Source organism: Lygodium microphyllum, chromosome 24, assembly GCF_053477565.2.
Source record: "Lygodium microphyllum isolate KBCC chromosome 24, Lygodium_microphyllum_v1.1.10, whole genome shotgun sequence".
Classification (NCBI taxonomy): Eukaryota; Viridiplantae; Streptophyta; class Polypodiopsida; order Schizaeales; family Lygodiaceae; genus Lygodium; species Lygodium microphyllum.
In genome coordinates, this window is record NC_141158.1 from 32,513,063 (window position 1) to 32,585,151 (window position 72,089).

A 72,089-nucleotide genomic window follows, 5' to 3' on the forward strand; every position below is an offset into this window, starting at 1 on the left:
TCCAGACCCAGCACGGCTAGGCTAGGTAGAGCACTACTCACAAAGTAGGAAAACCTTTCAATAGCCTTCCAGACCGTCAAATGGCTCATTGAGTCTCCTGACTACAAGAAGTGCAATTTGACGACCTAAAAGTGATAGCTAGTGAACTTTTTAGCTATCTGCCCATTTAGAGCCCCAAATTGACCCGCAGACCTTGATACACCCTGACCAAATTAAGAGACGCAGTAGAGGCCCTAGTGAACCCATAAGAACGGCCAACAATTGCACTTAGAACAATATTTGGCCAAAAACGAGATGAGGGGAGAGTGAGAACTGCATTCATTATCATGCATTCGCACCCCACATTGTTTGTCACTTGAAGAAGTGCACTTGAAAGCTGAAAGCCTTATTTCACACCATGCACAAAAAGATCACCACACACACGTTGAGTGGACATAAGTTGAGGGCTGTTTGTAATAAGAAGAAATGCACTCGTGCATAACAAGTGGAACAAACCCACGAATAGGAGACAGCCCTTAGACTTAGATGGATGATCGAGAACCCTGGCTACTAGGACCAAGAGAGATCCAACACAGAATGCTAGAGGCATCGAAGGACTGAAACCATTGGAGGCGCAACACTGCCTGACCTAATCAGTCTCATCGACAACTTAGCAGAGCAAGAAGCCACAGACATGTCTACATCTAGCTCCAACATGAGAATGACGAGCTTGGGAGATTTCCTTGTCGACATCCATTGAAGAAATATGACTTACAAACCAAGATTGACCACCATGGTAGGCCATCTGAAGACATCATAGCAGATCTCGAGGAGGAGAGGAGATTAGCACGTTAAGCATTACAGAAGATAGCAGGTTACAACCACAAGCACAGCAAACTAGGAAGTTGCAGCAAGACATTGAGATGTGGGAAGTCCAGTGCATTTTAGCTCTAGTCAATAGGAATTGTAAAGGACCCAATGCGAAAAGAGAGAGAGTGTTAGAGGTGGACTTGACATGGAGCAAGCTTCTCACGAAGCAGCTCACAAACAATACATCTATGGAGCAAAGTGCAGCAACCCTAGCAACCTCATTGCTCGCAGGGTTAAGAGTCACCTAGAGCTCCAAGAGCCAATCGCAAATCCCACAATCATGAAGCAGCTAGGCAAATACCAACCGAGAAATGACCCATATAGTTTTGTAAATCACTTTGAGCAAGTCTGTGAGGCTAATGGGCCAATGCTTGCAAGCCTTTGGCCTTTGCCTAGGTGACAAGGGTAGGACATGGTACACTAGCTTAGATGCGGCAGAGCACAACAACTTCAACAACCTCAAGAATCTCTTCATCAAGAGGTTCTCTGAGGCTAGGTATTCCAACAATCTCATCATTAGGTTGATGAACGTCAAGCAGAAGGATAAGGAGGACATCATGGATTATGTTACCCACATGTAGAGTCTCTTTAAGAGAATCCCGACCAACAAACAACCCACTGAGAGAGCAATCTCCAAGGTCATTGCAATGGAAATCGCCTTTCAGTGCAGAGTGGTAGGACCCTAGGTCTCGATCTTGTGCCAATTGCAATAGGTTCAGCCATGACACCATGCATTACAAGCTACCAACGAGGCTTCTATACTCACAATCGTACAACCATCCATACCTAGGGAATAGGCTACCAAACTTCTTTGGAAGAGAAGCCCCTTTGGCTCTTACAACACCTAATGACATGAAACCGGTCATCCTTAGAATGGAGATTAATCCCCTTAGCATCCCTAGGCCGCCTAGACCTTTTGTAACCTACCTGCCGAGCAATGCACTAGTCCATTACATGGAGGAACCAAATGATGGGAAGGCATACGTAAAGACCTTACATCTCATACGATGAAGAGGGAAACCCCATCCTCATGGACTATCGACTAATGCTGGTGATGGCATTAGGCAAAGATAGAGGTAGGCACCTCGGAGGGTAGAACCAAGAGCCAAATGTTAGACTTGCGGTCACCTGAGGCACATTTCTTCATGCTGCCCTGAGAAGGAGCAAGCCAATAGAGAGAAGGCTAACCTTAGATGCCTGCAGTGTGGAATCATCCATATGTTTGCTAATTGCCCTAGAAGGAAACCATCCTCTAGTTTAGCAATCATGCCATCAATTCCATTAGGGTTGTTCAGAGTTAAAATACTCGATGGAGAGGCCACTCCCATTCTATTGCATGTTATGACCCGAAAGCAAGCCAGCATATCACTACTAGGGCCTAGTAACCTAGATGTAGCCTCAATAGGAAAAAAGAGCCGTAGGTGAAGAAAGAGGAGAACTAAGGCAAAGGTCGCACTTAAGATGGAGAGTGCAACGACACTACCCATAGGAAAAAGAGTCACAGATGCAAAGGCAAAAACATTTGCTCTGAAGATTGTAGAGAAAGGAAGTGCTAAGGTCGGGGAGTACCCTAACCCAAAGTTCCGGCTTGAAGCCATAGACAAGGTCAAGGAGTGGGTGAGAGAAGCCCAAGAGCACTTAAAGGATGCAGAGCCCATCTTAAAAGATGAAATCAATGATCTCTCTAGTGTGAGCACACCAACCAACCATAGTGGCCTTAGCTCAAAGAGAATAAAAGCTTAGAGGAAATGAAATAGAGAGCTGATGAATGGGTGATGAAGAGTGAAAGACCAAGCGAGCCACCTAGCCCTTGCACAAGGGAATAGAGTGTTAGCAAAAAGCAAGGCAGAGGCTGCATAGACAAGAGTAGAAGCCCAACAATGTGCCTTCCTCAGCACTATCTTGGATGTCACACAATCAGAAGAGGAGGAGGCCGTTGAGACACTAAAGAAAAAGCTTGAGATCGCTTGCAGGGCCATAAGGCATGAGCTCTATGCTCAACCACAAGGAGAATTTGCTAAGGGCAAGACTAACGGTCCAAGATGTGGACCTACTAGGCTTCAAGGAAGGAGAACCACAAGAGGCTAGTATAGAAGATGAAATGCAGAGGCCACTTCCAGAAGTAGGGCTAGAATTTGAAATGAGGCAACCGAACGAGGAGCTAGTCTTGCAACCTCCCTTTCCACAAACAAAAACATAGCAAGAGGTGGATACCACCGCCAAGTGGAAAGAAAAAATCAAGAGGAAGAGAATGAGGATGTTGGAGCAAGCAAGGAGAATATTAAAATCCCAACCCATTGTAGCCTCAAGTGCACCCATTCCAACACGAGAAGATTGTTTCCTAGTGAATTGGAATGCGAAGCTCATAGTGTGGGAGCAAAAAGAGAACGGCCGCCAACCCTTCGACTTCACCTGCGAATTCCCCTCTACACTATTCAAAGTGCTATCAACCAAAGTGGTGGAGGAGGTGATAAGCATGGGAGGAAGGCTCGGTGAGAGGTGGAACCAAGAGAGGGAGAAGAATCCAATGTAGTGGGGAATGGAAGTACTTGATTTGGGAGAACAAAGTCATGGAGGTGCCCAGGACAGCAAAAGGGACTGAGTCCCAATAGAAGTGGAGGAGGAGAATCTAGAATGACAACATGGATGCCTAGATGTCAATTTGCAACACACTACCCTTCGAGATAAATAACCCTACATACATGCCATATCTAAGAAGGGTAGGTGTGGACTTCAACCTTGACATCCACGGCAGATACGATTTCCCAAAAATATACAATGTAAATGCCAACAAGCTAGAGGCTGACCTTCTCTGAGAACGACTTAGGGGACTTGATTGCCCATTTTCTTAATGAGTTCGCTTATTGCCCAGATTCTGCCTTTATCACTACTTGTAACTATCTTATATTACTTAGGGTACTACTTAAACAAGATCTTATACCACAAGAATACCACCTCCCGCCCGTATTTTTTTATCTTAATGCTAGCATAAATAACTATGACATGGCTAGGTTGATGATGCAAGCTACCCTCTTACCATTCTTTCCAAATGATATATGCAAGGAAAAGTGTTCCTTAGCAAGTCCCTTAAGCCCCCAACTTCTTCTCATAACCATAATGATGAAGATAAGTTCTTCGTTACTTTAAAAAAAAAAGAGTAAGAAAATAGAGAAAAAAATCACAAGAGAAAGCAATAAACTCACTAATGTTAACCCTAGTGCAAGACAAGAAAAACAAAAACAAAAATAGATCCAAGAAAATTTCGAAATGCAGACCCAATGAAGTCAACAAGAATGAGAAAAGGCAAAAGGCGCAAAGGCAACCTCAAAAAAATGCAAAAGACGAAAGGTGTATTTTTAAATGAAAGACGCCCCTAAAATTTTGTAAAAGAGAACCAAGCTTTCTCCTATGCAAATTATAAAATCTAGACTAGCATAGGTGAAGGGATAAGGTAAATAGAAGGGAATAGGAAAAGAGGACCTTGGCAAGATGCCCGGTCATGTATAAAAGGGTATAGGTGTCCAAGGGATTTAGGGCTTATATATAAACTCATATTGTGTTGCTATAATATGAAATGGTGAATAACGACAAATATCAATATTCTTAATCATCACATGTCAGAAAGATTAAGAAAATCAAAAATATGCATAGAATAAATCATGAAAAATCAAGAAAAGTGGGTTTTATATGGAAAAAAATAGAATTTATGCACGAAAAATTTACAAAAATTTATGAACATGTCGATGAATGTATGGTGGGGCTAGGCCATGAGGCTTCTATCTCTATTTTTATGTTAAAGTGTGTATTTATTTTTTAATATACGAAAAATACATTAAAAATACTCTTGACATCTACCAACGAATGCAAAACCATAAACAGTAGGGGGAAGAATTGTGGGGAGTTAAGATCCATTGAAATTTGATTTTATGCATATCTTGAAATATAGGATTCATTCATTTTAAGTCTTTAAAGAAGGGCAATAGTACGAATTACTTCGGTGCTGCATTAGCAACGCATTGTGTTAGGTTGAAATCATTAAAAATTTTGTTTGTGCACATCCACACTATTTGATCTATAAGTTCACCTATTTGTGCACTCTATGGCATTCACTTTGCATCTGCATTTTATACGTGGTATCAAGAGAATGATCTCTTGGATGCATAGCGCTTGTTTTCGAGTGAATATTCAACACACGTTGAGTGTGAGGTTTTTCAAGCCCTCAGGTAAGTTACTCATGAATATGTGTGTGCATCACGTGGGTTCAAAATAATGTATTTTTAAAATATCATTTTTTACATACAGAAGGGTGTAATATAAAGGCATTATTTACAGATTAAATAGAAAAGGATTATGTTTTATTCAAAAAAAGTTCACATATAAGGATATTTATAAATAGGCCTTGAACGCACGTGATGTAGAGGATATACATATAGTAACTTCCTTGAGCCCAAGCCATAGGTTTAGATTATCACTTTCTTTAGGGGTTTGATATGGTAAGGATTGAATTATCTCCTAAAACATTTCACTAAAGGAAAGTACTATGTTGTGTATGTGTTTATGTTGAAATGATGTATCGTGGGGCTAATCCTTGGGGTGTAGAAGAGCTGCAGTAGGGCCACAGCAATCAATTGGGGTGGGGGGGAGGTTGTTCCATGTGTATGTGATACAAGGTGCTATCACCTATCTATTTGGGAACTCCAATTGCTTGGAGTTGGGACTATGAAGAGTACAAATGTGTGTCTAAGTTAGACACACATTTGTTTACTCGCGTGCCAAAGAGAAGAGAATCATCACTAACATTCTTCATGAACGAAGACAATGAATGTGACAAAACATGAATTGCAAAGACACCGAAAATTCCGCTTCTTCATCAATCCAAAACAAGGCTACATCATCATGAAGGAAAAACAAAACAGAAACTGAAACTTCATCTACTACAAACTGTCAAAACACATGACAAAATACTGCATCTTGCGCTTCCTACAGAACACGCTGCATGATAACTAATCCGCCAAATACATAGATCGCCAAAAGGCTAAAAGGCCACAACTCTTCGGATCTCAATCCGGCTTTCACACTTGTCGTCCATTGTGCCTTCCAAAATGCCTTCACACTTGTCGTCCATTGTGCCTTCCAAAATGCCTTCTTTGCCTTGCCCCTAACACCTGGCACTGTCCGATGGAGCGCTAGGCGGACTCGTTACCCGCAGTCCCTTGATCCGCATCCGCATCTAGTGCCTTCTCCGAAATCTTCACTGCCTCCTTGTTTGTCTTCTCCTCTGTCTTCTCGTCTTTATCCAGCTCCCCTGTGCCTTTATCAGCATCATCCAAACTTTTCTGCTCCTCCTCCTGGAAATCCTTCTGCAGACTTGTAGCCATACTGTGCAGAATAGATGAAATCTTTTAATGTCCACTTGGCTTGACATCTGCTCTGCCTTCAATGAATGACACTGCTGGACCTCGACTATGATCCGCCTCCAAGACTCTCCGCAGTTCTTCCACTTCACGGCGCAACTCAGCATTTTCCTTTCTTATTGCAGTGGCCCCCGCCGCTTCAAACCATGCCTTAAATTTTTGCGTTGGCTTAGACAAATGATCCTGCAAAGCGTTGGTCGCTTGCTTCCAGATTTCTGCAATGAATGCCTGCAATTCTGCCTTCTGAAAATTCAAATTCTGCATTCTGCCATGACTCTGAAATTTGTCATCAACGCAGAATTTTGTCAGCTGCTTCTCCTTCTCAGGTGCCTTCTTGTCAGGCAAAATTTCATGACTACCTGACACACCCCTGTGCTCCATCTCAACATTCACACACTTAACTCCCACATCACTTGCTTTATTTAACATCCATCTCGGGATCTCAGGCACTTTGCCATAAAAGTTCTTCAACCTGAATCCATTTACAGGCTTCTGCACCATTGTTCCAAAAACATCCTGTAATCGGAATGTTCCTTGACCCATCTCTTCGACAATCTGATACGGCCCGAAATACCGCAGCTTCAGCTTACCAGGATGCTGGCCCAATTTCGAATTGTACATCATCACCCAATCTCCTTTCTGAAAAATCTTGAATTTAATCTGCCTGCCAATCCAGGCCTGCCTCCTGTTCTGCATTACTTGATTCATGTAAGCACTCACCAATCTGTCTTCTTCCAGCTTCAGCAACTGCCTCTGTCTATGAAGTACTGATTCCTCTGGACTGAGTCGATGCTTAACCGCAATCCGCAAACTAGGAATAATATATTCCATTGGGACAACTGCCTCCAAACCATACACAAGCTGAAAAGGAGTCAATCCTGTTGCCACTTTATAAGCTGTACGGAATGACCACAATGCGGAATCCAACTTGTCATCCCAATCTGACCTATTTTCTGACACAATTTTCTTCAGAATTCTGACAAGAACTTTATTTGTGCTTTCCGCCTGCCCATTCGCCTGTGGATGATATGGTGTAGACTTCTTATGCATAATCATATGCTTGGAAGTCAACTCTTCAATAACTGAATTCAGGAAATGCACTCCCTGGTCAGACACCAATTCAATAGGGCATCCAAACCTAGTCATGATGTGCTTGTACAAAAATCTAGCCACACTTGCAGCTTTATTATCCCTCAGCGGAATTGCTTCTGCCCATTTTGTCACATAATCTGTCGCCACCAATATGTATCTGGCTCCTGTCCTTCTTCCTTTAGGCTTAATTGGACCAACAAAATCTAGTCCCCATTTCTGAAAAGGCTCCAAAGGCAAAACTGGATGATCTTGCATTCTATCTGACTGTGTAGGTTGACCCATTCTCTGACATTGAATGCATGATTGTGCATACTTATATGCATCCCTGAGCAAAAATGGCCACCATAATCCTGCTTGCATGACCTTTCTGCCTGTAATTTCACCTGAGAAATGACCTCCTGCTGCACCCAAATGTGCTTCTTGTAAGACTAACTGTTGCTCCTCATCTGGAACACACCGCCTTATAATCTGATCTGCTCCTCTTCTATACAGTGATCCAGCAATAATTAAGAATGGTCTGCTTCTCAAAGCAAACTTTTTCTTCTGGTCTGTTGACATCACTGATGGCAAAATTCCATCTGTCAAAAATTGCACCATTTGGTCATACCAGTTGTCATAAACTTCTCCAACAACCTGAAATAACTCTGCATCTGGCAAATCATCTGACACTCCTGGTGATTCCTCCCAGTGTTCTAACCGACTCAAATAATCCGCTACTGCATGCTGATTTCCTGGAGTATGAATTATAATGTAGTCAAACTCCTGAAGCAACAACATCCATCTGGCCAATCTGCCTTCCAGCTTTGGCTTCTTCTCCAAAAAGACTAAGGCTTGGTGATCCACATGAAAAATCACTTTATTGCCCAGCAAATAATGCCTTAGCTTATCCAAAGCAAATATCATTCCCAATGCCTCTCGCTCTGTCACTGTGTAGTTCTTTTCTGCTGGCTTCAACATCCGACTTGCATAGTACACTGGTCGGTACCATCCCTTAACTTTTTCCTGCATTAAAACAGCTCCTACTGCACTATCAGAAGCATCCACAAAAACATGGAATGACAATTCCCAATCCGGCGGTTGCAATATTGGTGCTACCACCAGCATTTTCTTCAGCAACTGAAATGACTTCTGCTGTGCTGCTCCCCACGTGAATTCCACATCCTTTTTTGTCAAATGTGTCAAAGGCGCTGTCACATCCGCCAAATATCTCAAGTATCGGCTGTGCCATTTAACCTGGCCAACAACTCTCAAGACTCCTTTCACGTCAGTCGGAGCTGCAGCCTTCTGAATGGCACTGACTTTATCCCTGTCAATCAACATGCCTTCCTTTGAAATAATATGTCCCAATAGTTTGCCTCTTTGAACTGCAATTGCACATTTGTATGGATTAAGTGCCATCCTGAACATTCTGCATCTCTCTAAACATTTCCTCAAATATTCCAGGTGCTTATCCTTCTGACCAAACACCGAGAAGTCATCCATGAAAATCCGCATGAATGTCGTCAAATGAGGCTCAAAAGTTTTGTTTGCTGCTTTGGAAAATGATGGTGGACCATTTCTTAGTCCAAAGCTCATCACTGTGTAAGCATAAGCTCCCCATTCTGTAATGAATGCTGTCTTCATTATGTCCTTCTGTGCGACACTTATCTGATTATAGCTGGAAAAACCATCCAAGAAACTGTACATCTCATGCCCAGCTACATCATCCAATACTGAATCCATGAAAGGTAATGGAAAAGGATCTGCAATTGTCGCTGCATTCAGCTTCCTGTAGTCGACACATACCCAGATCTTACCTGACTTCTTAGGTACGACTACTATTGGTGACAACCATTCTGCCTGATCAACTGGTATAATGAATCCTAGTGCCAACAATTTATCCAATTCAGCCTTGACTCGCTGTGCATAATTTGGATTCATTCTGTATCTCTGCTGAATTACTGGTTTTGCATCTTCTTTCAAATTGATCTGATGTTTGTACACATTTGGATCCATTCCCTTCAAATCTGAATAGTCCCATGCAAAACAATCTATGAATTCAATGAGTAATGCCTTCAGTTCCTCCTTGAACTTGTCATCTAAATTGACACTCACTCTGACCATCCTAGGCCGCTCCTTTGTGCCTAGATTCAATTCTTGCAGGTCATCCTCCTGGACCCTTGATATGCTGCTTTCTAACTTATCATACAAAGATTCAGCTCTATCTATTGCCTCTTGTGGTGTCAAATCTTCTTCTTGAACATCCTCCTCTGATTTTTTAAACACTTCTGAACTTTGCTGTCCAGTATCCAAATGAGCCTTCTGCTTTGCATTCCGATCAACATATCTGCTGACAATATCTACCACATCAACCTCAAAAATTGGAATGACTGTTGGATTGGCATTAAAGAATTCAGTCTCCTCTTCATCTTCCACCTCTGATGCCAAATTGAGAGTCTGAACCAACATTGGTCTTATGGAGTTTGGAACTGTCACTTTAGAAATCATTGGCACTTTTGCCACTTTTCCTCCCTTCTTGATCACAATCTCATTCTTCTCCCAATCTTGTTTCAGCCTAGCTGTCTTGAACCAAGGTCTGCCTAATAGCATGACATAAGAACTGTCTTCTTCCTTCATTCTGATGACAACAAAATTTACTTGAAAACTCAAGTCTTGCACTCTAATTACTTGCTTCCTCAACATTCCGATTGGCTGCACACGTCTCTGATCTGCCATCCTAACCTGAAACGGTACTGGTTCCAACTTAACATGTTTCATTTTGAGGAATTCTGACTCTGCCAATATATTGACTCCTGAACCGCCATCAAGCAGTACATCCTGATATACCTGTTCATTCCAATGAACTTTGACAGTCGGAATTGTGAAGTCAACATCTTCCGGATCCACTTGATATGCATCCACACTATCCTCCAATGTCTTTATGCCTGGCTTGCTTGACAAACCCTTTGTTGCTGAGTAAAATTTGTCTCTGAAAATCGGAACCAAAGAAAGTAGCTGATCCAGTGTGAAATGCATTGGTGTCATCATAAGACGCTCAAACAAATCCTCTGACTTGCCATTCTCAAGAACTTTATCAGAGTCTTCCTCTTCTGCTTCCTTATGGGTAAGCTTCTTCTGCTCTTTCAAAACTGCTTTGCTTACTTCATTCCGCACATCCTTCTGCTCTTCCCAATCTATGGGAGCTTTCAATCGTGCTTTTGATCTGGTGACAGCCATTGCATCTACCTTTAATTTGTTGCAATCCGAACAATCGCATTCCGGCATGCATTCCAGTACTTCCACTCCTTTTAATGTTTCTTCAGCCATCACAATGTTCACTACATTTGTTGTTGGCACATTCTCAGTGCTTGGCTGAGTTGTCACTGGTGCTGTCAACTGAGGTAACTGTTGTGCTGCATTTTGCTGCATCCACGGTGGTGAATTCCAACTCTGCTGATTCCAGCTTTGTGTAGGTTGCTGCCAATTCGGCTGTTGTTGCTGCCATCCCTGTTGATTATTTTGCCAACCTTGTTGCCAATTTGGTTGTGACTGTGTCTGCTGCCAATTTGGTCCCCAAGGTGGTCTACCACCCTGCCATCGAGGACGAAAATTTGGATTAAACCGAGGACGAAACCAGCTTCCCTGAAGTCGCCAATTATTCATGGGATTTGACCAACCTACATTTTGCTGAGGACTTTGCTGCTCAGGAACAACTCCACTAGCTTCTGCCATGACTTGTTGGACTCTTGGTGGAACCGGTCCCCTGTAATTCGGGTTATACCAGCAATCCTTTGTCTTGTGGAATTTCTCACAAATTTCACACTGATCTTTCTTCTTGTTGACTTCCTTTGTGACTCCTAATTCCTTCAATTTCTTAGCCAACAACTTCTCCATTTTGGTTTCGGCCTCCTTTTCATCCGATTTGGATTTCTTTTCTTCCTCCTTCCGCTTCTTCTTGCGGTACTTTTTCTTTGACTCACTGTCTGATTCTTGATCACTGTCATTTTCAGAGTTTTCCTCATCCTCAGATTCATCTGTTTCTGACTCCTCTGAATCATCACCAGAGTCATCATCACTGTCATCACTTTTTGACCTCTTGCTTCTCCTAGACTTCTTCTTTGTATCTCTCCTAGAAGACTTTCTCAAAGAAGCCACTCCAAACCTTTTCTCAGCCCTTGTAGCTGTTTGAATTAAGTCATCCATTCCTCCTGCAATATCTACTCCTGCAACTGCATGCCGCAATTCTTTCCTCAATCCATTCATGAAATATCCAGCCAGCATTTCATCTGTCGGTCTTTCTTGAGTAGTTAACCGATTCAGATACCTGTTGAATTTTTGGGCATAATCCTCGACAAACATCTTCTTTTGCTGAATTTCTTTCAGCTTTGTGAGTACCTCAAAAGGAGTCTTCTCCTTCCGGAATCTATTTAGAAATGCCACTTTCAATGCATTGTAGTCAGCAAAATGTGCTGCTCCATAATTATTCAACCACTGCATAGCCTTGCCTTCCAAGGTGGCTTCAAATTGCATTCTCTTGGTCTGGGCATCGTACACTCCGTCAAATTGACTGGCCTGCCATTTCCTCTCAAATTGAGCTATATGGCAATCAGGGTCTTCTTTAGACTTTCCTGAAAAGGTCTTGAATCTGACTCGGAGGTCTTGCCTTGCCTGAGCTGCCACCATTCTCGGAGATGCTGGACTTGCTGGTGTTGAAACTGAAGATGACGAATTTGATGACACTTGTGGTGTCACCGAAGATGGTGTTGAGAATGCCAATGGAATGCGCACCCGCAACTGTCTTGGTGCTCCTAAAGGATCAAATTGCAGTCTTCTTCTTGACCGCAAAGCTCCATGGATAAATGCTCCTCCAATAAACTGCCTAATTCGACGATCTTCTCCGTCTGAACCATCATATTCTTCCACATCTTCCAAGTCTTCTACATATGCATTCTGGTCTGCCCCTTCTGTGTCATCACTTGCTGCACCTTGAGCCCAAACATTCCAATATTCCTCTCCATATCTTGATGAATTTGACCTCAAATTGTAAATGCGAGTGGGTTGCTGTGACCTCTCCAGGTCTGACTATCTGATTTCACGCTGAATTCTGTTGGAGATACGAAACGTCACCCATGCACAGAAGATGATGAATTCGACCATGGTATCACACCACTATCACCGTGATCGCCAGTGTTTACTCGCGTGCCAAAGAGAAGAGAATCATCACTAACATTCTTCATGAACGAAGACAATGAATGTGACAAAACATGAATTGCAAAGACACCGAAAATTCCGCTTCTTCATCAATCCAAAACAAGGCTACATCATCATGAAGGAAAAACAAAACAGAAACTGAAACTTCATCTACTACAAACTGTCAAAACACATGACAAAATACTGCATCTTGCGCTTCCTACAGAACACGCTGCATGATAACTAATCCGCCAAATACATAGATCGCCAAAAGGCTAAAAGGCCACAACTCTTCGGATCTCAATCCGGCTTTCACACTTGTCGTCCATGGTGCCTTCCAAAATGCCTTCACACTTGTCGTCCATTGTGCCTTCCAAAATGCCTTCTTTGCCTTGCCCCTAACAACATTTGTTGGACTATGAAGAGTACAAATGTATGTCTAAGTTAGATTAATGTGTGTGTAGCCTCCAGATGCTCCTAGCCGCGAGGCCATGAGGTGTTTTGATCGAGCATAGAGACCCCAACTAGAGCCTTAGAGCCAATGCTAGGCCCATTTTTTGGTCTCAACTGTTGTTTATAATAAGATTTCTATGGAGATCCTAGGATATAGGATAGATAAAGACTCCACTCATATCACAAAAAATAATAATATAGATATTTTTCAAAATACTACAATCTTATCAAATTATTGCTAAGCCAAAAGAGCGAGTTCTAATCTTTGAAGATCTAGAGGAAGTACTAAGAGTGTTATGTATGGCTATGGGGACACCTATATGACTTACATATTTCATACAATATTCTGGTTGTTGCATGGGACGATGACCAAGATATGCATGTCTAGTGGCTTGAAGTGACATGCATAGCAAACAAGATTATTGGTGGTGATAATCAAAAACTTCTTATATTCCTAGCAACATTGAAAGAATAAGCAACCTTGTGGTATGGGAACCTTTTGGCTGCCACAAGGGTGACTTATATAGTGTTAAGAGAGGCGTTCTTAACTAAGTTCTAGTGGCAAGGATTTCAAGACCATTGAGGTTTAGATTTTGATTATCTTTCACAAAACCTAAGAGAAATTGTGGAACATTACACTAAAAAAGTGGAGATACTAATTAGGAAAATGGGACATAATGCCCCCCTCTGAGGATATGCAAAAGTGAAAATTTATAGAGAGATTCCAAGAAACTGTTAGGGAACATGTGAGTCTTAAGCAATCAATTAATTTGGCAAATGCAATGGCAAAAGCACGATGGTATATGGAAGTGCAATTAGGATATCAAGTATGTCCTCATTGTTGTGATAGCTAATATGCCATATATAGGAGCTCTAGTAGCTCCCCAAGTTGTGGGTATGACAACTACTAGTGTGGCACCACCATCAATGCCATAGTTAGGGTTAAACTTGCATCTAGTATCCCCCGATATATCCACTACCATCAACAATCCCTACATCTATAAGAGGGAGTCTAGATGAGATTAAAGTGGTTGAACTTGATAGCCAAATCTTCGGTAGATATGAAGAAAGAGATTCTAGCTAAGGTAAACCCCAATACGAAGGTGGTTTATAATGTTAGCCAACCTATCAGTGCAATGGGGCCAAACCTAGTATTTGGTCAAAGAAATCCCACCCCACCAAGGTCTAACACCTAGTGTGGGAAATGCCATAATTTTGATCATTTAGTAACAAAATCCCACACCAAGTAGGGTGGTATTTGAACAACCAAGGAATTTGTTTTGCACATATTGCTTAAGAAATAATCATGTGGAGGATCAGTGTTGGATTTGCTTCACCTATGATAGCAAGCAGCCTAGATGCAAATAAATTATAATTACATGGACAATCAAAACATGAGTTACATGATAGGATCCCCTATTAGGCCATTTATGCTAAGAGGTATGCTCACTTAGGGTACACCTCCAATGCTAAGGAGTCAAGGATAGGGAGGATATTCTGAAAATGAAAGGAGGGCCTTACTATATAAAAACCCTAATCCCAAAAGGAATAATAACACAGGAACAAGTGTAGTGTGCTAGAGATGTGAACAAGACATCTAGCTAGGTTTTGCCCAAATGAGCAAAAGAGAAAGGATTATGTTCCTTCGTGTACCAAATGTGGTCATGAAGGCCATTATGAGAAAGGTTGTTTAGATATCCACACAAAGCTAAGACAAGGGTAAAGGCATTACTAATTCACCATCAAACTTAGTAGAAATCGTAGAGGACAATAAGTCCAACCAAGAAAAAAACAAGTCACTTTTAACTTGGCTGTGATGATTGGGACTTCAAAGTAGGAGATCATGACATTGAGAAAGAAGTGAGGACTTACCACCTAACTCAAAAGGTCAACCTACTTTGCCAATCCCTTTCAATTCTTTGAAATTTAAAGGAGTGGTTCCATTTCCTCAAATATTGAGGGTATTAAAAGGAGTTATCAATAATGATAAGGATAGAGGGAAATCTTTTAATATATGGGATGAATTGGCAAATTTACAATTGTTTATTAATTTGAGAAAGTCACTAGAAATCACCCCTACTTGTAGAAGAGAGTTGTATCGTACGCTAGTGCAACATAGGTCTAAAAGAAATATAGTTGCAATTGTCTTACCAAGTAGAAAAGTGGATACAAACAAGGGTGTTTGATTTGTAAGGATTTATCATTTATTCTTGGATTATCAAGGAGCTCTAATTGTGGACATGCAAATGATGGAACATATGATATTTGGGGTTCAATTGGATGGTAGAGAAGCAATGAATCTATTGATGGAAGAAACATTACTTAAACTTGGATTGGGCGATAAAAATGAGATAACAAGTATTGTTTTATGTTTAGGTGATTAACAAAAAGTGACACCTTTAGGTCTCTTACATCAAATCTCCATTGTGATCATGGGTTTAGACTTTAATATTAACTTTTTAGTAGTGTGACCTATTCAAGGATCTACTTCATACCAAATTCTCTTAGGCAAACCTTGGTTGTTGTAGTCTTGATGTGGCAAAAGCTAGCACAAAGGAATTACAATGATAGGAACCGAACATGATAGGGTGCAATTGAGGGTTGTGGTAAATAAGTTATTGTGTAAACCTATGGAAGAGAGTATGGATATTAATTGATCCGACATGCTTGGGATAGAGGATGAATGTAATGAGAGCTGAAAGACTAAATAAAACTATGCTTGGTTATATTGTGATTTGCATTTTCAAGACTCGTTAGATGGGAATAAGACAATAGTCAATATGGTGCATCAATAGAATGTTACAAATCCTTAGGAAGGGGGGAATATTATGTATGTAATTCTTCATAAGATGAGAGTGATAGTGATATAGTGAACTGGTTGACTACATTCGATAGTGGCTTGTCCAATTTATTAGCCACTTCCTTGGAAGAGAAAAATGTTGAAGATGAATGGAATATTACTAGTTTAAACACTAAAGTCTTAGTGAGGGATTCTATTGGGTTATTTGCTAGTGGGATACAAGAGAAATATCATTTAGAGGATTTATTTTATGAGTTTAACTCTTAAGAATTACACGAGAAGAAGAATCCATGGATAAACTAGAGGAGAATGGACAATGATAAATTTATCTTGATTTTGGAAGTTAATGAAATGGTAATGGAGGGTCCCCTTACCATATCTAGTTCTTCGAAAATGGGTGAGATTCCCTTTGGGTTTGATCAATTACCTTGTTCTATTTAGAAATTTTGCTTCCATTATTACAGAGAGAGAGAGAGAGAGAGAGAGAGAGAGAGAGAGAGAGAGAGAGAGAGAGAGAGAGAATGCAAGAATCCCATGGTAACAGGGGTTGTAGATCTTCTTAATTTCTATCTTGTAAAGAAGATAATGATGATTCTCCAAATAGAGAGGTTGTCTCATGTTATGTTACAATGTGATCAATTGGGAAGAGAAATGGGGAGATGAGCTTAGTTATAGCAATGAAGCAATGGGGATGCTTGGAGGTAATGTGTCTTATTCACTAGATACAATGGAGGATGCAATCTTATGTAGCAAAGTTAAGCCAGTAGATAACACTGATCTCATTTAACCACTACTGAATAAAATCACTCAACTTCGATATGCAAATAAACTCAGATCTTTGCTAAGAAAGTATTACAAGAAAGTAAAATATAGAACAAGTACAATTTCAATTGTTGGAACAACTAGCTATTAGGGGATGAAACAACTAGTACTTTACATCAAGTTTGACAACTATCAACTGTTCATCTTTAAGAAGAGAGGAAGGAAAACTTATAGCTCCTACCTGTAAGGGGCAAGAGGCCACAAATGCCTCTTGGCTCTATTGTCAAATGTGCTAGATAAATCAACCCAAAGGGAGAGTGTCTATGAGATCTAGAATGGAAAATTTATTCCCATGATTTAGTAATGAGCATGCCAAGGGAAAGGTTTTACCACATCCCACCAAGAAAATAATGGATTTTATAGTTTACAGTGCTGGAGTGGAACCACAGCTCTTATGGCATGAGCCAGTGGCTCCAACAAATTTCATAGAGCTTAAGCAAGCTATTAGGTTGCCATATACAAGGGGAGACTAATGAAAAACTTTATTTGTTAATACTCAAGCTGAAGCGTAAGAGATGGAAGTGCACTTCTCACTATTAGCAATGCCTTGAGGGTCTAACCAGATTTTGCATCCTTATATTACCAAGACCTACATGACTGTAGCAAGAATAAGAATAAATATAAGTCACATTTTTTGAAGGACTCACTGGCACAAATGGTAGTGCAATATATGTTAGATCATTATATGGTTGAGATTACAGAGCTTCCTCCACTAGAAGGGTGTTCCAGATAATTAATTGTATATAAAACATCATGTCAGTCTTTATTCAAGATCAACCTTTTGACGTTAATGATGGACAACCTATAGGTTTGGGCAATCGGCTATGTCATGTGCCCATGATAAAGTATATTGATGTACAAGTTATTAAACCTAATAGGGTTTAGATATCTTATCTACGTAATTTAGAAACTAAGACAGCACATTTTGAAGTGGCACCTAATAAGTTTTTATTATTAGCTAGTAAATTACAAGGCTTTGCTTTGGAGAAATTATAGAATGCCCTTGGGAAATATTCTCATGTGATTTTGTGGAGCTATGTCGATTTGAAAGGTATGAAACCTAAACTGTGTCACCATCACATTGGGATTGAACTTGGTATCAGACCTATACGCCAGTGCCAACATTGCACAAATCCAAATTATTAGGAAAAGGTGCATACTGAAATTACTAAACTATTACATATGGGATTTATATGTCCAGTTACATGCAGTGAATGAGTTTCACCTATAGTTATTGTCGCTAAGAAGAATTCCAATTGAATTTGCATGTGTGGACTATTTCTCATTGAATAAGCATACTTGCAAAGGTCATTTTCCTTAGTCTTTCTCAAATTAGCTATTAGATCAAGTGGTAGGACATCAATTATATTCTTTTATGGACGAATTTAGTGGCTATAATCAAATCCTAATTAATCTAGAAGATCAGCCCAAAATCGCTTTCACTATAGAAGGGGGGGACCTTTACCTACAAGGTAATGCCATTTGGTTTATATAATGCACTAACTACTTTTCAAAGAGTGATGATGGCAATATTTGAAGATTTTATGATTAAATGGATGTAAGTCTTCTTAGATGACCTCTATGTGCATGGCGATGATGATAATATGGCCGATCATTTAGAAGAGATGTTCCAATGTTGTGAGAGTACAAGAGTTTCATAAATCCTGAGAAATGTGTATTTGGAGTACACAATGCTATACAATTGGGAGACATAGTTTCTTGTGATGGCGTTGCAATGGATATGGCAAAAGCTCTAAAAATTATTGATCTACCTCCACTCTATACTTTGAATCAATTATGAGGTTCCTTGGTCATCTAAATTTTTATCAATGATTTATTGAGTCATTCTGAGTAGTAACTTTATCCTTAATAGCCCTACTTAAAAAAACCAAGCTTATGATTAGGACTCCATATGCCAAACTCGATTTGAAAAATTAAAAGCTCAATTTGTTGAAGGTCTAATCTTGGTCTCACCTGATTGGACTAAAGAGTTCCATATCCAAGCTAATGCTTTTGTGGATACGATGGGAGTTGTCCTATGCTAGGCAAATCATAAAAGTATCGATCATCTAATTTATTATGCTAGTCAGAATCTAAGTTATGCGGAGAGAAATAAGAGGGCTTATCAATGGTGTTTGTCATCACCAGGTTTTGGCATTATTTATTAGGTAACAAGTTTATATTCTACATGGATCATGAAGCACTGAAGTATTTGCTAAATAAACTTGAACTCAATGGCTGAGTTACAAGATGAATGTTACTCTTTCATGAATTTGACTTTGAAGTAATTACTTGTGTAGGAAGATCACATGTTCTTGTGGACCATATGCTCAATTATGTACTAATGATAAACAGAAGGATGTAGATGATGAATCGCTCAATGCTCAATTGTTTGAAATTTCTACCACAATGCATTAGTATGCTGATATTGCTACTTTTCTTAATACTACTAAAGATACCAACTATAAAAAATAAGCATGAATGCCATTTCACTCTTATCAATATTGGCTTTTATATTTTTTATCTGATCACTCACTTTATGTGAGAAAGGGAGATGCAAATTTGGTCATCATAGTCATCTATGTGGATAACTTGATTATTACAAGCAACAGTGACAATGGGATTGCTGAAGTTAATGACCTTTTGAAGAAAAAGTTTGAGATGAAGGATTTGGGTGAGCTGAGATACTTTCTTGGTATTGAGGTGATCAGATGTGATGATTGTGTATGGCTATCCCAAAGGCAATATGGCTTGGATATATTATCCAAGTATGCTATGACAGTGTGTAAGCCTCTTTTAGTACCATTGGAGCAAAATGTGAAGTTGAGTGCTAACGTTGGGGATGAGATGGAATACCCTACTATGTTCAGGAGGATAGTAGGGAGTCTGATTTACATGACTATCACAAGGCTAGACTAGAGCTATATTGTTGGCCTTATCAATCAGTTTATGTAGATGCCTAGAAAGCCTCATTTGGATACAGTAAGATGCATATTGAGGTATGTGAAGTTCACTTTACATTATAGAATTTTTTGTGAGGCAAGGATGTACAGGTGTTTGGATACATGGATGCAAATTGGGTTGGTAGCATGTCAGACAGAAGATCTACTAGTCGATTCATATTTTCCCTTAGTAGTATAGCAATTACATGGAGCAACAAAAAAAGCAACCTACAATTACTTAATCAAGTACAGAGGCTAATTATAGAGGTGTTGATATGGGAACATGTGAGGTGGTATGGTTGCAAAAGTTATTGAGTGATTTGGATATGCAGGGAGATGGTCCAGTTGTCATTCATTGTGACAATATGAGGAGCATATAGCTAGCTAGGAGCCCAGTGTTCCATGCTAGGACAAAACACATTGAGGTGCACTACCACTTTGTGAGAGAGAAGGTACTTGTAGGAGAGATTGACTTGGCATATGTTAGCACACATGATCAAATAGCTGACATTTTCATAAAAGCATTGGGTGTAGAGAAGCTTCGAAAGTTTCGAAGCTTACTTGGAGTTGCAGAGATACAATTGAGCTTAAGGGGGAGTATTGAGATGGCAAGCTCAACACATGTGGACATTGATGATGGACCACCTAGCTAGATGGGTCTGCATGTCTACACTTAGCACGTCAGTGGTCATTATGATCCTCACATGGCCACTTACTTATCACTAATTATATTTAGTTTGTTACACCTACCTACAATTGGCATAGATATAGTGCCAATCAATTAGTATAGTCAATTATGCATTGTTTGACTTAGTAGGCCACTTTTCTTTATGTTGTATCTTATCTATACTTTGTGTGTGTGGGAGATTCAGACTGTTGGAAGACTCAAAGATCTCATCAAATGCCTCGCCTTGGCAGAAAATGAACAAATCATGGGACTAGCAAAGGTAGAAGCAGTAGAGGTAGGTCTTGAGGTCCAACATCATGCCGAGAGTGAAGATACCATGGAAGGCTATAGAGGAAGCTAGAACTTACAAGATGAGCCATGAGATACGGCCTTCATGAAAGAGTACTAAAAGAGAGTACCAGCCTAAGCACAAAGCAACAATGACAATACCTGAGGTAGGTTGGGACTCTTGACAAAGGAGCTAGAGGAGTTGGGGTTTAGAAAGCCAGAACAACCATCTCAACCACCTACTGCATCTCCAATGAAACCACCAAGAGAAGAAGGGCCTGACTTCAAACAAGGCCAAGAACAACTACAAGTGCTAAGCCTAGCATAGTAGATGCAAGCACAGATGGAAGAGTAGGGTGAGGAAGTCACCCTTGAGAGAGTTGTGGAAAGAAAACACAGGTAGAGAGAGTAAGTAGAGATGGCACAAAGGAGACTCTAAGAAAGGCTGCAGAAAGTTCCTAAGGTCCAAGTCCCACAAAGAGAGGAATGCACCCTGTAAACTAGGCCCAAAAATTGGCTGTTTGGGAGCAATAATGGGAAAATCAAAGCCGATCCTTCAAGTTCTCTTTCCACTGTCCTCGTTCTTCTTTAGACAGAGTTCTATCTCTAAGGGTAGTGGAGCATGTGATCAGGCTCGCAAAATGGCTAGGGAATAGGTGGACAAAGAAAAGAAGAAGACGCCCCACAAAGGTGGCAAAGAGAGCCCACATATTATTGGCAAGACAAGGTTTGGGAGATTCTGAAGACCGTCAGTGGATACAAAGCCCAACCACAATGGTGGCGATGTGTCTCTGGGACACCAACCCTGATGCTTGGATAGCCTTCTATGGCACCATACAAGATGAGTGCAACAACCCTACCTACATGTCATATCCGCAAAGAATAGAGGTAGATTACAATCCAAAAATGCATAGCGGGTATGAATTTCTAAGGATCTACAATGTGAATGTAGAAAGTCCAGAGGAGTGCCTGAGCGGAACATCCACCCATCCATCACACACTTCCTTGACCAGTTCCTCATCCTGCCCCAACACCACCTTTATTACCACATGTACTTATCTTAGGGTACTCAAGATTTTCCCCAAACAAAATCCCACGATAGAAGAGTAACTGTGCAATGGCCCGTCTAATGATGAGGGCCAAGCTCCTACCTTCTTTTTTGCATGGCCATCTTGGAAGACATGAATGATAGTCACTTCACCAAGTGTAGGCACCCCTTTCCTATCAATGAAACCTCTAAATATACATGTTAATATAAAAGGCTACTTGCAAAGTAGATCCTTCCTTACCAAGTTCTTTAGACCCCCTCATAACGTATCCCCTATAGAGCATAGGGATGATGTCTAGCATACTTTCTCACCTTGTATTAAGTGTTTAAAAAACCCCCAAAAAAAGAAAAATAAAAAAGAGAAAACAAAGAAAAGACCCACACAAAGCAAAAGGAAAGGAACAACGAGCTTTCCCATGTAATATTAGAGTGCCACAAACACTACGCCTAGGGGTTCTCAAGTTAGATATGTTCGATGGCCACGGTTGGCCAACTCTGTGCATAACCCCCTAGCCTTTCCTATCCCCCCACTTCACACGTAGGGCACATCAAGGGTAGGACACACCTAAGGAGTTTTATAGGCGCCATGCCTAAAGTATGCGCCCATCAAAATATAAGCGATAAATCGAATACTCGCTATCCTTCAATGCTTTCCTCCGCCACTGCTGCTATCTCTATACATCAACTGAAGCATTCACAATCGCTAGTAAAATAATACAATTAAACCGACAAAAGTGAATATGTAGCAGTCTTCAGCTACATAAATAAATCAACTGGTTAGAAATCAATCCTAACCTTAATTTATTACGAGTGCACACTCTAAACTCATAAACGTTTATTAATTTAATATGCATTTTGCGGAATCACCCGCTATGGAATCACCCATGTACATACTAAATTAATGAAACGCCCGAAAACGATAGGCGTCCCCATCAACTTCTCGCACAAAGAATCCACTTTGTGTATGAGCCCCGGTCAACAAAGTTTACGGAATCCACCGTGAGATATGCCTCCTGGCATCACTTTGTAACCATGAAACTAGGCATTTTATTAAACTCGTAGAGTTAGTTTCAAAATTGGATCAAGTGCTAAAGCAAATGGTTTAGTCAAACATCCAAACCAAGTAAGCTATGGAGCAGATGGACCACTCTACAAGGATTCATTGGAGAAGTTTGCCTCTTCCACTAAATAATCTTTGGATAAACTTAGAGCTCAAATTTCTATGATTGTGGCAGCACAAATGACAAATAAAGAAAGTAGAGACAAATAGTCATTTCAACCCTTGAATAATAATCCTTAGTAACTTATGAGATTGGGGAGGCTTCTTTTAGGACTGATGAGTCAATTTTGAGCATTCATGCATTCAACCCTCCTCTAAGAGCTAGAAGCCAACCACTTATTCCTCCAGGTAGGTTCTAAACCAATTATCATAGGTGTGCCCTCTTATCTTTCAACCCCCATTGGTAGCTATATAAACACGCAACCCTAAGCATCAAATGGGCAACAAGGATTTGTAGAGATGGAGCTCTCTGATAAAATTTTGCTGAAAAATTTAGTGGTCAATCATCACCACCAGTTGATTTGGAGAAGTGGACCTCAAAGTTAGAGTTTTACTTTGATGTTTTCCCTAGATCTGATGACCAAAAGATTCATTTGCTACACTGCAACTACTAAGCATCCAAAGCTATATGGCTTACTCATCTAGTGAAAGATTTTGGCATTCTAAGAAAGATATCCATTTCTCATTGTGATAGTTAAAGTGCTATCTAGTTCTAAATCCTATCTTTCATGCCAAAAAAAAAAGAAGATTGAGGTGAAGTATCACTTCATGAGGGAGGTACTTAAGGACAAGCACATTGAGCTTGTTAAGATTCATATGGATAATGACCTTGCATATTTTTTTTATAAAGAGTTTGTCTTTTGAGTGCTCTATACACTGCAGAGTGTTGATGGGCATTGGATAATACCTTTTGTTGATATTTTATCATAAAGGCACATTGTCCTTTCAGTGGGATGTTGTTGGAGTAAAAGCGAATGGCCAAAGGTTGGGTAACCAACCCTTATACTAGTACACACTATATAATCATATATAAGTGAAGATAACAAAGAATAAAGGCAACTTAATACCATTTAAAAAGCTTTTTATGTGCTTCCTCTCTCTCTCTTTGACCCTCTTGCTCTCTCACATCCATTGATTCCATACCCCACCATTGCTTTCTCTTAATAGGTTGCCATACCCTTTCACCTTCGCACTCTCCTCTATACTCTCTCTCCACTTGTTCTAGCCTATCACATCTCTCTCCACACACACACACACACACACACACACACTCTCTCTCTCTCTCTCTCTCTCTCTCTCTCTCTCTCTCTCTCTCTCTCTCTCTCTCTCTCTCTCTCTCTCTCTCTCTCTCTCTCTCTCTCTCTCTCTCTCTCTCTCTCTCTCTCTCTCTCTCTCTCTCTCTCTCTCTCAACCCTCCATTATAGGTGCATCAAACTACCTTAAATCACACAAGGAAGTAAAAGAAAAAGAAAAAGATTGTAGGGTTTGAGCGCTTACCTTGATGCTTGATGGCACCAAAATAAACAAAGAAAAGAAACTCTCGATTATATGTAGTTTTTACTAGTCTCGAAATATCATTGGTATCTATGTCAAAAATTAAGATATAGCAAAAAATATAATTTTGATTAAAACTCTACAATTATATTTTAATTTTAATTTTAAATGTTTTAACAGTTATAGGTAGTTTTTACCTTTATAGGAATATTATTGGTATCTATGTCAAAATTAAAATATAATTATAGAGTTTAAATCAAAATCAACCATTATTTACCATTTATTTCAATAAAAAATAAAACTTATATATACTTATGTTAGATAGGTATTATTTATTTGCTACCTTTAGATTTTATCTTAGCATTGTTGTGAAGTAGATCCATTAGATATTCTTTACCTCGTGTTATTTATGACCTTACACCTTCCCAAACTACTGAGTTGGTCTCCCATTGAAATCCTTTGTACTAGATGATCTCATTGTGCTAGATGGTTTCTCTATTCTAACTCTAGTTTAGGACATGATTGCCAATGACCGTCAATTTTACACTATTCAAGTCAATAAGAAAAGAGACATTATGGATGTTAAAGAACATGCTTTAGTGTGGTTCCATATTGAAAGGACAAACTAAAGTCCATGAAAAGCATCCCACCTCATTGATAAATCCATTAACTTGAAACCCTTCAAGTGAACTCCACTTATCACATTAATTCTAGATGATCCCCCATTACTTGAGGATTGCACAAAAATCAAATTTGTTACATCAATGTCCTATCATTGAGCTTATAGTGTACAACAATAAAGGTTTTTACACTTCACATATATGTGAAATGAAGGGGCAAATTGTATGCATGGTCAGTATCAAAATCATATAAATTGATATATTCATGCTTAATGACTCATCAATGGTTTACAAAATCACTAAAAGACTTATTTGACATGTAATCTCCATGTTAGGTAAGCCAACCTATATACATGGGCTAGTACACCATTAATAAAATTATCATATATAGAGGACTTTACAACCATTTGTGACTTCCACAATTCTTATAAACCCTTTATTGTGCATCACTAGCTGGGTCAAGCACATTATCATTGAGTTCTTCACTCGAAGCCATAGCTCTCTACATTTTCTACATATTGAAGTGTTGTTAATAAAATTTTGCATGTAAGTTATTTTCCACAATAGAATGTTGATTGTCTTAAAAGCCTCAAACATAGAGATCAATATTTAGACAAAAGAACAAATCAAGCTCTAATTTCTTTTTTATATCCCCAACCTCATTGCAGATGCTTTATATAATACCTCCATTGATAGGAAAAGTATTTTCTTTTTGTAATCCATGCCATTTTTGGCGTATTGGGATGTCACCTAAGATCCCCAAGTAGGGCACCATCTAGAAGATGGCAATGTCATCAAGCCATGCTGCAAGCTCGGAGGATTTGATCCATGGATCAAGAGAAATGTACACACCCGCATCAACCGTGGCTTCATGTTTTGGCACTTCTCGAGGTAGTTGGAACTTTGATATCTATTTTGATATATATGCTTCCTTGACATTATGTGGATGTATAAAATATTTTTATATGTGTGCACATATAATTTTTTTTGGAGAGAGTGTGTGCATGTGTGTATTGGTCGTAGAATGGGTTCTCTCTTCCACTTCTCTTATAGAAATTGGCAAGTCATCAATCATCATGTTGATTAGGGGCTTCCTCAAGTCTATAGAAGAATATCTCTTCAACATACTTTACTAAGGGTATGGTGACCCAGGGAACATATTGATCATTCATTTGGCTTGTTACATTAAGCATGCTAAGCCTTCATTTTTGTGGCCAAAGGGAGCAAGGTGGAGTTATGAGTTTTCTAATGGAGTTGTAATGACATGATGTTGTATGAATCACATTATCATGCCTAGTAAATATAAGTATTATGGATATTGGATGAGAATCATGCATGTAGTGAAATGTTGGAAGCTCAATCTTAGTCTTTTTCTCACGTCTCTCTTTTAATACAAAAATAGACTAAAAAGAAAGAAGAGCATGACATCAATAGGGTACAATCTCTCCCCACACATGGAGAGGGTTGTCCTCAATGCATGTGTTTAATTAAATTAAGAAAGTTTGTGCCCAAAATGACCCTTTATAGATAATAAGCAAGCTTTTCTAATTATGCTTATTAATCAAAGTAAGGTTTAAAACCTTCATTTATTAAATAGCTAATTAAATTTCAAGGCTAAACACCATCAATTATGAAATATAATTGTCTATTTCTAGGTGCCTTATAAAAATCGACAATTGATGATGTCATAAAAATGGACTCCTCATCATGTCTCCAATATAAATAATCATGACAGTGCTTGAAAATATAAATAGATAACATGTAATCAAAGATAGGGTAAATGCTCAACCTAGCACCCTTAACATATCCTTCCCCAATCTATGCACATCAACAAGTTTAAGAACAAATAAACTTAGTGCAAGAATCAATAAAACTAAATCATTTTCGTCAGCACTAAAGTATCAACTAATGACAATGGTCAATCACAAAATAAATAGTCAAGCAATGCTCCAAGGGTACTTAACTATGAAAAAGAGTGTTTTAAAAAAACTCTTAAAATATGTAAATGCCAATATTGGCTTATCCTCATATTACGAAATACTTACATGAATGTATACAAGCAAGTGTCACAACTCAAAAAGGATAGATACTATATCAACTTTTTATCAGGGGGAGAACCATCTAAGGCCATTAGCCCCTTGAGAATGTGCCTTAATGCATAAAGGAGAAGCATTTAAGGTCATCATTTCTCTAGCAATGAAAACAAGTGCCTCCTAGCAATAGTATGCTCACTTGGCTAGCTAGATTTATGGAAGCTCAATCATGTGCATGGTCAACATGATACCAATGCTTAAGGGTATGGCCCACCTTGGCTGTCATGTCACTTTTGTATAACGTAGTAATGATGAGATATGCTCATACCTCATCAAACTCATTTCCTATTGCATATTTTCTACTATAAGATACTATCTTTTTTGGACCTAGAATATCTTCGTAAGGTATGAATACCCTATGCATACCTTGGACAACCTCATGCAAATGTTTTTTGTGCATTTGACTTATAGTAAAGTTTATATGGTCTTGTAAGTGATAGGGATTGGAAATTTTCTAGCTTCTAGAAACACATCATTGTCAAAGGTATGCTATGTTAATACCTTATTATAATAAGCGACACTCAACATAAGTATGGTGAGACCACCCTCAATCATGTGCATAGTCAATATGATACTAACACACTTTTGTGTAACCTAATAGTGATGTGATGAGGTATACTCACACCTCATCAAACTCATTTTTTATTGCATGTGTTCTATATGAGGTACTATCATTTTTAGACCTAGAATATATTCATAAGGTATAAATAATTTAAGCATACCTTGAACAACTTGGTTTTTGGGACTATAATCTCCTTCTGGGGAGGTGAATTGTTTGGTATCTACATATACAAGTCATTCCATCAAATCAACACCTCATGCAAATGCTTATTGTACATTTGATTTATAGTCAAATTTATATGGTTTTGCATGTGATAAGGATTGTAAATTTTCTAGCTCCTAGAAGCACATCATTATTAAATGTATACTATGTTGATACCTTATTAGAATAAGATTTATAAGGTCTACCTACATTTTCACGACTACTTAAATCAAGAAAAAAATCTAGTTCTAAAAGAAGCCTAAATGATTGAAAGCAACTCTTAAAAATCATACTTCACATGCAATCTTTGACTATTCCCTCCCCTTAGCACTTATAAGAAAATTATGCACAAAATACTCTAATGCTTTCATCACCAACAACAGGATGGCTCTAAAGCTCTTAATAATCATTTCAAAAAGATATTATTTTCTAATGAGTAGACAATTCTCTTATGCACACATGATGTTCCTTTTCCACAAGGAAAAACATACAAGCATAGTCCATCTTTTATGCACACATGCTATTGCTAGCAAACAACCTTAGTATACCAATATTATTAGTTTGCTCCTAAGAGAGTATGTATACCCATCTTTGAAGGCGAGGAACTTTTCAATGGGAAAAGTTGTCCGTATTTGAGTCTATTAAAACTCAACAATAAAAGATGCAATATTAAACTTTCTAGCCTAATTTAGGGTAGTATTAGAGTCATCGTTAGAAGAACTTAGTGCCACAAAAGTTTCTTTTTTTAAGGTCTAAAAAAGGCATTAAATTTTTAATCCTTCTCCACTTTAGCCCAACAAGAATGCTTGAAATTGCGTATGTGCATTATTATGCATTTTCACAAAGATAGAAAAAACCCTAGTGTTATTCATGCTATCACGAATCACATGGTGGGGAGACTACCAAAATGTTTTCTTAGTGGTTTTTCTTTCTTCTTTCTCACTACAACATAAAGGAAAGCGGGTTATTAAGTCAAACAATGCATAATTAACTATACTCATCAGTGACTACTATAACTATGCTAGGTGTAGGTACTAAATATAATAAAAGTGATGAGCCAATGGCCATGTGAGAATCATAATGATCACTAGCATGCAAAATTTAGACGTGTGGAACCATCTAACTAAGTAGTCCATCATCAATGTTGGCACGTAATAAGCTTGCTATCTCAATACTCGCTCTTGAACTCAATTGCCGCTTTGCAACTCCAGGTAAGCTTCAAAATCTTTGCAGCTTCTCTATATCCAATGACTTCATGAAAATGTCAACTACTTGATCCTATGTGGTGCTAACATATACCAAGTCGATCTCACTTACAAGTACATTCTCTTTCACAAAATGGTAATGCATTTTAATGTCCTAGCATGGAACACAAGGTTCCTTGCCAATTGTATGCTGGCCATGTTGTCACAATGAATACCTATACATCTAAATTTATGTGACCAATAACTTTTATAGCCATACCACGTGCCATGTTGCTAAAGTAGCACCTCTATACTAAACCTCTCTACTCGATAAAGTAAATATAGATTATTGGATACTCCAAGTAATTGTTGCACTACCACATGAAAACATAAATCCACTAGTAGACCTTCTATTGGACATACTACTAGCCCAATCTACATCTGTGTACCCAAACATTACATCCTTTTTTACCTCATAAAAAGGTCTATAATGCAATGTGAACCTCGCATACATTAGTATACATCTAACTATATCCAAATGATGATACTTTTATAAATTGGCTCACAACTCCAATAGCATAGCTCAAGTTTGGCCTTGTGATAGTCATATAAATCAAACTCCCTACTATCCTCTTAAACATAGTAGGGTTTTCTATCGGATCCCCAACATTAGCATTGAACATTACATTATGCTCCAATGGCATTGAAAGAGACTTACATGCTATTAAAACATACTTAGCTAACACATATAAATCATATTGACTTTGGTATAACCATATACCATCAGTACATTTGATCATCTCAATACTAAGAAAGTACCTTAGCTCACCCAAGTCCTTCATCTCAAACTTTTGCTTCAAAAGGCCCTTGACATAAAAAATCCCATGGTCACTACCACATATGATAATCAAATCATCACATAAATGACTATGATGACCAAACCTACCACCCTTTCTCACGTAAAGTAAGAAATCTACATCAGAAACTTAGAAACCAACATTGAAAATTTTATCATTAGAAACGTAAAAACAACATTGACAATAAACTCTTCGATCTTGTCAAACCATACTCTAGATGTGCTTCCTTCAGCCCACAGAGGATCTTCTTTAACCTACATACACAAGTGGGATGATTCAAATCCGCATGCTCCATATATACTTCTTCTTGCAAATCACCTTGCAAGACCTACTACAAAGTCTAACCTTTGGCTACTACCAATGCAATCGCATATTTGGCCATTACTATCCTAGCAACTGGATTGAATATCTCTTTATAGTCCATGCCATATATCTAAGCATAGCCTTTCACAACCAAATTGGCCTTATACCTAGTAATAAAGCCATCTACATTATGCTTAATTTTATAAACCCACTTTTAGCCAATAGCTTTTTTGTCCTTCAACAATGGCACTAGATCTCAAGTCTTGTTGGCCTCTATGTAGCCATTTCCTCATCCATTGCTACATCCCAATAATTATGATCAACAGCCTCCTCAAACTAAGTGGACTCAATATCCTTGATTATCTTCAGCATATAAGCATCGTGGTGAGCTTCATTATCCTCAAAATCAAAACTCTTAATAGGATATTGAGAGGATATCTCACTTTTCTAGATGCACGTACCACTAAATCGTTTAACAAAGCCTTTACATTACCATGTGCTCTCTATACATGTGATGTCTTGGACTGAAGGAATCTAAGCTCATCATCCAAACTCTTTAACCCAAACAACTAAATGACTAGTACTTGCATCATTACCATTTGACACTTTCTTTTTCCCTTTTATCATTACCTAGAATTAATTTTGTTCTTTGTATTTTTGCATGGCCAACAAATTTGTTTCAATGTCTACAACCACACCTTTGCCTTGAGCATGCATAGCGACATGTAGCTAAAATTCCATCATCCAAGGTAATCATATAGCAAACCCTACTTCCTTTTACAACTAACCTATACTTATCATTGAGGTCCTCACAAAATAGTCATTTGCATTTAACTTACAACCCTTGCTCTACCAATTGACCACCAGCAAACACCATTGATAGATAACACATGTAATACATTTGCTAAACATTTTGTCCACAACCATTATGCAAAGACAAAGAAACTTTTACAACGTATGAATTTGGGTGGTAGGAATCATCACCCATCTTTATATAGCATAGGCTCTATAAATCCTACATCTCTCCAAACCCTTCATCATGGCTGGTCATATGATTAGATGCACTAAATCAGTATATCATACATCATGACTTGTCCCCTTTCCTATACTAGTATGCATCATATGCTACATAAGAAACGAACACTCGTTTTTATCATCACTTTTTCTTAAAGATGATGCATAGTTTCCTTGCTATAATTTATCCCCATTCTGAATGTCATCCCTCTTATCATAACAATGGGCTACAATACGATATGCTCTTCCATAGTACCAATTTACTAGAATCTCGTATTTTGCCATCCATGTCTTCCTCTAGAGCTCCCCCTGTCTCTATAATAACTATGGCCTCCCAAAATTTGCATATCACTAAACTAATAACAACTTCATTTATTGGTTACCACTAATACGTTGTCGGAGGGGTTTTTGTCGAAAGGTAGAATCCACCGGGGATCAGAGGTAGAAGGAAGTAGAGATAAGAGATGGAAGATAAGAAAAAGAATAGATAAGAGGTAAACACAAGAATGACAAAGCACAATGAATCAAATCAATATGTATTAATAGAACCTGAAATCCTTTGTCTGGCACTACTTAGAAGCGCTCTCTAGGCATTAGATATGTTGGAGCTCCTTCATAGACAAAAAACATGGATAAAAAATAATAGCTCCTTCTCTGCTGCTCAGAACCCAAATCTGATGGCTTTGTTGGCTTCAGAAGGGAGGTAAAACCCCCAGACACTTGCTCAGGGACCTCCCAGATCACTTCTTCTTCTTCTTCTTCTTCTTCTTCCAGTTCAAAGTGCAATTTTCAACCTGTCACAACAACGATCGCGATGCGCGCGATTTTGCCTCTCTTTCTTTTTTATGAAAAATCCCATAACTGGCTGAGAAAGCAACTTGCTTTTTTCATGCCATCCTAATCTAGAAGCTTTTCTAACTTTTTTGAATTTTCACAATAAATAATATAAAAAATATGCTAAAATTATCCAAAAATCTAGTATTTTTGGATAATCCATGCAACTCACACTAGTACTAATGACTTAGATCACATTAACTCTCTTGATCATTCATCTCTCTTATTTGAGGTAAATCTTTATTACCTTTGTGTTTACAAAGAAAAAAAAACTCAAAAATGGTTCAAGATATATGGAAATCATCTACATTTTTGATATGCCTCATGATACTATTATCAATGGTTGCAAACAACCAATGTATTATCTTTTTATCATTTGCATTCAATTCTTTCCATTCCTTCATTTCGGAGATACTCACTTAGTTTTGGCTCATTTTCTTCACTTGAAACAAATTTGTGTAGGCCTTTTCTAATAAAAAAGTTCATGACATGAACTTCCACGATGGGTATTTGTTCTCTGATGGGATTCACACTATTCTTAAACATTCTAATAAAACTGGGTACCAAACAATAAGCAAGACTTCTACAATCTTTCATAAGAAGTGCAAAACAGTAAACCAAGCAACTTTTTCCACTAATTGCTCAAATAATACATACAATTTGAAACCAATTCATAGATAAGCCATCTATTTGCTTTTGGGCAAATACCTCTGCACTTACAAATTTGAAATATGTGACCTATGCACCCAAGAATGGCCAACATAGCTAAATTTGTAGTATGCCATGAAAGTGTTATCCCTAACCTTAGAGAGCTAAAACAGGGCCCAAAATAGCATTGGATAGCCAAAAACACACGGGATTAGCCCTTAGAAGCTTATTTTCAAAACATACACCATCTTGCTTGCACCATTGATTGTTTGGTTGCATCCCCTTGATTCCAGATAGCACATATTCAAAAGCATGAATGTTTAAGCACAAAGTTCATCATCAATGCATGCCTATTTGGAGGATTTATTGGAATTATTGAAACATTTCGCACCTAGCGAGGGATAGCCTATTATACTTCAAGTTACTTAGGGAGCGATCTATTGGAATTATTGAAACATCTTGCACTTGATGAGGGATAGCCTATTATACTTCAAGTTACTTGCACTTAAATTAGGTGTTGCTACAATAGTGCAAGCTACTATGGTATTTGGATAATGCTATATGAGTACAGGTACTTTGAAATATGTCTAGCCCTTGAGAACAAAGGGGTCCAATTCACTTAGTTTCTTCCTTTATCTTACAAGCAGACTTGACAGTATTCCTTTGACACTATTGGCTGGCTCCAATTGGATTGTTTCGAATTAAGGACATGATATTCCTCTTACTTTTCAAAATTAACAAGGAGGCTTCTCACCATTTCTACTTTGTAGCACCAACTTCACATGGGATTGCTTTTGTCTCTTGTCCTCGAGTGAATTGTCCATTGTTTAAGCTCCACAAATGCACTTATTGGGTGTTTTATGTAAATTATTAAAAAAAAAGAAAAATAGGGGAAAAAATAAAAAAATAAAAAAGGGAAAAGGAACATATCATCATTGGGTTGTGCTTTACAAAGTTGGGTGATGGGAGAGCAAAAGCGAGAAGGCATGGCAATTAAGAGTCCCAGGTGACAACCTTTTTCTCTACTTCCTTCTATCTCTAATCCTCGGAGGATACGACCTTTCGACTAAAATCCCTATGACAATGTGTTCCTCAACCATTGTTATTGCATCTATTCCAAACTCACAAATAGATCTTCCCTCTCCTCCTCCAATGGATTCAACCTATGTATAACTAGGTCTTCTAAATGTATAACTTGTGGGTGTCTTACCCCTGTCACCATAGGCATTGCCTCTACTAGCACCATCATGACCAGTGTCGTGTCATGACCCTACCACCCGAGAGAGAGAGAGAGAGAGAGAGAGAGAGAGAGAGAGAGAGAGAGAGAGAGAGAGAGAGAGAGAGAGAGAGAGAGAGAGAGAGAGAGAGAGAGAGAGAGAGAGAGAGGAAGCTTGATAAAAATATTTAAGATGTTAAAGGAGGGAGAGAGAGAAGTTTGAAATCAGGTCACGTTTGGGAGCTTCTACCAAGTTCAGGATGATTTTGGTGGTTTGGCAATTACCTTCGATACAATCAAAATTATAATGTAAATAGATGAGACTAATGCGAATAGATATCTGATATTGAGTTATATCTTTGGGACATGTGCCAATAAAGATACAATGTTTTTTTAAAAATCTTTTTAAAAGGTTTATAACCTTAATTTTCCCCCCACCCCACGCCTCCCAAAGCCCTTTGTCACACAGAAAGGGCAAGGGCATTACATCCTCTCCTCTGTAGAGGAATTGAGATTCCCTCATAGGAGATGGAAGAGAAGAAAAAGAATAGACAAGAGGTAAACATGATAAAGACAAGGCACAATGAATCAAATCAATATGTATTGATAGAACCTGAAATCCCTTGTTTGGCACTACTCAGAAGCAATCTCCAAGCATTAGATCTCATGGAGCTCCCTTGTAAACCAAAATATGCATCAAAACAATAGCTTTCTCTCTGCTACTCGGAACCCAAATTTGATGGCTCTGTTGGCTTCGAAAGGGGGGCAAAACCACATGATGCTACCCAAGATGCATAGTCCAGGATCTCCCAGTTCACACCTTCTTCTTCTTCTTCCATTTCAAAGTTTGTTTTCAGCTTGTCCACCACTGCTATCGCGATGCTTGAGATTTTGCCCATCTTTCTTTTTTATGAAAAATCTCAAAACTGACTGAAAAAACAACTTGTTATTTGCATGCCATTTTAATTTAGAAGTTTTTCTAACTTTTTAAGATTTTTTTACAATAAATAATACTAAAAATATGTTAAATTTGTCCAAAAATCTAGTATTTTTGGATTATCTATGCCATGGACACTAGCACTAATGACTCTGAGCACATTGACTCTCTACATCAATAAGAAAGTCAAATAATGATGCACTCCAGAGTTTTTGACACTGTGCCTGTATAGTAGCACGATAACGTCAATAGTACTTGTGCCGGTTAAGAGAGTGTTCAACTATTTTTGAAGCTACTCCATTCACCAGAGCAAGGTTCATTTCCTTAGGAAATGAAATTAATTACGTCAAATCAAGTTTATGGGCAACATGGGCTGTTTTGTAGTTCGAGTTAACTTGGGCAAGTCAATGTTAATTGATGGGCATGTGTCTTGGCTATTAACGCGAAGTTGCCCAGCCCAGAAATGTGATAGTGATTTATTAAGGGAGCGACACCTTTTACCTTCGGTTGAAAACAGATGTAAATCACGATTGACCAAATGTTTTATTATATCAAATCGGCTCGAAGTTATCAATAGACTCAAAACTCGAACGGTGACGTCGAACCCCCACTCAAAACAAATACGAGTGGCTGACACGTTGACCTGTGACTGCCGGGCGCCTGGTTTGACTGTTTCGACGCCCTCCTCCTCCTGCTACACCTTTCCTTCATTCTGTCTCTCTGTATGCGTGTCGGTGTCTCCGTTCGCGCGCGCTCTGCAGGATCTCCTGACTTCCTCGGCTGTCATCAATCGAAGAGCTCCATCAATTCCCGAGGTTAGTGCCACAGCCATCTTTGTCTTCTGCTCAATTTCGATTCCTTGGGATATGGATTCTTGCAGATTGTGCACATTTATGCATCCATTTTGGCAGGAATCTCTCTCCTCTTATATTTTCCAAGTCCTTCAACATCAAATTGTTAGGTTTGGTGCCGGAATAAGCTTCATCTTACTCAATCAGACGCTTTTAGGGTTTGACCTACGCAGATTGTGCACATTTATGCATCCATTTTGGCAGGAATCTCTGTCCTCTCATATTTTCCAAGTCCTTCAACATCAAATTGTTAGGTTTGGTGCAGGAATAAGCTTCATCTTACTCAATCAGACGCTTTTAGGGTTTGGCCTACGCAGATTGTGCTCCGTCGAAACACATTTACGCCTTCCTGTAAATTTTTAAGAAAGTGTTTAGATTCTGTAGCTTCTTCCGTCAGACGGAAATTTGGCTCAGATTGTGCACAGTTACGCATTCAGTTTGTTAGATTCTTTAGCTTCTTTCATCAGAGAGCAATTTGGCTTGCGCAGATTGTGCACAATTTCTCATTTAATTCATGCCGATCACTGCCATTTTACTAACGTTATATGCAAATTTCTGTGTGTTCGTCTGGTTTTGTTTTTTGGTTTTCCCTTTCGACCAGACAGCCTGTAGCATCCCCAGATGCGGAATGTTACAAGGGAAATTCCGAGTTGGGACTCTTTTCTCGCCTGTCTTTCCACACAATACTGTTATGAGTAGAGATTTAGGCAATCAGGACAACCGACAAATGAAGGAAAAACAGTTTGGTGCATCTGGGCGATTCTTTTCATGTCTTTCGAGTGCTTTCCCGTGCTTTGATGTCAAGAAAAGGGATGCTGCTCAAGACGCTGACAGTGGACGTGAGTAAATAATTGCATCATCATCACCACTTTATGGGTGTTGGTTATTATCATTAGTTAACCCTTCTTCCCTGGCTGGTTGTTAGAGTTTTCCCGATGTTCTGCAGATATCCAGTCAGATCTTTCATCAATTCACTCTTCTACAGCAGATGGAAGAGCTACAGTCTTTACAATGGCCGAACTTAATAAGGCAACTTCAAATTTCTCTCCATCTTTTAAAATCGGACAAGGTGGTTTTGGTATTGTCTACAGAGGAAAACTCAGGGATGGTACTGAGGTAGCCATCAAACGAGCAAGAAAGGTAAGACTGTTGGAAAGAGTTTTCACGCAGAACAAATAGTAATATGGGTGAATTGTATCCTGTTGGAGAATCTTGCTGGACATTGAAGCATTGATGTACAATTGACAGGATGCATTTGAGGCACGGTTGACAGCACAGTTCCAAAGTGAGGTCAATATGCTGGCTTCCGTAGAGCATTTCAATCTTGTGAAGCTACTTGGATTTCTAGAAGAGGTCCATGAACTGATCTTGGTGGAAGAGTATGTTCCAAATGGCAATCTACGACAACATCTTGATTGTGAGTGTTCAGAATAAGTTTCGCACATTCTCATTAGCTTTGCTTTTGTATTTATATTTTTGGATATTGCAATGGCAGGTGAATTTGGCGTGGTTCTGGACATGTTAAAGCGACTTGATATCGCGATTGATGTCGCTCATGCTCTCACGTACCTCCACTTGTATGCAGGTAGCTTGTCACTATCTGAAAGAGACTGATTGAGATCGGACTAGAGGCATACAAATGTTGAATGTACATTGAAGTTGGAATTATATCAATCAGTGATGCAGAAAATGTTAGGGTTGTCTGTAAATGTACAGCAATGAGCATGCAAAGCATCAAACTTTAGCTCTGTCATCGAGCTGAAATTAGATTTGCTCCCCAAGCTTCAAAGCAGCAGGATTTTTTGAAGGATCCTGAGCTCTATTTATCAGAGTCCTAGGTTGCTGTACACAACATCGAAGTTGGAATTATTACTTTCTAGTCTTTTAAGGCTTAATCAACCTGTGACACAGAAAATGTATAGGGTGGTTGTTTGTAAATTTATGGCAATGAGTATGCAAAGCATTGAACTTCAGCTTTGTCATCAACCTGAAATTAGATTTACTCCCCAAGATTCAAAGCAGCAGGTTTTTAAAGGATCCTGAATTCTATTTATCAGAGTCCTAGGCTGCTGTATACAATGTGCATAATGACTGGCAAACTACCCAATCACCTAACATATTGTTCAAGCAGTGCTGGACATGCAAAGACTTGCTTAGTACACGAATATTGTTTACGAAATTCAAACTTTGGATTAAGTGCTTATTGGTGAAGCCCTTAATATGTTGGAGAGGGTGGTTAATCATAAATCTCATCAAGCAAGGGTATAAGTTCTTTGTCCTCAAAGTGATAGCCTAGTGATAAAGCTTGTGCTTAGAGGTTGTGGGTCCAAGCCCCACAGAGGTGCATCATGGGTAGGAGCACCTATATGGGTAGGTGCTCTTTTCCCTTGAACACTCAAGTGAACCCTCCTCCTCATCAGGTGGGAGGAGGAGGATCCCAATTGCGATCAAGTTCTGGTGTTTTCTTGGCTCTTTCTCACATGTTGTTCATATTACTAGTATTAAGGTCTTGCTAGTTTCTACTATTGAGTTTGATTTGGAGGTTTACCAAATGGATGTGAGAAGTGATTTTCTTAATAGTGATTTAAAGGAAGAGAGATGCATGGAGCAACCAGAGGGATTTGTAGTCAGACATAAGGAAAATCTTACTTGAAGACTTTATCAGACACTATGTTCTCAAACAATCTTCACAAGTTTGGTATCAAAAGATTGATCTCTTCCTTACATAATAAGGTGAGCCTAACAAGGAAAGAAAGGAATAAGTTTCCTCATGTCATATGTTAGTCTTATATCCATGTTTTGGTCTAGTTGGACCTACGAAGTGATTCCTTATCCTTGTTCAATCAATCAAATTTCGTTTTGCTCATTTTCTCTTTGTAAATGTGGGTACTTGCCCAATAAGTCTTTTTTCTCCGTTATTTTTTTTTTCTGGCATGGCTCATTGATTTCTTTACATGGGATTGAAGTCTAGATTTTGAGCCTCTTGCTACTAATCATGAAAGCGTATCCTTTTGTTGTTTGATTTTGCTATGTGTTGTGTGTATTGCAGTTGGAATGCTACGAATTATTGAAGGCTTACAATTAAGTCACCATTCAAGAACGGAGACTTGACATCCAATTGGTAAGTTGGCCATCTCTTATGGCTGGCAAGAGCAAATATTGTTTGAATGTGGCCCATAACTATCACATGGATCTCCAAGAATAGGGTGTTTCTCACCTCCCTCTGCAGTTGGAAACTCAAGGAACTGCACATTTCCGCTCATATAGTCATCGTGTGAGATGGGATCTTAAATCCTATACTTTGTAACGGAGAGCTGTAGCCAATGGACACCTGTCTTTTGGAAGTTGGTTCGAACTTATGTCCAACATGCATATCAAAAGGAGTCATACCAACAATGATAGATGAGGGTGACCAATTTAGGATATGGGTTGCAGTGGCCACTACTTCGGCCCAAAGACATTGAGGTATCTACTAATGCTCTATCATAGTCCAAGCCATCTTGATCACTCTCTTGTTTTTCCGCTTGAAGATGCCATTCTCTTGACGAGTGTTAGTGTTAGTCAACTCTTGATGAATCCCTCGATCCACATAGGACCGAGCTAATTCATTGGGAAACAAAACTCTCCACCCTTGTCAAATCTCATTGTCGGGGTGGTTTCATGGATGGCTAGGATACATTAACTCCCTTGAGTAGATTGTTGAGATATCGAGCTCCACTCGTGATACGCCAGGGTGACCGTTGTGTATTTATGTCACCGACTTGTCAGTTGCAGACGCGGTTGGTACACCGCCCATGAATAATAGCTACATGATAGCTATCATTATCTACTCTAGTTCGTGGCTCAGTTAGTATGCCACCTTAGGTAGTTGAGTTTGGTTTGAGACCCATATAGAGGGTTCTTCTATTTCTTTGTACTTGAGTTCTTTTGGCTTACACAACTAAGAAGAAGAAAACTGTTTTCAGCCTCCACCCTTGTGTGTCTTCCCCCATTGTGCAAGCAAGAAAGCTTCAAGCGAGACTCCTTCCTTCTCTCCCACAATCTTGACATGGTATCAGAGCCTTGTTCGTGGTAAGGAGCTCAAGAAAGCAAGCCAAGCTCGCGGTGTTCTAGTAAGAGGAGCAGTGTTGCTTTCATTTTCTGTTTTGGGAGCAGATCTTTGCAGATAGCACAGCCGGAAAGTGCAGGAGCGCGTTGTCTTAGGTTGAGACGCTCTTCGCGGTGAAGCAAAAGGGCAGTATATGCTGCGGGAAATGGCTTTAGCCCTTGGTGACCTTGTTTTTTTGATTTGAGGCCATTTCGGGGCCTGTTTTGGAGGCGGAAGTTTTCTGCACGCACTCAGGAAAAAGCCCAGTTTTATGCTGTGCAGCCACTGTTCTACAGGTCGGTGAAAAGTTACTGTAGAAATTGCATCGTATGCTTATGCGCAGAGACATTGGGAGTTACAGAATCATCCCTGTTGCCTGTTGATGCAAAATCGTCACTAGGAAGTGACTGTGTGGTCAAATACCACTTTCGCCAGTTTTGTAGATTTTTCCTTGTGAGGGTGAAGCTGTGGTTTTTGCAGTGACAGAATTTTTTGCAGTCTTCTGTAATGGCATCTGATTTTTTTTCACAGATTGTCACTGAAAAGCTTGACAAGAACAACTTCCAAGCATGGAAGTTTAGAATGACGAATTTCCTTATGGGAAAAGGATATTGGGAATTTGTTGCAGGAAATGAAGAAGAACCAGTTCTTCTTGATGTTCCCAATCAACAGCAAATGCAGGCATTTAAAGCATGGCATGAGAGAGCCAGGAAAGTTATGTATTGGCTGTCTATCAGCATTTCAGACTCTATGATTGTGCATATTCAGGATGCAAGTACGCCAAAGGAGGCATGGAATACTTTGTAAAAAATGTATAGCACAAATACGCAAGCCAGGAAAATGCAGCTCAAGCAAGAGTTGCACAATGTGCAAAGAGAAAATATGAGCATCAACGACTACCACATGAAGGTGAAGAAGATTGCAGATGCACTTGCTTCCATTGGGTCACCAGTGGAAGATGATGATTTAGTTTCTGTGACCTTGAATGGTCTAGGAAAGGATTATGCACAGTTTCGGACATCCATTTCAGTTCGTGAAAGATTTCCTGATTTTGAGGAGCTGATTGCTCTTCTAATTTCTGAGCAAAGAAATGGTGGTGCATCTTCTTCAGGAGGAACTTCAAAAGAAGCTGTCTTCTACTCAAATGCTGGAAGAGGTAGAGGCAGAGGTAGAGGAGGCCGATATGGAGGCCGTGGTAGAAATCAGAATATGCAGCAAACTCAAGAAAACTAGTCCTATGGAGGAGGACGTGGTAACTCTAGAGGCAGGGGGAGCCAAAGAGGTCGTGGTGGATGGCAAAGAGGCCAAAATGCAAACAGTAATGTTGAATGCTACTATTGTGGTAAAATGGGTCATATGGCTAAAGACTGCTATAAAAAGCAGAATGACATCATGAATGGAAAACTGCAACAAGGAAATTATGCATCCTTTAGTAGACAGGGTGATGACAGAAATGAGCATCTGTTTATGGTGCAGCACATGAACAACTCTGTGACAAATGCAGAAGAAAGCAATGATGTATGGTATGTTGACTCAGGTGCATCAAACCACATGACAGGTCATGCAGAATGGATGGAGGATGCAAGGAAAATGGAAAAACCAGGATTTGTGGAGACTGGTGATGATATTGCACATCCTATTGTGCAGATTGGAAAAATTCCCTTGTCTATGCAGGATGGGAAAAAGAAATACCTGTCCGATGTATTTCATGTCCCGAATATCACCAAGAATCTGGTTTCTGTTGGTCAAATGGTTGAACAGGGCTTGCAGGTCAGATTTAATCCTCATGGATGCTTTGTTGAGGATATGAAAAATAAAGGTCGCTTGATAGCAAAAGAAAAGAAGAAGGGCAGAATGTTTACATTGGATGTAGACATGTCTGAATTGAGTGCAGCAATGTTTGCACATGGGACCGGTGTAGTTGCAGATATTGATATCTGGCATAAACGCATTGGTTATGTTAATGTACAGCGACTTAAATCAATGCAAGCCCAAAATATTGTTGCAGGTTTGCCGAAATTCAAGGTTGCAGAAATGCATAAGGTATGTGAAGCCTGTCAATTTGGAAAACAGGCAAGGAAACCATTTCCTAGACATGTTCAAGAGAGTAAGAAGCCATTGGAATTAATCCACTCTGATGTGTGGACAACTAAAGCTGCATCTCTTGGAGGCTGTCATTATTTTGTCAGTTTTATTGATGACTATAGCAGAAAAGTTTGGGTGTATTTTATGAAAAAAGAAAAGTGAAGTTTTTGGGCATTTCAAAACTCTTAAAGTGATGGTTGAAAAAGAAACAGGCCTGCAGATAAAATGCCTAAGGTCAGATGGAGGGGGAGAGTACCTCTCAAATGAGTTTGCAAGGTTCTTGCAGGAGTATGGCATAAAGCAGCAATATTCATGCAGTCATACCCCACAACAAAATGGAATTGCAGAAAGGAAAAACAGGCATATTGGAGAGGTATCTCGTGCCATGCTCAATGAAAAAGACTTGCCAGATTTTTATTGGGCTGAAGCAGTTGCTACAGCAGTCTACATAATGAACAGGACTCCCACTGTAGCAATACATGGAATGACTCCAGAGGAGAGGTATACTGGTAGGAAACCAGATATTTCTCATTTGAAAATTTTTGGTTGCATTGCCTATGTACATGTGCCAGATGAGTTGAGATCCAAGTTGGATCCAAAAGCTGAGAAGTGTATCTTTATTGGTTACTCTCTGCAGCAAAAAGGGTATAGATGCTATAACCTTTCTACTCGTAAGTTTACAGTGAGGAGGGATGTTTTTGATGAGATGAGTAGCTGGTATAAACCAGTAAATGTGATTGATAATGTAGATGCACAAAATGGTAATGCTGCACAGAATTCACAGCAGCAGTCACAAAATATTAGTGAACCTGGAGCGTCCTCTAGCAGTGGTTCACATTCTTCGCCATGGACAGGCAGATTGAGATCAGGAGAATCTTCTCAAAGCAATGCAGATAGTGGTATGCAGGTATCACGAAAAGGAAAAGAGAAGGTTGATCAGCCCATGTTTGATGTGAATGCAGGTCACTCTTATGTGGATGGTGAATCCAGTGGCTCAGAACAGAGCATTGATGATGAGTTGGGTATTCCTTCTATTGTTACACTTGGAGTAAGGAAGACCAGGGATGTTTTGAGAGCACCTGGGAGTGAACCTACTTTGCGCAGGTCTAGGACAATTAGGTATCCTGTGGATAGGCTGAAATATGATGGATTTACAGCCATTCACTATGCATATATGGTCAAAGTGATACAAGAACCAGAACCCACTTCTTTTGAGGAAGCCATGGGAAAAGAAAAATGGGAGAAAGCCATGGATGAAGAAATGGATGCCTTGGAAGCAAATGCTACATGGGAGTTAGTACCTTTGCCTAAAGATAAGAATGCAATTGGCTGTAAGTGGGTTTATAAGGTGAAGCACAATGCAGATGGTTCTGTGAACAGATACAAGGCAAGATTAGTAGTCAAGGGGTATGCACAAACATATGGCATTGACTATGAAGAAACATTCAGTCCGGTTGCAAGGATGGCAACCGTTAGAGCAGTCATTGCTATGGCTGCATCAAAGGGATGGTCTTTACATCAGATGGATGTAAAGAATGCCTTCTTGCATGGTGATTTGCAAGAAGAGGTCTATATGGAGCAGCCACCAGGCTATATGCATGTTGTTCATCCTGAGTTTGTTTGCAGGTTGAAGAAAGCCTTGTATGGCTTGAAGCAAGCACCTAGAGCATGGTCTGACAAGATAGGACAGTATCTTGTCACTATTGGCTTTCAGATTTCCAAGGCAGATTTCTCATTTTATGTGAGAAAAACAGAGAAAGGTATTATGCTACTTGTCATTTATGTTGATGATTTGATTATGACAGGTGACAGTGATGAAGATATCCTTCATGTGAAAATGCTATTGAAGCAGAAGTTTGAGATGAAGGATTTGGGAGAGCTGCGTTATTTCTTGGGCATTGAGGTGATTAGATCACCAAGTGGGATACAGCTCTTGCAGAGGCAGTATGGATTGGACATGCTGTCCAAATATGGGATGACAGGCTGTAAGCCTATTTCAGTTCCTTTGGAGCAGAATGTGAAGCTGAGCACAGATGCAGGTGAGCTTCTGGAAGACCCTACTATGTACAGACGCATAGTAGGAAGTTTGATTTATATGACTATTACCAAGCCAGATTTGAGCTATGCTGTTGGATTGGTAAGTCAGTTTATGCAGGCTCCAAGGAAACCGCATTTGGATGCGGCTAGACACATACTCAGGTATGTGAAGTCCACATTGCAGTATGGACTATTTTATGAGACTGGGGTTCAGATACAGCTGCATGGATACACTGATGCTGATTGGGCTGGTAGTATTTCTGATAGACGATCTACTAGTGGATATGTGTTCTCTTTTGGGAGTGCTGCAGTCACTTGGAGCAGCAAGAAACAGTCTACAGTTGCCTTGTCGAGCACAAAGGCCGAGTACAGGGGTGCAGCAATGGCTGCATGTGAGGTAGCTTGGTTGCATAAGCTACTTTATGATATGCATCAGTCTACAGATGGACCAGTTGTTATTTATTGTGACAACATGAGTAGTATACACTTGGCAAATAACCCAGTCTATCATGCTAGAACAAAGTACATTGAGGTGCATTATCACTATGTGCGAGAGAGGGTTTTACTAGGTCTTATTGATCTAGTTTATGTCAGCACAGAAGATCAGGTAGCTTTCATATTCACGAAGGCATTGGGCGCAGAGAAGCTGCGTAAGTTCAGAGACCTGCTTGGTGTGCAGGAATTGGGATTGAGCTCGAGGGGGAGTGTTGAGATATCGAGCTCCACTCGTGATACGCCAGGGTGACCGTTGTGTATTTATGTCACCGACTTGTCAGTTGCAGACGCGGTTGGTACACCGCCCATGAATAATAGCTACATGATAGCTATCCTTATCTACTCTAGTTCGTGGCTCAGTTAGTATGCCACCTTAGTTAGTTGAGTTTGGTTTGAGACCCATATAGAGGGTTCTTCTATTTCTTTGTACTTGAGTTCTTTTGGCTTACACAACTAAGAAGAGGAAAACTGTTTTCAGCCTCCACCCTTGTGTGTCTTCCCCCATTGTGCAAGCAAGAAAGCTTCAAGCGAGACTCCTTCCTTCTGTACCACAATCTTGACATAGATGGGCCCGAGGCACTTGTATGCAGGTTGGGGGATTTGCTCATTGCTGAATTTGTGATCAGCTGAGTGTTTTTCAGCAAGCATATCATCATACTTAGTGAAAATGGGTTGTCACAGTCTAAAGATTCACAAAGCATTGGTGAAATGCAATCCCTAATCTTGGAATGGGCATGCAGGATGGGCAGCATGTTGAAAATGTGGATTTTGACCAAGAAGCGGGTCCCTCAAGGCCTCTAAATGCTGATGACCAACAAAAAGAAGAAGAGGATGATGACCAATTTAAGGCTCGGTTTAGCACAATAGTTGATCTCTTTGCACAATTGGCAAAGAATCTTTGATTTTTGCATTTCTTGAATGCTCCTTCTAAGGATAACAAAGGCAAGAAGAAGAAGTCATCTTCTAAAGCTCTAGGACAGCATGAGGTTTCAGGAGAAGAGCTACCACAGCCACAATGTTGATAATGACCAAAAGCAAATGATGCCAATGGGGCAACTACCGCAAATGCAAGGCCACCTTGGTAGTGCCGATCGAGTGACTTTTGGACAGCAAGGGATGCATGCTAATATGTGGTATCCATAATACCTTGGTGGTGGATCTATTGCAATGGTTTGTCAAGGACTACATATGGGGATGTATGGGACAAATCCTTATGGTATGTAGCAAGCAATGCATGGAATGCAAGGCCCAAGGTATGCGGGGTTGGCAAATGGAATGAAAAATCCCATGTATAGTAATGTTCACAACACGATGGATGGGGCACAAAGTGGCATGTTTGATGATGCATTTGCTAACCTTGGTGTGGTTGGGGCTTGTGGTATTAATACTGATCATATGCTTCATATAGGGCTGATCATGAGGGAAATGCAGCCAATGTATCATTTTTGGCAACAATGTGAAAGTTTCAAGGATCTTTGTCGTCCAGAGGGACAAAGGCCTAGAACCTAGTGGAGGTTTCAAGGCAAGTGATTCATGAAGTTAAGAGGTAAAGTTTTCATGTTCTACTTGGTGAAATTCTTGTTGGGATATAAAGGCACGGTAACCTCCGTGTATAGTACATGCACATTGTACATGTGAACGCACCCTTTATGTGCCCTAAGTATAAATACATTTTATTCTTTGTGTACCAACACATTGTTGGTACACTCTAATCGACTCGTACTTTCACTCTACTTACACTCTCTTCAACCGTCACACTCACTCTCACTCTTGCTCGACCTCCATCTCTTTGAACTGTGCCCCTCTCATAGCCCCCTCTCTTCCAACAACTGGTATCAGAGTTGACTTTTGTGCACGCTTCCCGTGAAGAAGACCAGTAGCCGAGTAGTTGAGCAGAAGACGAGCAGAACACTCCTCGAGGTGACTAGCAGGCGTGTAGCAGCAGGATAAGGCGACGACATCAAGTTAGGTGTGACATGGCAGGACCAGCGACACGGTTGCAACTAACGGGCTACGGTCGCAGGAAGAAGTGTTGTGCAGAAGGCCATCGCGGGTGTCGTGTAGAAGACCAGCCGGCAACTAGCGGCAGGTCAACGGGGGGACCTATCAGAAGTGGTGCAGCAATGGAAGCGTAAACATAAGTTGTAATAAACTGTTGAAACACAAGACAAAAGAGAAAGGAAAAGAAATAACACAATATAGATGAGAACTCAGATGTATGCTCGGGAAATGGAATCCATATACCAAGACATGAGACAATACAGATACAATGTGAGTCACCAACTGTGGAGACACTGGCACCTGCTCCCTCTCCCCAGAAACTGTCAAGTGATGAAAATGAATGTGAAGGAGAGAGCCTGACAATATATAGGCCAAATAAATGCCTAAAATATGACTGGTCGGCCGACTGGCTGCAAATAGTGCCTAAATCTCAATAAACAATGGCAAATAAAATGCCTAAATAATCTATGATGCCAGCCTACTGAACCACAAGTCCAGACTCAACCAGGAACTGACTAATCGGCTAATATCCTCTCTCAAATCATGAGTGATCTGATACATACAATATACAATGATAATGTCACATCATAGTACAAACAACAATGTCCACCAGAGTAGAACCATGGATACCCAAGTAGTGGGTGCGCAAGCCACCACCAAGGTGCCTCGGAGAGAACCTGATATCGATGTCGATCATACTAGCTTCGGAAGATAGAGAGGATCATAGCAACTCTCAATGTTTGTCAACAATGCCTCTGATGTAGCATATATGACTAGCCTGTCACCAATGCCGCAGGGTAGAAATGACCATGGATTTCCCTTCTTTGGCCAGACCGCCAAAGTGTCCCCTCATGTGAGCTCCAGACGAAAGCCATCCGCTCTCTGTTAAGTAACCAGCCCATCATGAACCTGGATGTTAATCCTAGCTCTAGGATTTGTACTTGCCAGACTTCGATCAATGCGTCAGGGATGTCCTTCTCTGGATCCTGTGCATCTGTATAGAAATATGGATGAGACACGATTGCCCCATCTCACCACCCCCTCTCACTCCCCCACTGGCACTGGAGAGTTGTGAGGGATGACCTCATCACCACCACTAGAAAGCAGCTGAGGAAGGGGCCACTAAGTTCTTTCCACGATCCGAAAAAGAAGATCCCTTCCACGCTTGGGACTTCATCGGGGTCGGAGGAGCTGAATCGAAATCTAAGGCAGATAATGACTCGTCGGAGGAGTCCACATCCCGTGGTCGTCTTCAGCTCCTTTTTCTTCTTGGAAGCCGCTAACTCTTTGCAATCCTTCCTTAAATGACCTTTCTTGCCACAATGGTAACATTGGGCCTTCGACTTCTTTGTCTTCGAACCCCTCTCTAAAGCTGCAAGAGCCTCACTTGAACCTGCATATAGTGTAGCATCAGTGGATGTGCATAGAGCATCCATCTATAGAGGATTGAGAAAAGAAGTAGAGAAAAGAAGGTATTTGGAGAGGGGAACACAGCCAAACCACGAGCACAGACTGCAAAAAACAAGAGTTCACATATAGTATAACCCAAAATCTGATCAAAATAAGACAAAAGCTGTAGTAAGAAGTCAAAAAATCAGTCAAAAACAAAAAAAACGGCCTAATAATGTAAGCGCCCAGCCAGGAGGAGATGCTGAAAGATCAAAACGCAGGCTGAAATGGATGCGCAGGCTGTACGAATACTGACTATAGCAAAAAACGCAGGCAAAATTGGTCGCCTGATTGGAGCAGCAGCTGCTTGATTAGGAAGAGGGAAAACAGTCCTGAAATCAGCAATAAAACACAACAGAAACACAAATCCTGAAATCTGATACCATGCCAAAAGTGGTGCAACAATGGAAGCGTAAACATAAGCTGTAATAAACTGCTGAAACACAAGACAAAAGAGAAAGAAAAAGAAAGAAAACACTACAGATGAGAACTCAGATGCATACTCGAGAAATGGAATCCTTATACCAAGACATGAGACAATACAGATACAATGTGAGTCACCGATTGTGGAGGCATTGGCACCTGCTTCCTCTCCTCAGAAACTGTCAAGTGATGAAAATGAATGTGGAGGAGGGAGCTTGACAATATATAGGCCAAATAAATGCCTAAAATATGAGTGGTCGGTCAGCTTTAATGCTGGCCGACTGGCTGCAAATAATGCCCAAACCTCAATAAACAATGGCAAATAAAATGCCTAAATAATCTATGATGCCAACCTAGTGAACCACAAGTCCAGACTCAACCATGAACTCACTAATCGGCTAACAAGACCATGCGATAGAAGACACAGGTTGTAGGCGCACGTGAGGACCAACGTGGAGGCCGTTGCGTGTCAACGAGATCCAGCGTGATACCAGCGGCGGGCAGACAATGGATACACGGATGCGATGTGACGGGGTAAGGTCAATAGATCCCCCCCCCCCCCCCCCCCCCCTCCCCTCCCTCTAAAATAAAAAAAATTTCCCTTTAATCTCTTCAATTACTCTCCTTGGGAGTTCACATGCCGAAAATACAGATCACAGATCTGTGAGGAATTAAATTGGAGATTTTGCCAAATTAAATTGGAGATTTTGCCAATTTTGTCAAAATTTTGCCCCTTTGAGCAAAATTTCTTGACATTGGATCCAAGAGATTTGGGGCTTTTCATTTATTGGCAAAGTTTTGCTCAGCTGGGTCAGATTGATTGACATTTATGCAATTTTGGACTCCAAATTTCGGGGATTTGCGGAGATTTTGGTAAATTTCTGTATCTTTTGCCCGTGTGGTGGTTGGTTCATGTACAAACAGTAGAGATTTATTTCTGTTCGAGGAAGAACAGCAGTGTATTTTGCTGGTTCAGCTTGTGCTTTCGCAGATTAGTGCATTTACTCTTGTGTTCATGATAAAATGGCTGCAACTTCTTCTAGTTCAGACATCAAGAGTTTGATGGAGATTAAACGGTTTGATGGTCATGGCTTTGACCTTTGGAAAGATCGTATGCAGGGCATTTTGTTCCTAAAGGATTGTGAGGATGCTTTGCAGGAAGATAAACCCTCACTAATGTTTGATGCAGATTGGGCCAGAGTGAATAAAAAGGCTATGGCTTACATAAAGATGGGTGTCACTGATGACATTCTGACAGACATTAAGGGTTTAGACACAGGTTATGCAATATGGGAGAAGCTGAAAACTACTTATGAGATCATCACACTTGTTAATCAGGTGTATTTAATGTGCAAGTTGGTGAATATGCGACTGGATGAGTCAAAGCTTGCAGTTGAGCACTTGAGTGCATTTACAGGGATTCTAAATCAGCTCAAAGATGCAAATTTGGACTTTGATGACAAGTTGAGGGCGATCTTTTTGATCATGAAACTGCCTGACTCTTGGGAGACCTTGGTGGTTTCACTCAGCAATAACCCTAATCTCTCATATGATGGGGTGAGGGGTTCTATCATCATCTTGAATGAAGAAATTAGACGTATGTCTAGTGGAGAAGGCAACAACTCAACTTATAATGTAAGAGACAGGGCTGAAAAGAAAAAATGCAAATGCAAGGCAGAGAAACAGGAGCAAGAGCAAAGGAAAGGAAAACATTGACATTACTTGCTATCACTGTGGTTGGAAGGGCCACAAGAAACCTGATTGCAGGTATTACAAGAAGGAACAAGAGAGAGAAGAATGCAGGAGATAAAAAGAATAAGGAAGAAAAGTTAGATGCATCGGAGACAACCAAAGGCAAAGAAAAGGCCAATGTGGCCTCTAGTGTGGTCATAGAAGAGCTTTCAGATACAGAGGATGATGTATTATGTGGAGTTGATTATGATGTCCTTGTATGTCACATGCAGGATATGCAAATTACCAAGGCTGATGTGATTGATGCACTTTTGTTAGTTGATGATGGCGTCACTCAGACTTGGATTGTAGACTCTGGTGTCTCTTTCCATGTGACTCCTTGCTTGGAGTGTTTTGCTATGTTCAATGCAAGTAGTTATGGAAATGTGTATCTTGGAAATAACCATGCTTGCAACATTGATGGGATTGGCAATGTACACTTGTCTTTAGACAATGGACAAGAGCTTGTGTTGAAAGATGTCAGATATGTGCCTGGTATTAAAAAGAGTTTACTATCTGTTGGTCAGCTTGACTTACATGGTTACACCACATTGTTTGGTGGTGGTTTGTGGAAAGTGAAAAAGGGTTTCATACTGATTGCAAAAGGAACCAAGAAGGGCACTTTGTATTGCTTGCACTGTAAAGCTTTGAATGGCAAGTTTCTTGCAGTTGCTCAAATTTGCAGTACTTGGAGTTATGGCATAAGAGATTAGGCCATATGAGCCAAAAAGGACTTGATGTCCTTACCTCTTTGAAGAGGTTTGATGGAAAAGGCTCTAAACTTGATTTTTGTAATGAGTGACAGTTTGTAATGCAAATAAAAATTTTCCTATTACTCTGGTATCTCTTGTAAGTCCAATGTCTTGGACTTAGTGCATTCTAATGTATGTAGTATGCCCGTGAAATCGTTGGGTGGTGCTACATATTTTGTCTCCTTTATTGATGACTATTCCAAGAAGATTTGGGTGTATTTGCTGAAAAAGAAAAGTGAAGTGTTTGCTGTTTTTAAAACTTTTCATGCATTTGTAACCACTCAGACAGGTAGAAAGCTGAAATGCTTGAGAACTGATAATGGGGGTGAGTTCACATTGACTGAATTCAAGTCCTTTTGTGACTTGCAGGGTATTAAGAGGGAGCTTACAGCCCCTTACAACCCTTCTTCAAATGGGGTGGCTGAAAGATATAACAGGACTTTATGTGAAAGAGTGCGGTGCATGCTGTCCACTGCTAATCTTCCTCATGCATTTTGGTGGGAGGCACTCAAAACCGCAGTTCACATTTGCAACTGCTCTCCAAATAGGTCCTTAAATAATGGCATCCTTGAGGAGGTTTGGTCTAGCAAATCGGCCTCATATGGCCATTTACGCATATTTGGCTGTGATGCTTTTGTGCATGTTAGGGATGAGTTGAGGAACAAACTTGATCCAAAATCCACCAAAGGCATTTTCATAGCTATGGTGATGAGGGTGAATTTGGTTACAGAGAGTGGTTACCTTAGTCCAAGAAAATTATTTGCAGCCGTAATGTTGTGTTTAATGAGGCGAAATTGCTGAAAGGCCCTTTAGTATCTAATGAAGATCTGAAAAAGGTGAAGTTTCAGAGTTTGCAGCCACCTATTACTGCAGAAAATGAACCTCATTGTGCTGTACCACAAGCTGAAACTGATGACCAGCCGGTTATTTTTGAGCCAGATGATGATGGACAGCCAATAGAAGCACAAGGAGGTCATGGACAGCAAGATAGGCTTACTGATTATGAAAATGCAGGTGTTGGAAATGAAAATGAAGGTGTTGTACAGCACGAACAACATGCTGAAAATGGCTTATAACAGCCAATAATTGCTAAAAATAATATACCTCCAGATGTAGACCCAATTCCTGAAAATGTTGATCATTGGGTACGCAGGTCTACATGCGTAAGAAGGCAACCACATAGGTTTGACCTCTCCTTGCATTATGTGATGCTTACAAATGAGGGTGAGCCTCTTACATACAAAGAGGCCAAGTCATGTGAGTTCAGCAGTAAGTGGGAGCTAGCTATGCAGGAAGAGATTAAATCTCTATATGCAAATGATACTTGGGATCTTGTGTCACTACCCAAGGGAAGGAAGCCACTTCCAAACAAATGGGTGTACAAAGTAAAGACATTTGATGGGAAACCCAAGTACAAGGCAAGGCTAGTTGCCAAAGGATATGCACAAAAGGAAGGGATTGACTTTCAAGAGGTCTTCTCACCTGTTGTGAAGATGACCACTTTACGTGTGCTTTTTGCTCTTACTGCTGTTTTGGATTTAGAGCTGTATCAAATGGATACAAAAGCAACTTTCTTGCATGGTGACATTGATGAGGAAATCTACGTGAAACAGCTGGAGGGCTTTATAGTTCCTGGAAAAGAGCAAATGGTGTGTAAACTAAAACGCATCTTGTATGGGCTGAAGCAAGCACCACGGCAGTGGTACAAAAAGTTTGACACTTTTATGCTATCTCATGGGTTTATACGCAGCCATGTAGATCATTGCTTGTACATGAAAAAGGATACAGATGGCAGCTCCATCATACTTGTTTTGTATGTGGATGATATGTTACTAGCTGGGAAAAGAAAGACTAGCTTGGATACTCTCAAAAATCAGCTGAAATCAGCTTTCTCCATGAAAGATTTGGGGAATGTAGAGCATATTTTGGGCATGAGGATTCGTAGAGATAGAATGCAGAAATTGCTGTTTTTATCTCAAGAAAAGCACATTGGAAAGGTACTAGACAGAACATGGTTGAAGCTAAGCCTTTTGGGGTACCCTTACCTCCTTATCTCAAGCTTAGCAAAGCCAACATGCCGAAAGATGACGTGGAAGCAAATGCTATGAAGGGAGTTCCTTATGCATCAGCTTGTGGCTCTCTTATGTATGCTATGGTTGCTACTCGTCCAGACATTGCTCATGCAGTGGGAGTTGTTAGCAGGGTTATGTCGAATCCTGGCAAAACACATTGGGAGGCTGTCAAGTGTATTCTTCGATACCTTAAGGGTACACAAAGAAAAAGTATTTGCTATGGGCAGGGTGCACTTAGTTTGTAGGGTTATTGTGATGCGGACATGGCAGGTGACTTGGACACTCGTAGGTCCACCAACGGGTATGTCTTTATAGTTGTTGGTAGGGCTGTTTCTTGGTGTTCTAGGTTGCTGAACATTGTTGCACTGAGTACCACTAAAGCTGAATACATATCAACTACTAAAGCTTCTAAGGAAGCTATATGGTTGAGTAGACTTGCAGATGATCTCGGCATGCCTATGGGTACTGCAGTTTTGGGATGTGATAGCCAGAGTGCTGTGTATTTGGCTAAGAATGCCATGTATCATTCACGCACAAAGCATATAGATGTGTGATATCACTTTATCCGACAGATTTTGGAAGATGGTCAAATCACATTGACCAAGATTTAAAAACAAGATAACCCTGCAGATGTTCTCACTAAAAGTCTAAGCAAAGCTTAGCACAAGCATTGCATTCGACTAGTGGAAGTTGGTTAGCTAGAGGTTCATATCAGACCTTTTAAGTGGGAGGTTGTTGGGATATAAAGGCCCGGCAACCTCCGTGTATAGTACATGCACATTGTACATGTGAATGCACCCTTTATGTGCGTTGTGTCCCAAGTATAAATACATTTTATTCTTTGTGTACCAACACATTGTTTGTACACTCTAATCGACTCTTACTTTCACTCTGCTCACTCTGTCTCTAGCCGTCACACTCACGCTCACTCCTGCTCGACCTCCATCTCTCTTAGCTGCGCCCCTCTCTTCCAACAATTCTAGGATTGTTTCACCTATGAATGAATGCAAATGGATGGAGGAGGGTAACTTGGCAGATCATCCTCAACAATGCACTTTAGGTTAATACATTTTAGTTAGATCCATCTTTGGATTTGGGCTCATACAAGTCCAATAAAGTATAGAGGGTTCAAGTATTGCCTGATACTCAAGGCGGAGGTTGCACTTCCACTGCACTAGTGATGGATAACTCAGTTATATAGTGGATCTCAGATGTACTTGGTTTGCATCCAAGATATTGTGGATTCCAGATTTTTCATTCGGATTTCTTTTTGTTCTATTCTTTCTATCAGTGCTCTTGCTTTCTCTTTCACATTTCTGATCCATATGTGCATTCTCATAGACGGGTTTGCGGTATTGTACTACATATCTTATGTTTCATGTTATGAATTCCATTGGCCGTTCATTTTGAATTTCTTATGTTCATGTGTTCTTTCTTTCTATTAGTGTCCATGCTCTCTCTTTCACGCTCCCAATCTTTTGCACATTCTCATAGATAGGTCACCTGGCTCTAAGGTGTCTTTGCTGCAAATCAGGTTGAAAGCGCTACAGTAGATTGATACTCAGTCTCTCAATTTGGCAGTGATACCATGTGAAAGAGTGCAAAAATAAACATAACAATGGTTGCCTTATTCAATAAAATTGTTTTTTGTGTTCAAAATTGTCAATATTGATAAAGTTTAAAGAAAAATTCATGCACATATGAGAGTGCCACAATAGAAAAGGCTCAAGAGAAGAGAGAGAACAATGAAAAAATGCAAAAGAATAGAAGAAATAGTGATCTGAAAACATTGATACAAAGGCTGCACACAATCAGCCCCTGCTGCTGCTGAAGTGCCTTGATGAGGGTGCTGGATTGATGGTAAAAGATCTGACTGAGGAAGTTGTGGAAGAATGATGATGGCTGGAAAGGTGATGATCTGACTGAGAGGGAGGCATGGATTGGGCAGCAATATATAGAAGATGACCTTTGCCATGTCGCATAAGTAACAAATGCATCCACTGATCATAAGTGTGTTTTAGTCTGAACACACTCAAGTGGACTGGTGCAAATGCACTCTAATCTCCACCTGATGTGCTTGAAATGAAAATGATTGGGCACACACACATGAATGAACGATGGATTGAACTTTGAGATAGTGATAGAGCTCCCAAAGTCCTAGTCTGATTCAAACTGAGGCTCACAAGCAGGAGATGAACTCTGAGATAGTGATAGAGCTCCCAAAGTTTTAGTCTGATTCAAATTGAGGCTCACAAGCAGGAGATGTACACAGAAGAAGACAATGTACAACATGTCTGCTAACAGCACCGTGGCTGTCACTTATCAAGTGGTGTATTTGAAGGCCAAGTCTGATATTTTAATAGGCATTACAAATTCGTTGGTCCCAATGTAGAGGGGGAAAAATGGGCTTGCTGGAAACATGCCTTGGGAAAATGTCCCATGTTTTGTGGGTGAGTAGAGTGATTCATTAGAATTAGAGAGCTTTCTTGAAATGTCAATCATTACTCATTTTATATTGTGTGTTCTTTTTTGTGGGGGCATTTGCAGACAAACCCATAATTCACAGAGATGTAAAAGCATCAAATATACTGTTAACTGAGACCTTCAGGGTTAAAGTTGCTGACTTTGGATTCTCAAGAGCGGGTCCTCTTGATTCAGATGTGACGCATGTGTCAACTCAGGTCAAAGGAACAGCTGGATATTTGGATCCTGAGTATTTGAAAACTTACAAATTAACACCCAAAACAGATGTTTATGCTTTTGGTATACTATTAGTGGAGCTCCTCACAGGGAGACGGCCGATAGAGCAAACAAGAAGTATTGAGGAAAGAATCACAGTGCGATGGGTAAGTTGACACATCTAGTTTGTTTTGTTGATAATGAACCCTTTTCAATGTTGAAGGCTCAATGTTTTCATGTCGTTTTCTTGATTGCATGCAGGCATACAACAATTACCTCAATGGCAATGTGATAGATATGTTGGATCCGGGGTTAGAGAAAAGTGAAGCTACCTGTTCCGTGGTCGGGAAAATGTTTGACTTGGCATTCCAGTGCTCTGCACCTACAAGGCATGATAGACCAACAATGAAGGAAGCAGGAGAGTATTTATGGAGTATTAGAAAAGATTATCAAACCCTATCCCATGGACAACAGAACGGATCATGATATTTCAAACACTAAGACATTTCTCTACGTGTATTCCATTTGTTGTATTATAGAAGATTGCAGTTCTTTCCCATCCAGGCAATAGAAAGCAGCAGAGTGAGCCATTCACTTGTGCATATTTCATCTGAATACAAATACAGTTTTGCCTTCATGCATATACAGCTGCTTGCTGCAGATACAGTGAGATTGTCCGGATACTTGGTGTTGTAATTTGTTTGATACAATCACATTATCCTTTGGGCTTCTACTATTGCCTTGCTTATTGTAATCTCCCAAATGGCTCTGGTCTTCTTTCAGGGGTGTAGATAAGGTATTCAATGATCAATTGCTTTAATAAAAAGCAGCAAATATGGTGGTTGATATTTTACTTCAGTTTCAGATTTTGTTTCCGGAAGGCATGTAGTGTTGGGCATCCTGTTTTTCACCCCAAAAAAGTGTTGGTGCAACTTCATTAGCACATTGTGTCAAGGACAGCCCACAATGTATCTCTACAAGTTACTCATACCAGCTTTTAGTGAAAAGAAAACCTTACAGGAAGATAAATAATGTATCTATTAACAAACATAGCATTTGATTTTTGAACAGCCTGATGTTAATAATGATGAGAAGGAAAATGTTAATTTCAGAATGTTGCATCCACTTAGGAAAGTTAGTGTGATAAAAACAAAACTGAAATGGACAAATACAGCACTTGATTTTAAACAGTTGTTGGCGTTAATTTATGAAAAATCAAGTGTTAATTTTGCAATGTTGTGGTCACTTGGGAAAGCTTAAAGTGATAAAAGCAAAAATTGAACCGGAGTAAAATCGTTTGATGGGTTTTCTGCAGTACCAGGCACCTGCAAACTTCAAAGGCACCAGTTACAATGCTCATGAAATGTGGACCATAGTTTTGTGTCTTGCTCTCCTCCTAATGAGCTGAATTGGTTATAATGTAGATGAGATAAAGCTATGAATTCGATATGTGAGTATGCAATGTTGTCATTTTTGGGTTGAAGTTGGGCTGCTTAATGCAACGTCCTTTGAGCTGAATTGCGATGCACTGCACGCTTAAACAGCCTATTAGAGATCGCTTGCACATGCTTTAGAAAAGGCTGGCCAGCCCAAAGTTTAAGGTTGTCCAGGTGATTGTGTGAGTTGAAAGAAAGATATCATACACGAAAAAGGACAAAAAAAGGCGTGATATATTAATAAGCGGTAGAACTTACATCAAGAGGTTTTTAATTGAGTTACCCTAGTACAAAAGAACTGTTGGGGATCTCAAAGTTAAAGACTAGCAAGGGAGAGAGCAATCATTGGAGGGAGGCCACGATCAATGTACATGCTCACGGAGTAAGGGCATGTTGACTTATGACAATATTTACTTAGTCAATTGGTCTGACAGCCTTTGAAAGTCTTGATGATAGTTTTTGTAATCTACCTCCTCTCTTGAAGTAGGTCATAGATGCAATTGCTCCCATGCCATCCCTCAATCCAAAGTGACTTCCATTCATTCAACTTTAACTTTGACGTGGACACATTCTTCCTTCCATAGTGTTTATGTAATCATTAGCAAATTTGATTTGCATTAATAGAACATCCCAAAGCCCTTTTTCACTATGTATCATAGGAGACCCATTGCGGTAAGCATTCCAGTTTGGTCATTTTCCTAATAGGAAAATCATTTGGTTGAAGCACACTTCTTTCCAATTTGAGTCGTTCCCCCAAGTAGTGAGGCATAAGACTATCTAGTTGCACTTTACTGTGTCTATTATTGAAGGGTAGTGTAAGAACAAGTGACGAATATGTTCATTAGATATGAGATATGGATACTAGCCTCTACGAATTCCCAAAGAGAGTTCTTATTCACTAGCCCAAATAAACATGTGAGGATTAGGAAGAGGACCCTAGATATTTAAACAAATACTTGATTGGCCAAATGGAGAAGGATTGAGATCATTTTTTCCTTAGGAGCGTTGATCTAAAAAATACACTACATGTTGACTAGCCTCTTCAATAGGCCAAAACATCCTTAATTAATGAAAAACCCTAAAATGTAAAGTAGTTCAAGAGAGTTTTTGTGTAAACCCTAATTTAGGAGAGTCCATCCACATCTATAAATAGACAGGTTGCCCACCATTTAGCCCATCCTTTTGTGCAGGTGTCACTCTACCATGCAAATTTCAACCATCAACCACCTACCATCTGTTGTCCAGTCGTCATCAACTGCAGCCCATCACCATCCCACATCCCTAGGTGGCCTATTTTCAACCATCGCCCTACTATTTGGAGATCTCCATCTACTACATCATCATAACACCTGATCTGCCTGCTTTTTCAACATTTGGTGCTAGGAAACGTGCTCCTACCATCTCTCCCACCATGCAACTGCTACAATACCTGCATTTTTGCTATCCCACAAGCCACCTACATCAGCAAACACCTCTCCTATTATTGTATAACAGTTCTTTGCCTCGGGTGATCAATTTTTAGCCTTCTCTAGTGGTAGATTATTGCATTTATGAGATTTTAGCCTTTGAATATTGTGTTTTGGTGAACAACTTGTTGCCCTTTGTTATTCATCACTCTCTCATGTCTGATTGGTAGTTACAATACTCAAGATTTGTCTCCAATGGACATCATACTCCGACGCTCTACTACTCTGCCCTTGACCATTCTGTACACTCTTACATTCATTTACTACATTGATTCATTCACTTCAGAGCTCTCTCTGTTTGTGTTTGTGTTTTTGCATTTTGAGTTTTGCATTTTGTGTTTAGGGTTTGAGTTTTACACGTCACTGTTTGTGTCTTTGTATTTATATCATGGTCATACACTATGATTCCTTGATGTAAACCCTAGCAATTTTACATGGTATCAAAGTCGATTCTTTTGTAAAGAGTATCATGTGGATATTGTGGAGTTTTGCGTAGAGGCACACAAACAACTTGCAATTGAATCATGTTGTCTTATTAAGTTTCTCCATCACTAGAGGCCCTGAGGCATTATGGACTCGACAAGGAAGACAACACCCCATCTTCATCTTCACCTTCTTTGTTTTCTCCTAATCTAGATTTTAGTCTTATGATAGAAGACCAATTTAAAGAGTACTTGCACATTACGTATAGTCGATCGAGCTTACACCCCTCCTACTAGCTTTGATATACCATCTAGATCAGTTGGTAAGGCTGGCCACCTCTTCGATCATGGAGGACATACAACATTTGGGACAACTAGTGACCCATCTTCTTCATCTTAGTCAAGCCCAATGTTAGGTTTATACAACCCTCTTGAGTTGTATGAATTAAAATCCTCTCCTATTTCTCCTTTTAGTGTGTAGGATCCAGATGATTTTCTATGTGTAAAATTCAAAAGAGGGGGCTCTCAAAGTAGATATCCTTCATTGGGTATATCTATATCTTCTAATTCATTTGAGCATATAAACCACTCTTCTCAAATCTCTCCCATCCCACCCTCTTCTATTCCACACCTTGATTTCCTCTCTTCTTCATTCCAAAATCTTGGATTGCACTCCACTTTCGCATGCAATACACTAGGAGTTGGATCCTCCATCTCTACCCCTAGCACTTTCTCCTTCTCCACACCATCTTCTACCTACCCTCACTTGATTGCCTTTTTCCACCCTGATACATTGTATGGGAGAATGCCAACCTTTAACGTTGTGCCTTCCACATACCCACAAGTAAGCACTTCCTTTCATCTTGGGGATGGTAGTGATGTGTATCCCCCTCACCTCCCCTAGACACTCACTTCATCATCTATCAACCTCTTAGATGTAGGGATTTTCCATCTTTTGTTTATGGTGTGCCATCACACACTCCATGGATCACTCCTATATGCATGGATTTTCATCCTCTATCCCACATGTCCCTATCCCTTCTCCATGGGCTACTCATGCAATTTCCATGCCCTTAGCCCATGCCTATATTCAAATTCACTGTGCATACTTCTTGCATGAATGGTGGGCACATTGGGATTAATTGATTCTCAAGTGTACTCCACTCCCCCACCCTATCAGTACCCTTATTACACACCTTATCCATCTCCCAACACTACCACTCCTGTTGCAATGGCTAAGAATGTCTTCATTGATAAGACTCATTTTAACGGGTCGACTTTCAACTTGGTCAAACTTCATGCAACAAGTGCTTGAATCTCAAGGACTTTGGGATCTCGTTATTGGTGTAGAGCCTATGTTGGATTGTTGATTAGCTCACCCTAGTCATGTCTATCAATGGAGAGTCCACAATGCCATAATCAACATTGAGTTAATGCAAGGGTTACTTCCTGAGTTCCACTCTTAGTTACATCATTTTCCCCTCACATCCAAGCATCAGAGTCATCTCATTTATATGGCTATGCAACACGAGATTGCACTCAATGTATCAATCATGATTGCATCCTAAGTTCCACTCTCGATTACATCATTTTTCCCTTGCATCTGAGCAACGGAGTCATCTCATTGATGGCTATGCAACACAAGATCACACTTAGTGTACCAATCTTGACTTTGAACTTCATGAGTTTTCCATTAAGGAAGGGGATGATTTGAAAGTCAAGTTGTATCTTGGTAGTTACTTTTGCTGAATTTGCCACTACTAGCTCTCTGAAGTTAAACAATGATTAGGTTACATTCTTTTTTAATAAGTTGCCTAAAAACTACTTCCATTTCATTCAAACATTATCTTGTTGCCCTAATTACTGATCTTTTATGAGTTTGAGTGTTGGCTGTTGTGGTACACAAGACTTATTTAGAGACGGGGACTGGTTGCCTCTTCTTCGCAAGGAAAAATTGGAGGTGGCAAGAATCCACAAGATGAAAAGGCAAGCCAAAACAAGGGTGACATCCCTTTCTCCAACGGAACCAAATAAACAAACCCATTTGACAATAATTCCCTAAGAAAAATAGGTTTCACACACTACCAGAGATCGTGCCATGTGGACAAGGAGTGTTGAACCAATGCCCAAGGCCTTCCTCATAAGAAACCCTAGTAGACCTCTATGTGACTACCTCCACCCTTGCTTGGACAGTCCATTGGGTTTACGCCTCATGTTGCTACCCCTTGTGCTCCTTCTACCCCAGTGGCTACTCTATATGTGGCACCTAGACAGCCTCAACAACCAATATCTTTTAGTACTCCTAGAGGATTAACTGGTTGGTCTGCTAGCTCCCCACCCATTGCACTCTTTGTATGCATTCCTAGGTCATCTTTTGCACCTTCATCTAGGACCCCTTCTCCACCTTGTCAAGTGTTTCATTAGTAGAGACTTGCTAATGGACATAAATGATGGTTGCCCCATCTTTAGGCATTTCATTAGTAGAGACTTGTTGATGTGATGGTGGCCCTATCTTTAGTTTTTCCTTCTTCAATCTTTCGTTGCATCATTCACTCATAGATCCACACTTATTGCATTATTCTTTCACTTGGCCTTACTTTTCTACTTTGTTTTGCTTTAGAGTATCTCACTACTGACCTTTGTTTTGTAGATTATGATATCTTTTGTAGGGTTTTGCATTTCAGTGTAGGGCTAATATGCAAATTTGCACTGGTCCTTCCTAGGTTGGAGAAATGGGATACACACCATTCCTTTCATGGTTTCATCTTCCTAGGAGTTTCGACCTTCTACAACCATGGAGGCTTTCCCTCCTGAGGTGAATCATGCAATGTCTCTCTTTGATGCTATCATGGCAATGACAAGAACAAGAAGGAGAAAAATATGAAGGACTCAACAGCAGTGAGACTGCTCCTTCATTGCCACCTTTCTCTATTCAAAGGAGATTGAGGATACTCCTCTAGCGACCTCTAATGCAGTGATGATGGGCTTGCCCATATGTGTCTAATGCATCGGTGAATTCTCATAGATGATAACTCTTTGGTCCCTATCAAAGGCAAAAGGTGATATGAAAGTGATTCTAGATGGGAAAGGTGGTACCCACACATTAGTTCTCCATGTGCCAATTTTGGTATATCATCTTCTTTCAGTAAGCAAGATTTGTGCTCTTGATCTTACAATCAGGTTTGATGAGGACTCTTTTCGAGCTCTTGATGGAGATTCTCGACAAGCTTCACACAGGGCTAAGTAGCCCTTGAAGCTTATTTCAATGGATTTTGTGGACCGATGTGAACATAGTCCCTTAAGGTGACTTTATACTTTATCCTAATTGTTGATGATTTTAGTAGGATGACTTGGGGGCATTTCTTGGACTTGAAGTCTAAAGCATTCTCACACTTCAAGGATTGGTTGATCTTTTGAGGAGAGTAAGTCTGGCAAAAAACTCAAGACCGTGCATTTCTAACAAAGGAGGAGAGTTTGTCTCCAATGCACTAGCCAAGTTTTTGCACATTGTGGCATTCACTAGGAGTTTGCCAACACGAACATACCTTAGGAGAATGACAGTGGAAGAATTGGAGTGTGATCAAGATGGTGTAGATTATGATGGAGCATCAGCAAACATCTTAGTGCTTATGGGACGAAGCATTGGCCATTGCTATCCACATCCTTGATTGATCCCCTACATCAGCAATGGTTGGTATGACACCTTTTGAGGCTTACTTCGGTCAAAAGCCAAATGTGTCTTATTTTAGGGTGTTTGAGTGTGATGCTAATGTTCACATCCCAAAGAAATAAAGGGTTAAGTTTGAAGTGGCTTCCAAAAGATAGGTATTTGTGGCTCATAGCTCGCAATCCTAGGGATACATGCTTTATGATCACATTTCATGAGAAGTATATATGAGTTGAGATTTTTGGTTTGTGGAGTTTTTAGTTGTAGAGGGGGGTGTTGAACATCTTGTATATGGAGATCCAATGGGAGACTAAGTTAGTGCCTTTGGAGCTTGTGCCTCCAGAGGCAACATCCCTAGTGGAGGAGGAGATTGCTTCACTATTAGATTCACTTGTTGAGCTAGCCTTTGGAGCTTGTGCCTCCAGAGGCAACATCCCTAGTGGAGGAGGAGATTGCTTCACTATCAAATTCACTTGTTGAGCTAGCACCAATGGTTGATGTTCCAAAGACTTCGACAGATGCAAAGTGGCAAGGGGAGTATCCACATCCTCCTCATCGAGCACGTGATACACTCCATGGTGCAAGAATTGAGGGAGTTCCTAAGGAGTGGCAGGATGGTTCGTGGCGATCTCAGCGGAACCAAGCACACTCCATCAAGCTTGTTTATATTAACTATTGTTTTGATGTCTCATTCCATATAGGATAGGGAGCCCACCTCTGTGCAAGAGGCTTTGCAGTCACAGTAGTGGAAGAAGACTATGGAACAAGAGTTGGATGTGATTGAGCAGAATGGCACTTGGAATCTTATGACATGGTCCATTCATCATCAAAAGGTGATTGGAGTCTATGTGGGTGTCAAAACTAAGAGGTGTGCTCTGATACCATGTCAAAATAAGGGATGATGTAGAGAGACAATAGGATTTGTGGGAAGTAACATAGAGTATGTATGACAAACACTTAGAGAGAAGAGAAACTCAAAAACACAAGGGCACAGTGATGATACATTGAATCATGCTATGAGAAGAAAAGATGACACGACAAAGCCAAAGCTCAGAAGATAACTACATTATCCTATCTAAATCAAGCAACAACACATGTGGGAAGTCTACACAGTGAAGGGAGCGCAACATAATCATCTAGGCAGTGGGCTATTAAAGAAATCAATGGAAGGTGAAGGGCAACTATCAAGGGAGTGTGAACCACAATCCTCTAATGCTATCAAAGATATGGGAGATGATCACCAACTGATGTTGAGGGAGTGAACCATAGTCCTCTAATGCTAGGGAGTGACTTGGGCAGCAAAATGCAAATCCGAGAGTGTCACGGTTGTCAAATGCAAGGAGAGCAAACCAGATAATGCTGACAGCAGGTGGATAATGATGATGCTAGGTGATGGAGGATGAGTTGTGTTGCAAAAACATAGGTACCGGTAGCCTTTGTGATAGATGAGTGACTCCTAGTGATGGAAGAGGTGCCAAGCTGTAAAAACGCAGGTCTTAGCAGCCCTTGTGATAGACGAGTGATGCCAATGATGGAGGAGGAGTTAGGCTGCAAAAATGCAAGTCGTCCCAAACAACCCCTGAGATAGATGAAATCACTGAGGCTAGGTGATGTACATTGTCACTAGAGGCTAGGTGATGTACATTGTTGTTAGAGGCTAGAATAATGATGCCAAGCTAGAGATGACGACACTGGGCAAGGAGAAGATCTCCACACTGAAAAATATAGGTGAAGGTGGAGCCTGATAGAGAAGGGTGTTGACACATACTAGATGATGGTGATGCCAGGTGAAAGATGCCCCAAACGCAAGGCCTGATGATGGAATAGAGGGTGCCTAAAGCAGAAGAGGAAGGATGAAGGCAGCCCTAAGCCACAATTGCAATGTCCTCTTGAAGGGGTACGAGGGCAATGGAAGGGGCTGATGAGAGGAGGGAATGGCGATGGAGGAAGAGGGGTGAAGAATGATTGAAGAGTGGTGGGGTGGTAGAAGTAAAGAATGAATGAAGTGACTGGCTATTTATAGGCATAAGCTATCTAGGGTGGCACACCATTGTGTGGGCACCCACTAAAAAAGTGGCCAAAATGTGGGCACCAATCCTTTTTGGGGCTATCAGTGCAAAACCCTAAATGAAATGTGTAAACTAAAGAAGTGGTTTCTCAATAATGGGTCTTTAAGACCGAGTACCACAACAATGGCACTCTAAATAAACACAAGGCATGACTCGTTGCAAAAGAATTTGCACAAAGGCTAGGAGTGGATTTCCATAATACCTTTGCACTTACATCTCAGATGGCTACCATTAGGGCTTTTCTTGCCTTAGCCAGCTATAATCGATGGCTTGTTTATTAGCTTGATGAAAATTTTGCATTCCTTAATGAAGATTTGAAGGAGGAGATCTACGTTAAGTAGTCTCCTAGCTTTTCCTTGTCAAATAACAATATATACATGTTGAAGAAGGCCCTTTACGGCCTCAAATAGGCTTTGCATACTTGGAAGGAGGAGATAGAATCGTCCCTCAAAGGGAAGTTAGGATATTAGCACTCCTCTATCGATCTCTAGTTGTATGTCCACACCTTAGCGAGAGGGAATGTGCTACTCATGCTTTATGTGGATGATCTCATTTTGATAGGTGATCAATGCTAGTAGAAGGTCAAGCAAACAAAGGAGGCACTATATGAGATGTCCAAGATGATGGATACGAGCCTTTCTCGCTTCTTTCTAAGTCATGAGATGGTGTCAGGTTCTTTCTACTCCCATGGATCTGACGTGGAAGGCTATGACCCACATAGATTCAATCACGGATGCTACCCACTATAGACAGTTGATTGGGTTGTTGATATGGCTTCTTAATACTTGAATTGATTTGTGTTTTCCTATAGGTTTTCTTGTAGGGTTCATGAGTGAACCCAAGCTGGTTCATTGGCAGGATGCTATTAGGATTTTGGATTTTTTGAGGGGGGACCCAACCTAGATATCTATTATCTAACAGGTACAAGAGATTCAACCTTGGTCCTAGAAGGTTGGATGGGCTGGAGATGTGGATCAACGGAGGTTAATAATAGGATATTGCTTCACTTTGGATGCAAATGCTATCTCTTGGAGTTGCAAGAAGCAACCCCCTGTTGCCCTATCATCTACAGAGGTAGAGTATCGAGTGGCATCTCTTCTACCGCATGTGAGACAATGTGGCTTTGATGATTATTAGGAGAGCTTTGGCTGTCATCAGACACGTCCTACTACACTACATTGCAACAATGAGAGTTGCATTGCTTTGGCACGAAATCTCATATTCCATGCCAAGTTGAAGCACATTGAGATATAGTACCATTTCATTCGGGAGAAGATATTGGATGATCATTGTTGTTGTGTATTGCAAGACGGAGGACAACTTGGAAAATTTGTTTATAAAGGTTCTTCCTCAGGCCGTTCGCTGAGAAGGGTTGTTAAAGATTTGTTCCTCCCCTAGATAGACATTGGTAGTTTACTATTGTACAATTAGTACTCTCAGGCACAATTCCGTATTTCCTACTTTTAGCTCAGATAGTTCTATACTGTCACCAAAACATTTCCAACACATCCAATAGGCAGGCCAAACATGCCAAGTAGGATGCCATGCGGCAGTTAGTCTTTTTTGTGTAACATTATTATGATTATTTTATTCAATGATTGTATTTTTGCAGTAGTCGACCAACTTTTAACTAGCCAACTTGGTCGAAATTTCCCTGTTTTTTGGCCTAATTATCTGTTGCGTTGCCCCAGTCATTTTTTGCTAGCTTTTTCAAGTGGAGAGAGAGATCGACTCGTAGAGATATATTCGACAACATGTGTATACATTTTCCTTCTTTATTGCAGCATTAATGTAATGCGAATTCCCATGTTCCATTGTATCTTTTCTCTCTCCTTCTTCTCTCATGTTCATTTTTTTAAAGTCTGGTCATATGCTTCTACATTAGTTGCACTTTGACAGAGTCTAAAGCAATGAAAAGAGGAAGATCCAAGCTTGGATGGTATCCCAATGGATTCAAAATGAAATTTATGATCATTTTTCCAAAAGTCCCCTTTGATAGCATGCTTATATACAAAATGAGTAGAAGAACTAGGACTTAACTACAATGTTGAAAATTCGAGACATAAAATTTGTAAAATTCATAGCACTCAAATACTTAGATAATATGAAATTTTGATTAGGAAAGGGCAAGAAGGATTCGTTAGAGATAGATATACCTTTGATATATCATTATTACTATGTGAGAGGTTATAAAGTATTCCAAGAAGACTAGACATAATTCTATCTTGTTCAAAATAGACTTTGATAATGTTTAGGACAAATTGGATGCCCATTCTTCATCCAACTTTTGGAAGCCTTAGGATATGGGAAGAACATTATGGTATAGATCAAATATTATATTGCAAATGCTAATATTTGAGAGTTGGTGAATTGGAAATTAACAAAGCAACTTTACTTATCATCCAATCATCTATTTGGCAAGGGTGTCCCCTTGCCACTTTACTGTTTGCAAGAGTGGAAGAATCAAGTTGGCCAAAAGAAGATGGATTCGATTGCCCCTCTATTGATTGCACAACAATCAAATGGATTAGGTTGACTAATACAAGATGCAGTTAACAATGGAAAAATCCATAGGATTAATCTTCCTAGAGACTTGTCTCAAATGTGCCTATACCTATTTGCAAATGACACAAAAAGGTTGAGAGGAGTCAGGAAATGAAGGAATGCATGGCCATCTACTATTACAAATGCACAAGGTTGGAAGTAGGACATCAATGACATTGGAACACAATGTGAAAGGTGGGATGATTTCAAAGTGCTCTAGCAAGATGTGCCTTCATCCCTTTTTGTGTCACTCACTCCTATACTGCATAACTAATTGGAGACCAATAAACTTTTTCGATAGATGAATTGCTAAATGACTTATTTCAGCCTAAGACACCCAAAAGAGGGTTGAAGCCTTTCCATAAATAATGATAAATCCCATATTATAGGATCATCTAGGTGGAAGAAGCTAATTAATTACATTATTTTTAGCGCAATCCATATCACCACAAACAACAACCAACTCACAAAGAAGACATGGCTCGGCTAGAACAAGGAGAATACAGAATACAAGGGTAGAGGTTTTGGATTTTGAAACATTACAGGGGTAGGTTGTATTCTATATCACCACAAATAGCAACCAACTCACAAAGAAGACATGGCTCGGCTAGAATAGGGAGAATACACAATACAAGGGTAGAGGTTTTTGGATTTTGAAACATTATAGGGGTAGGTTGTATTCTATATCACCACAAATAGCAACCAACTCACAAAGAAGACATGGCTCGGCTAGAACATGGAGAATACACAATACAAGGGTAGAGGTTTTGGATTTTGAAACATTATAGGGGTAGGTTGTATTCTATATAGTTTTCTTTAACTTTAAGGAGTGTATACTACAATAAAAAATCATGATTGTGTTCAAATGTTTTGTAAAGCATCAAGCTCAATGGTGAATCAAAAGGGCATAAATCCTTGGGGGATCATCTTCTCAAGCTAACAACAAATATGGCTCTCCCTCAATTGCTAATGCAAGAGATGATGCTATGTGGATTCTAATAGAAATCTATTCTAGCCATTCAACAAGAAATACATAGTGAGCGTGACAACATACTCTTCCTTACGCCAAATGACCTATAGATGTACAAAGTGCCTAACAAAAACAACTCCAAGTGGCATAAGAATCTCCTTGTAAAGAAATTGCTAGAATCACAAAGGCACAGACATCGATGTGGAAAACTCAAAACCTAAACGCAAAACATAAAACAAAAAACCACAAATACAAACAAAGAGAGAAGGAAAACTCTAAAGAAAATGACTCAATGTAGTAAATGAATGTAAGAGTATACAAAATGCTCAAGGGCAAAGCAATAGAGTATTAAAGTGTGATGTCCACTAGAGATAGATCCCAAGTGTTATAACCACTACTTGGACATGAGAGAGTGTTGAATAATGAAGGGCAATAGGCTGGTCACCAAAATAGAATAGTCAGAGGCTAAAATATGGTAAATATAACATTGTACCATTAGAGAAGGCTAAAAATTGATCACTTGAGGTAGAGAAATGTTAGGCGATAATAGGAGAGGTGTTTATTGATACAAGTGACCTGTTGGATAGCCAAAAATGTAGGTACAATCACCTAGTGGGCAGTAGCAACTTGTCGCCTGGCACCAAATGCTAAAAACGTTGATTGATCGGGTGCTATGATGGCACAGTAGATGGAGACCTCCAAAAAATAGGGTGATGGCTAGTAACATGCCACCTGGATGGTGATAGTGGGTTGCAATCGATAATAACTAGACATTAAATGGTAGATGGCTGATGGTTGAAAACTGCATGGTAGAGTGAGAAACCTTCCCAAAAGGATGAGTTGAATGGTGGGCAGCTTGTTTATTTATAGATGTAGATGGACCCTTCCATATTAGGGTTTACATAGAACCTCTATCAAACCACTCTTCATTTTAGGGTTTTTCATTAATTAAGCATATTTTGGGGCTATTTAAAAGACCAATCAACATGTAATGTATTTTTAAGCTCAACATTCCTTCTCAAGCCCAAATGGCTAGAAAGGAAAGCCAACCGAGTTTTACCCTAGGGCATCCCACCCCAAAGCAGCTAGGGCATTGGACAAAGGATGTATGATGGTTGCCCAATGGCCTACCAAGACTACATAGGTCATGGTTATTTTATCGAGGGAGTCCTCACAGAGGCAGGACATCAGACAAAGGGTGCATGTTGGGTGCCCAATGGCCTACCAAATCCTACGAAAGTAGATGGAATCACATTGAACTTTTTCTTTTGGGTGAAAAGTGTGATTAAATATAGCATATAGGAGGGGGCAGCAGCCTTTTTGGTGATCCCAAGCTACAGGTGACAACTTTCATGGCTATTTGAGTAGGGCAACAATAATTTTTTAGTTTTTCTCATGATGAAACTGTTGAATTTCTCTCTCTATAATATTCTCTCTCATCCTGCAACATCTCTCAAGTTATCTCAATAAAATCCAATAATTTAAGTCATCGGAGATGGAGATATTCATAAATCTCTTATGTGAACCCTAATTTACAACAAAAATTAGGTTGTTCCTTTTCTTTTCTTATCCAGCTATTGAGATGAGTTGGGAGCCTACAAAAGGTATAGTTTTGGTGAAGTTCTTGTAGTCCAAATTAAGGCAAAGTATTGGTCTCCAACTCCTTAAACTCTCTTTCTCATCTTTCTTATGAATCAATTTAATGACCCCCTCATTGATGGAGAGGAGAGCCCCATAATGCATAGCCTCTCTACATACTAAAAGTAGAGGGGAGATCACTACCTTAGAAAATTGCTAGAAAAATTCATTGGGTAGCCCATCTATTGTTGGTGATTTACCTTTAGCTAAGGACTCGATGGTAGCTTCAAGTTTGGCCTTCTCAAAATCTTTGTCAAGGATTTTAGCGATCTCAAGAGATACTAGTTTTTGCCTACATAATGAGACCTTGGCCTTGGCTTTGGTTTGTTGAGCAATGGGGGGGTTGATACTACTAAAGATCTCATAGAGATATTGATGTGCAATCTCTAGATTTTCTCCTTGTGTGACAGCTATCATTCCATCCTTCTTCCTAAGCACATGCATCCTCTTTTTTATTTGCTTTTGTTTTAGTGCCTAAAATGTCTCTTTAGTGGGTATATCACCTTTGTGAGGCCACCAGGCCCTAAAGTATTGTTGAAGACTATCAATATCAATGAGCTTCTCTTTCAATAGAGCTACTTCACTACAATAAGTTCTTCCTATAAGTGGATAGCTTCATTATCTATTTTAGCTTCTAGTTTAATGACTTATTGATATGTTTGTGCTCTCCTTTGTTGCCTAATGTGGGTAAGAGTATGTTTGGCATTGGCAAGAAAAGATTGGACTTCTTTAACAACCACGATCCAAGCCCTAGCAGGACTCCCCTAAGTCAAAAAGTGTCTATTCTAGATTTCCTAGATTTCTTTTTGGATGTATTGGAACCTAAAGAGTCTTGAGTTTCCATGAAACCATCCCACCTTAAGTATTTCCTATGAGATTTGGAACAGACTGGTCATGATGGGCTTATGGTCAGACAGTACTATGGTTTGTAGGATCTTTTATATACAATCCATGTATGTCCCTTAGAGTCCTAAAGAGACATAGCAACATTCCAATTGGGCTTTGTAAAGATGAGTGGGGCACTGGTTATTAGCCGAAGTAAAGCTCCCAAAAGGATTGGCATCTGTAAGCATGTCAAAGACTTTTAGACTATCCCATTCCTTCTTGTCTACCCCTTTCAATGTGAGGCCTCTCCTCTTGAATCTATCCTCAATGGCTACTATTACCATGTTAAAATCCTCAGTTAAGATGATAGAGTATTGGATGGTTCTTATGGATTGCCACAATCTTGCCCTTGTCCACCATACTTCCAGCTGCATAGACTGAGACCATTGCCAAACCTTAGTTTTCACAACAATCCAATGATTTCCTAGAATAGAGAGGATCTCCATCACTTACTTGTTTACCCTTTTGTGGATCCCTAAGGTTGTGCCACCCCTCAACTACATGTTTGTGGCATCCTAGATACAGTCATGAGAGAGAGCTTATAGATTTCTCATTAGAAGCTCCCCTTGGGCTTATAATTTCTTGAAGGCAAAGAAAGTTAGGCCGTAAGGCTTCTTGGTAGTAGAGCCAATTACTAATAACTTTAGAGCTTAGGAGGTACATTAGAACCTTTGTATTATATGACATAATTCTGAGTGTTTTATCCATTACTTCTTATTGAGTTTAGAATTTGAGGCTCTGCCTCTTGAGCCCTTGCTCGTAGCAATAGGGTTACCAAAACCATGATCAGATTTGGAAAGACCTCTTGTTAATTCCTGATGTTTTTTGTTTTTCGTTTTTTTTTTGGGGGGGGGGGGGATAGAGACACACACACACACACATGCTCTTTATTAAGATACATGCCATGGTCTCTCATAGAACATCCTCTTCCTCAACTTCCTTCCTTTCCAATGTCTCTCTCGTCTTGTTAGTTTCTTCGAATGGGTGGTTTAAGTCATGGTCATGGACTTCTTTCCCAAATTCTTTCTCTTTCATATTCTCATCCTAAAAATTTTGAGTCCCATTGACAAATTCTCCTTGTTCTAAGGATTCACTTTTAATAACATATATAGGTTGTTTACCTTCAACTTTTGTGAGGTCCTAGAGTTTTCTAAATTGATGAATAGAGATGCATACATGTTGTTGTTCTTACCCTTGGTTTGGTTTCCTTTTCTCTAATGATTGTTTTTGGTGGTCTTGGACCTTTGCTTCTTGTTGTGGACTTTTTGGAGTCCTTGCTCATCTACTTCAATAGCTTCTACATTCACCATGTCACCCCTTTCAAAAATAGTCACAATGAGGTGGCCCTACTTAAAGCATTTGAAGCATGCATTTGGTGTGTTCTTATAAACTACATGTAGTGTATGTAGGGCCATCCCTTGGTTATTTTGAAACATAGACTAGAAACTTTTTTTATCTAGCTTTATATGATAAATTAATGCGCGAATCAATAGAATCTGGTAAGCAAGCCATTAAGATATGTCATAATGGTAAGATACTCTAGAAATGTATTTCAGATTGCCTCTCTATTGTTCCATATATTGTCAATATCACGTAAATATATGTGGCCAGATTTAGGTTAAGAAAGGCAATCAAGAACTTTATTAAATACCTTGGGAGTTTTCGATTACTATTATCTCCTTAAGTTTCTTACAAATGTCAACATCAACCAATATTTGGGGGTGCCACCTTGGATGGATGTGAGATTGGCACTTACCCCAGTA

The 72,089-nt window shown here is 39.9% G+C and overlaps 1 protein-coding gene across 1 annotated transcript; it reads left to right on the top strand.

Annotated features, from left to right (window-relative positions):
* The first annotated feature begins 35,170 nt into the window (after positions 1–35,170).
* LOC148014960 (calmodulin-binding receptor-like cytoplasmic kinase 2) lies at positions 35,171–55,960 on the top strand. The gene is made up of 7 exons (XM_087665627.1): positions 35,171–35,382; positions 36,020–36,257; positions 36,344–36,558; positions 36,667–36,835; positions 36,914–37,003; positions 55,098–55,396; positions 55,491–55,960. The coding sequence occupies exons 2-7, from the start codon at positions 36,047–36,049 to the stop codon at positions 55,713–55,715; spliced, it is 1,209 nt and encodes a 402-aa protein (XP_087521753.1). The 5' UTR covers positions 35,171–35,382; positions 36,020–36,046; the 3' UTR covers positions 55,716–55,960.
* The last annotated feature ends 16,129 nt before the right edge of the window (positions 55,961–72,089 follow it).

Bases quoted from the DNA above. Each gene is read 5' to 3' on its own strand.
- LOC148014960 (XM_087665627.1), top strand. From the start codon at position 36,047: ATGTTACAAGGGAAATTCCGAGTTGGGACTCTTTTCTCGCCTGTCTTT. The intron at 37,004-55,097 runs GTAGCTTGTCAC...GGGCATTTGCAG, and splicing joins GTACCTCCACTTGTATGCAG to ACAAACCCATAATTCACAGA. The intron at 55,397-55,490 runs GTAAGTTGACAC...GATTGCATGCAG, and splicing joins AAAGAATCACAGTGCGATGG to GCATACAACAATTACCTCAA.